The sequence below is a fragment of the Camellia sinensis genome, chromosome 1 (genome assembly GCF_055761805.1).
Source record: "Camellia sinensis isolate YWXY chromosome 1, ASM5576180v1, whole genome shotgun sequence".
Taxonomy (NCBI): Eukaryota; Viridiplantae; Streptophyta; class Magnoliopsida; order Ericales; family Theaceae; genus Camellia; species Camellia sinensis.
This window is the reverse complement of record NC_138961.1, coordinates 234566967-234639055: the sequence shown is the minus strand read 5'-3', so window position 1 is coordinate 234639055 and position 72089 is coordinate 234566967. Positions and strand designations below refer to the sequence as shown.

Genomic DNA, 72089 nt, shown 5'->3' with positions numbered 1-72089 from the left:
CAAAAAGGTAAATGATTAGATTAAACATTTCGTTGGGGAATTTCATCGAACATGTTTAAGGCAATGTAAGACTCCAACTGAAAAGGCCACAATTCGTAAATGAAAATGCCACAATTCCCAAATCAAAAGGAAATTTCACAGATAATACATACAAATTTCACAGATAATAAATGAAATTTCACAAATTTCCCAAATGCCACAATTCATCGAACAGGAAATAGATATATATATATATATATATATACGCAGATATACATACAGTTGAAGTGAAGGGAAGGAGAGACAGAGAGATTCCACAATTCATCGAACAGGAAATAGATATATATATATATATATACGCAGATATACATACAGTTGAAGTGAAGGGAAGGAGAGACAGAGAGATTCCACAATTCATCGAACAGGAAATAGATATATATATATATATATATATATACGCAGATATACATACAGTTGAAGTGAAGGGAATGAGAGACAGAGAGATTCGCGAGTGAAGGGAGGGAACGAGCTGTCGGTGTCGGAGTGAAGGGAAGGAGTGGTCGCCGGCGTCGGAGTGGGAGTCAGGCGTCGGAGTGGGGGGTAGTAGCAACTCAGATTTATGGTTCTGTTACCATTGTTTGAGAGGGGAGGGGGGAAAATTTCAAATGAAATGTGAACCTGTTGTTTGGGCCTTGTAAACACAATCACGTGACTATCATGTGAGTGCCACCTCACTGGGGGTCACTGGGGGTCGGGGTAACTGGGGGTAGGAAGCATTTTTGAATAAATAATATGTCACGCCCCACTTTTTATTACTCGGAGTCATTACCAAATTCATTAACTTAATTCAATTTCAGAGATAACATGTGGAAATAAACTCATACATTCTATCCATAGAAGTGATTAACAATACTCTCATTCGTATGCAAAAGTAAATATTACATGAACATACTTAATAAATTGCCCTTGGGCTTACATCACTTAAGGTACAAGAAGAAGGGTGTAACCCTTTACAACAATGGCATTCCGCCAACATAACTGAGGCCCCGCGGCCAGTAAATAAGTAAATCCAAATCTTGCAGCACACCCTGCTAAACACCTGAAAAAGATTCAACAACATGGGATGAACATATAGTCCAGTAGGGAACTCAACATGATCCCCAACAATAACAACTTACAGATAGCTATGATCATGAACACTCATTCTCATACTAGAATAGTAATGTGGCAATTAATACAAAATATATATATGTATGAACTTTTCTCGAAAACTACCATTTCAATCGACGCCATAAGCGATTCATCTTTCTTTTCCTTTCATTAATCCCCGTTCCCAATCTTTCATAACATTAACAATCACTTAGGAAATAATTTCACTAAGTCCTCTACTCTTTTCCATTTCCCAAACATACACAGATATGTCTTCTAAAAATATATATATTTCTTTGAAAATATCCGTTTTCCTTCACACTTTCCAAAAGACAAATATGACATTTTGGCTTCTTCCCGATACAATCAAATCTATACATGCACTGTTATAAAAGAGATAACAACTCACCAACAGGCATAAGATAAACCAGTGGGGCAACTCGGCCCTTCAAAACCGTAATCAATACAATCCATGATATTCCCAAACATACTGAAATATCAACAACAAAACTTTGCTCTACTAGCCATGTGCGTAGTAAGCCAAAGATACACCTCTCACAACAACATTACCAGTTTACCAGGCGCTAGCTGGAAGGGTATGGTGCCTTATATTCTCAGCGCAGTCACTTCTCACAGCAACATACCAATTTACCAGGCGCTAGCTGGAAGGGGATGGTACCTTAGATTCTCAGCGCATTCAGTTCTCCAGGCGCTAGCTGGAAGGTAACGGTACCTCTGATTATCAGCGCAGGGTATAACACCAACAATCACCATACACAAGGCATAACCAACATATGTAAAACATACATATAAATTATCCGGATACCAACAATGTGTTAAGGTATATAAACACATAGGTGTGTGGAGTCCATCCCCTATCTTCTCACACACACTGGAGTACAACCCCTCTCTCCTCCCTAACAAGTATACATATATAATGCATCTCAACATTTCATCACATAAGATGTTCAATCAACAATGGTGTAATGTATACACGACAATTCAACACAATCACGTCATCCTCCACCGATGACCAAGGACAAAACCTCTAGATACATGTATATTGTACATCTATTAACAAACTCACTTATCCTGAGATCCCAAACCCATCAACAACCCAAGCATGGTATCTACAAATTAATTTCCCAAACAAGTGCACTCGACATGCACAATACAACAATCCAATTCCCATACGTATTTCAAAAATACCTTTCCCGTTTCACAAAACCAATTCCATTTCTTTTTTTTTTTTCACAAAACCAGTTCCGTCTCGTTTGTTGTCACAAAACCAAATACACCCCTTTTTATCTTACAAAATCAATTCCATTGATGATAAAGCCATAACTCACATTAATCTATTATCTTCATTTCAAACCCATTTCAACCATAGTTAATCCCTTAGGCATTAACACCTTCACCCAACTCACAATAATAATTGAGATCCCCAACATAGGTTAACTACTATCCATTTTAATTTACCACATCAAATTATAATTTAGGGCTTTTTCTTCAATTAACTACAACATGCTAATTTATATTTTAATTAGCCAAGACAACAATCAATAAAGCCCAAACCATTCTCCATACAACCAACCCTAGGTTTATTTCATGATTTTCAAACAAATCCAACATGATACAATTTTCATGCACTACAAAAATAACCACATGTCTATCTATAGACGGAGTATTGAAAAAGAACAAGGAGAATCCCTACCTCAAATGTAGAACTCAAAGAGAAGATGAGCAAAACTCAGAAGTGCTCCAAATCCCAAATTTCTTGAATCACCATGAAGCCCTCGACGATCAACACACTTCTTACAAAGGCCCAAGGTGAGGAAAACACTCTAGCTAGATCAAATTTAAGAGAGAAGGGCCGGTTTTAGAGTGAGAAGCTCTGAAAATGGCTTTTTGGAAAAGTAAGAGAGAAAAGATCTTGAAAAAGTGATCCAAAAGTCGGATCTCGGATTTATATAAAAGTCGCCCCCGCTCGAGCGTTAAACTCCCCGCTCGAGCGTCACTCACAGATTCCTGCTCGAGCGTCAACAATCCCGCTCGAGCGGCGGATACACACTCCCAGAACTTTTGCAGACAGGTCTCCCGCTCGAGCTTCCAACTCCCCGCTCGAGCGACACTGACACAATCCTGCTCGAGCGGCCAACCCCACGCTCGAGCGTCGAACACTGCACAGGAAATACTGGATGGGTGAAACTCCCGCTCGAGCGCCAAAACCCACGCTCGAGCGGACAGGTCAAAATCTGGGCAACTAGTTTTGGTTTCTAATCTCAACCAACCTGTAACAAACCTGCCTAACACATCCTATAACTCAAATACAAAGTAAGAAATGATGTACACCAGGTAATAATCAACTACTATCATCCACGGACACATGTTCGGATCACTGTACAACAAGGGTAAACCCGGGATCGCTATATAATAAATTCACTAAATAAAACCTATAAGTAAATCCCCTCACAATTTAATACTCTGCTTGCTACTAAATAAGATTTTGATTTAAAGAACCCTGCCCCATCCTAGAGGGCAGAGTCTGGGCCCAGAGCTTGACTTGGGCAGATGACCTACATCAAGGGTAATGATACATCCTACTAAAAGTGGTGTTTTAAAGCATCACTAATGAGTTGACAAGCACTTTAATCAAAAAAAAAAAAAAAAACACAAGACACAAGCAGTGGGCCCCGTCCACTGTCACATCACTAGTGGTGCTTTTAGAGCACCACTTTTAGTGGTCTCAAGCATTATTGCTACATCAATTAACAGCCTCGATACATACCCTCAGACCCCTACACCCCCTCACAATTTGATACTCTGCTTTTTTGGATAAATATTTAGGTCTCGTTTGACAAATGATTTTTTTAGTTAAAAAGTCATTAAAAAAATTAAAAGATCAATAATTCATACAAAAAAGTCAAAAATTTTATTTTTTCTTTACTTTTTGTATATCTTTTCGTAAAAAGTTAAAAAGTTATCTCAAATATATTAATTTTTTTACATTATATTTTAATTAAAAAATTATTAAAAAAATTTGTTCCCAAACGAGGCGTAATAGCTACTAGTCTTAAATTTTAATTTAAAGAACCCTGCCCCATCCTACAGAAGGGCAAAGTCTGGGCCCAGATTTTGACTTGGACAGACGACCTACGTCAATTAACAGCCTTGATATAGACCCACCCCACACACATTTGTTGTGAGAAAGAAGGGGGAGAGAGAGAGAGAGAAAAAAAAAAGTGGTTATAAATTAATTGGGCGTTGTAAAGGTCATAAATTTCGAAGGTCTGAAGAATTATTTATCAATTAAAGTAAACGGATAATGTTATGGTACAGTGGTGATAGAGACCTCACACCCTCACATATTTTGTGAGAGAGAGGTAGGAGGGAAAGGAAAAAAAAAATAATGAGTGATTATAAATTAATTGGAGGTCAGAAATTTTGGAGATCCCAAATATTATTTATTATGATATACATTTATTTCTTTAATTTATTTTTATAATGTATATTATATATGTATGGGAAAGAAATAAACCTTCTCGTATAATCCTGTTGATCAAGTCCGCGTTCCTCCAAACGTCGTTGCTTTACTTCCTGAAAACACAAACGTTCGTTGCTTTACTCCCTGAAAACACAAACGTGAGCTAGCCGGCGGGTGTGTGCCGGAAACCCCTCCGATGCCCAAGTCAGCAAAATAGACAAGTAGACAAAAGCTCTGTGTATTCAGGAATCAAAGTTGTGTTACCTCTCCATAGGTGATGTTTGCGAGCTTTTATAGGTTCCGTGTGGCACAATCCAATTAGGACTCTTACTCCTCCATGTAGAGTCTTCCTAGGATTCAAACTCCTGAAAGATATTTTGTGAGAGAGAGGTAGGAGGGAGAGGAAAAAAAAAATAATGAGTGATTATAAATTAATTGGGAGTTGTGGAGGTCAGAAATTTTGGAGATCCCAAATATTATTTATTATGATATACATTTATTTCTTTAATTTATTTTTATAATGTATATTATATATATATTTTTATTAATGAGATTACACATTTTTTTTTTGGTAATGCTATATATTTTTTGTTAGAAAATATTTGGATATAAAAAATATATAACATTTTACCACAAAATAAATAACTTTATTTCTCACAAATTATCATAATTTTATCAAAAAAAATATTTACTACAAAAATACATAATGTACCTCACAAAAATACATAATTGGTACATATAGAATTTTCCAAAGAAAACACACGCAGACCAAAAAAATAAAATAAAAATGCACAGCCATGCATGACCATTGATTTCTTATCCAAGGCTTTTTTTCATGCTGCAAATGCCAGTTTTGTCCTAACAAAGATCAAGAAATTGAGATGTAAATTTAAGAGAAGAGAAGAAGCCCAAAGGGAGAGATGAAAACTGAAACGAAGATCAAACCACCACCTCCATTTATGTTTTGACTTGCTTTTGATGATTTTCCTCCATTTCTCTATATGCGAAACAACTTCGGCTAAAAAGAGCAACTCAATGATCTCTGGGGGCGTAATGCCCCATTGTCGATGCTTGCCAGATGAAGGGGAAGGAGAATGAGAAGGAGAATGAGAAGAAGAAGAGTTCTTATATTAAATTAATTGTATAATAGAAGCGATAGAATGAGAAAATAGAATGGAAAAGAAAAAAAAAATAGAAAGGTATTAAGGTTATTTTATAATTTTCGTTAACAGTGTTAGTGTTGCACTTTAGTCCAAAATCAGAAGGGGGTATGTGGCTATTTCCAAATGATAGGGGGGTAAAGTGCAAAAGGGCTAAACTACAAAGGGGTAAAGCAGATTTTGCCCTAAAAAAACATGACATAGCATTTGTGACAAAAATACGAAACATATATATATATATATATATATATATATATATATATATAAATTACATAATAAGAGTGTATATGGTTCATAGTGTGTCAAATGTTTTGTCAATTTTTCGGTGAGTTACGACATTTTATGTTTCAAAAATTAAGTTAAGGTTATATATTTTTTTATTGAAACATTTTTTAATCATAAAATTCGTAACATTACAACAAAATGTATAATTTTATTTCTAAATCACAAATTGACGTAACTCTATCAAAAAATTATATAATATTTGTTACAAAAATACATATATATAAAATGTAAAAAAATTACATTATAAATAAATAAATTAACTGGCAAAAAAATAAAAAGAAAATTTTATAACATACAATTGTGTTTTTCCCAACCCATTCACATAGAACAAACCCAAGCATTATAACTGTTAAACCAAAAACACATAAAGCAACGGCGCTTTTGTCCCCACAACAGGCACAACAAGGAGGAGCTAACAGTGGTGACCCCTCATCCGGGTAGATTGGGGAATATCAGGGCCATGGTGGTTTGTGATTGGTCAGGAATATGATTATGTGGTGCCCCTGAATCAACAAATAATTTTTCAATGACTTGGGCCAGTATGGGGATAAGTTTTTTATTTTATTTTATTAAAATAGTTAAAAAAATCATAAAAAGTCAAAAAAATAAAATGCCACATCTTACATCGATAAATCATTTTCTCTCTCACAATCATTTATTTAACTAAAAAAATTATCCTAAATACGCTAACTTTTTTTCATCTCATTAAAAAATCAAAAAATAACTAAAAAAGCCAAGTTCCAGTAGCATTAGATGTTAGCTATATTTATGCCATAACTTAATTCTGTACTAAATGATGAAGATGTATATTACTTAGTTGAAATTGTGAATAGGTATGACAGTCACAAAATAATTACATACAAACAAGAATATTTTTTGATACAACTTTGACACATAGGAAGGGTTACACAAAGTATAAGAATGACTTTGTACCATGCACACAGGTGAATTGCACCATCATAAAAATGTAATTTTTTTTATCACTACTTTACTTAAATGTAATTTTCCCTATTAATTAGTTGCAAATTACATTTTACTTGTGTTCAATATTCAAGTTGCAAATTACAATTAATAGCCTGAAATAATGACTGGTAACTACTAACATCATTAATAAATATCTAGAAATTTCAATGCCTACCCAAAGAGTAATCAATAACCATGCATTCATGCTGTTTCGTAAGAGAGCAAAATAAAATAAAGAAGTTATAATTATTAATTTAATTTTTTTTATTATAAATAATATGTATAAAGAGTTTTATAAAATGAACGATTCAAATTATTAAAACGGAACTTGTGATAGGTCCTATGAACTCAAACAACAATCTCTACTCTAGAAGAACTTGTTTATGACTTTGCCACATATGACGTGATATAATTTTTCCATCCAAAATTTTTTCCCCTCTCGCTTTCTTTTACCTTGGCGATCTCTAGTGTCCTTGGTTTATTCATGTAACTTGTACAATTCTAGTTCATTCTCCCTGTTTTCTGGCTACAAATGAAGATTCTTCCTAATTATTGTATGAAACCACAATGCATATGCCCAACTTGATAAAACTGAATTTTGTAATCAGCTTTTCTCTTATGTTTAGGTTTTGAAAATGTGTAAACTTATGTTATTGTGTTTTAGCAATGTTTATTGTTTCAAAAAAATAATATTTCAAATAAATTTTCCTGCAATATGCGTTACTTTTCTTACAAAACTATCACGTTAGTTTACATATATTAAAAAAGTAGCCATGTTATTTATTTTTATAACACTACTCAGTGAAACCTTAATTAATGATAGGAGAGACATTAGGATTGTTTTTAGTGTTGACAAAATATATAAAATGTATTGAAATATGTAAGAATATTTTAAAATATATGAATAATATATTATATTATAATTTTTTTGTTATTCAGGATTTTTTTTTGATGATCGGGTGTTTGGATTAGTTTACGCGCATCTCGACTAATCCTGAGACCCACGCAAAACGCCTCCTCCATGTGGATTGGGCAAATCTCGAGCAGAGTTCGCAGACATAGCCTCAAGGAGTTGATAACACCTAGTGGAAGTTGAACTGAAACTTGGAGCACACTTTCAAATCTTAAGTTGCACCCACTAGCCAAATCCTTTAAGGTTTTGTTATTTTAGTATTTATTGTTGAGAAACCTTCAAAATATCATTAGTATGACCCTTATTAATATATAGAAAAATGTTTGAGGGCTCGAAATCTGTTGGCTCGAAACCCAAAACGACGTCGTTTTGGGTTTCATTTTTTTTCTTCTTCTTTTTCTTGCATTCGAATGCACAGAGAGAGAGAGAGAAAAGAGAGAGAAGGAGATCTGTGTAGGAAGATTGATGAAGAAAAGAAGAGGGAGGAGGAGGAAGACATGGAAGATCTGTGTGTATACACAGATCTGTGTATACACACACAGCAGACGGTGGGTCTCTCGCCTCTACTCTCTCTACTTTTTTTTTTTCTTTCTTTCTTTTCTAGTGGATTTGGATTGATGATTTGTTGATGAACAGATTTGTGGATCTGGATTCGACAATTTTAATTTTTTTTTTTTTTTTGTGATTGCTGTTGTTGATGAATGTATGATGTTGTAGTTGAAATTTTTTATTTTCAGATTCGAAAAAAAAAATGTGTTGTTGATGTCTCGACTTTCCCCTCTCTGTGTTCATCTTCAAAGAGAGAAAAAGAAAAAAAGAGGGTGATCATTGATCATCTGGATTTGGGTTTGATTTTAGATTTTGGATTTTGGTTTGATCTCTCTCTCTCTCTGTGCTGTTGCCAGGTTTGTTTTTGTTTTGGGTTTCAAATTTTGATTTTGCTGCTGGGTATCTTCCTCTTCTCTTTTCTTCTTCTTCTTCTTCTTCTTCTTCTTCTTCTTCTTCTGGTTCTACTCTTCTTCTTCTTCTCTTGTTCTTCTTCTTCTTCTTGCAGCGAGAAAGAAAAAAAAAAAAAAAATTAAAACCCAAAACGACGTTGTTTTGGGTTTTGAGACAATTCGAGCATGAATAATTCGAGCTCTGTAACGGGACTGATATGTATAAGACATTATGTTGGAAAAATTCCTTTTGTAGTAATTTATGAAATTTTCTATGGCAGACCATGTGCACATTGGGTGCGACTTAGGGAACAATATGTATTTACATGTTGCTCAGAACTAATAATAAAAAGTTTTACTAATGAAATAATATATTACCTGTCTTATTAGCTAGGTAAGAGACACAAAATTATTCACTTTTATAATTTTTCATTAATTAAGAAGAACATGCAAATAATGCAACATACTTGGCCTGAAAATCGTGGGTGGCTCGAAGTCCCCCTCGGCTCAAGGTGGACTCGACCAGTTTAGGCTCAGCTCCTGAGTTTGGGCCGTTATTTTTAAACTCGGTCCATCGGCCCGGCTCGACTCGCCCAAAAAAATTTCTGCTGACTCGGCCCTCCAACTCTCCCTCCCTTAATGGCTCATTGACTAACGTTCAAAGTTCAAAAAATAAAAATAAAAATAAATATTCAATGCTGTGGTGCAACAACAGTAAAAAATAAATAAATAAAAATTGAATTCAATGCCTGCTAGGCATGCAACAACAGTAAAGTATATATATATATATTTGAGCAAAAAAGGACTATATATTAATTAGTAGAAGAAGAGACATCAAGGTGAGCCAAACATGACCGTTTAACACCAAACGATCCAAAATAAATTTAATTTACAAATTGACCCCATCCTCTCGAATTCCTATAAATATCCCCCTTCTTCCATTTTATTTCCTACAAACAATTCTCTCTCTCAAACTCTCAATCTCCCTCAACCCTCAACTCTCAACTCCCTCGATTAATTTTTGAAGTCTCATCCCTAAGTGGCAATTACAATTGCGCAAGAAAAAACTTTTATCAGAAAGAATTAATTTTTGTATTGCATTCGCCAGTCGATAACATTAATTATTTGAATTAAATTTATTAGTTATTCATTTTTTACATTATTATTTCTTAACATATATTAGTTGTTATTGTTTACTCATTATTTAAATTAATTGTTAGTTTTTATATATTATTTTACTTACATTACTACGGATCCTAATATTTCTAATGTTTTTGTTGATATTGATGCATATAGTACACAATATAAATCTGTTGATTCTCCTTCTAATGTACCTAATATCCCTCTTCCAATAGATGGATCATCATCTAACGGCACGACTAGTGGTGTTTGGGAACATTTCAAAAAAATATCTATAAATAATCATGATGGTACAATTACATTTAAAGTAAAATATAAATATTGTGCACATTATTTAGTGTTTCATTTGTAGGGGGTACTAGTTATCTAAAAAGGCATGTTAACAAATATTTATAAAGTCAACAACCTGATATTGGAAATCAAACGCAGTTAGGGGTTCCATCAACTGGTCATTTGCAAACATTTTCATATGATCCTACACGTGCACAAAATTCTGTAGTTGATTATATTGTTAAAAAAGAACAACCTTTTACTGCTAGTGAATGTCTCGATTTTGCTCAAATGATTCACGAAAGTTTTGCACCGTAATATCAAAGTTTTTCAAGAAATACTACTAGAAATTGGATTTTAAAGAAATTTAATGATATTAAAAGTGAATTATTTGACATCTTAAAAAATTTGAATGTAAGAGTTTGTTTAATATTTGATATGTGGTCAAATAATGGTTTAGAATATATATTACTGCACATTTTATTGATAATGATTGGAAATTAAATAAAAAGAATTATTTCATTTAGATTAGTTGAATTTTCATACACTGGTCATTTGTTTGGGGTAGAAGTAAGAAATGCATTATATAAGTGGGTTTTGCAAAATAAAATATTTACTATTACTTTAGATAATGCAACATATTACAATCATAGTGTAACCCATTTGAAATCAACTTTACATTTGCTTGTTGGTGATGACATATTTCATATTTGTTGTTGTGTCCATATTTTAAACTTTATTGTTAAAGAAATTATGCATGTATACGAGACTTTTGTACTGATAATAAAAAATGCGATTGTTACTATTATGTCTTCTGCTAATTGACTTTTGGAATACAGGAAAATTTGTCAATGAGAAGGTGTGTCATTTAAAAAATTAATTTTAGATATAGACTGCATGTGGATTTAACGTATAATATGTTAAAAAGAGCTTGTAAACAAAGAAAAACAATAAATTTATTTTTTGTAACAACATCAATAGGGGAAGTATTAACTCCAATGAAACTTAATTAGTGCCAAGTAACCTTGTATAAAAATTTTCTAAAAATTTTTGATATTGCAACAAAATTATATATATATATATATATATATATATTTACTTCACCATTTGTTGTACATATGTTAGGAGAAATAATGAAAGTTTTTGTAAAATATATGGATAATGAATATTATATAACCATTATTACTGCAATGAAAGAAAAATTTGATAAATATTTTGATCCATTACCTTATCTTTTAGGTTTGGCCATAATAATTGATCATAGGTATAAAAAATTGGTTTCCAAAAATTTTCAGAACATATTTTCGCTGATCAAAAATAATTTGCCCCTACTATAAAAACATGCAAAACATTATTTGAAAAATACATGACAGTTGCATCTATAAATACACTGACACACACTACACTAGCAGCCTCATCTCGAGGTGAAAGATTAAGTGTTTTTTCAAGAATAAAAAGTAGAATAATATCTCAACATACAAGCATAAGCAGTTTTGAACTACAACGTTATTTGAAAATTCCATCAGTGGATGATTTCGATAATTTTGACATTTTGGATTGGTGGAAATAAAATGAAACTATGTGGCTTGTGGTTTCACAGATAGCCCGTGATATATTAACCATTCTTATTTTTACAATTATTTGAGAAACAACTTTTAGTGCAAGTGAACGGGTGCTGAGTAATTACAGCAACAGACTTTCGCCTCAACTGGTTGAGGCACTGATGATATTCAGAGATCATATGTACGCACTTATGAGAAGACAAAATTGTAGTGGAAATGAGAGAATTCAAACCAATTTGGATGACATATCCTCGGGCAATGCGAGTGAATTGTCTGCCTTCTCCAATGATTGATCAACAATTTATTTTTCACTATTTCATTTCATTATTTTTTTTTGTATTAGATTATTGAGATGGAATAGAATGCAAATGATTGGTGGCCTAGTAGGTGCCAACTTAGTTGGGGTGTACTTGACCTACAGTGATGCAATTGCTGTACTATCATCAATAATTTACATCTATTTTATTTAATGATATAAATTTTTGTAATATTTTATTTCATTTTGAAATAAAAATTATTCATTCAATAAATGTTATCTATTTATTTTAATGATCGTAATATTGCAAGTTTCATTTTGATAAATATAAAATTATTTACTTCAAAAGAAGAAAATTACATAATTTCATACTTTTTTAGTCATAAGTTCATAGTAAAAAAAACATAAGTCATACATAATTAAATTTAAATACCACTACACATGAAATATAACCACATATCTCATTAATCTTAACTAAAATACTCTAGTATAATTTTTCTTTTGTTTTTTGTATCTCTTATAAATAATCTATATACATAATATATTTATCATTTATTTTTCAAAAAAAAAATTAGGTAGGCCGGCCGGCCGGCCTGACCCCATGCCCTAATCTGAGTGGACCTGGGCCTCACTTTTTGACCCGTGGCCTGGCCTAGCCCGGCAAAAAGGCGGGAGTCCACACAACTGGCCATGGGCTAGCCCGAGATCGGGCCCAAGCCTAGGCCCATGTGGGCCGGGCCATTGTTACACCCCTATCTATTTGGAAAGAACTTTTTAAAGTTTTTTAATTTTTTGATTATTTTAGTCTGGTTAAAAAATGTTCTGTTTAGGATGAACTTTTAGTTTTTTATAGTTTTATGAGAGAAAAAAATGAAACACTCATGATTTAGATGTGATATTTATCTTATTAATTTTTTAGTCTATTTTATTTTTTAATGGACTAAATTAGTCCCAACCATGTTGTCAAATGGATCAGCTTGCCACTAAATAAAATTTTAATAGGCGAATTACACTAATAGTTTTTGTAATTTGAGACTTGTGTCATTCTGGTCCCTGACTTTTCAATTGTGATATATTTGACGCTGAATTTTGAATTTTGTTCCAAACAAAGACAATCAAAAATTCTTTTGCATATGGTCCATTTTAGGGGTCAAGTCATCATACAATTAATTTTGTGTTGGTTAACTTATATATTGTTTGAAATGTAATAGTCTATTTTTTAATGAATAATGTTAGAACTTTATTAGGTATAAAGTTCTGTTTGTTTTGGTTTTCAGAATTTATTTTTAGAAACTTTTTTCTAAGAAACTAAAAATTAAATTGGTGAAAAAAAAATTAAAAACACATTATTTTTATATTATTTTATTTTTTGGGAGGGTAAAAATAATTCTTAATTTTTTTATATTTATTTTCGTTAAATTAGTTTCTATTTTTTCAAAAGTCAAATATAGCGACAACTTTGATATCATTATTAAACCAATCCATTAAATCAAAAAATTCAAAACTAAAAATATTTCATATATTAAATATATCGATTACACATTAAAAGTCTAATAACCATACATTGCATAATAACCATTCAAAAATATATGTTAACAACAAATACAACCATCTATTACATGATAACTATCCAAAAACATTAACAAAAACAACCGCCCATTACATAATCATCATCCAAACACATATTAAAAATTAATTTGGTAAAAATATAAAAAAAAAAATGTAAAAGATTCATCATTTTTACATAATTTTATCTTTAGTGGGTAAAAATAATTTTTTGACATTTATTTTTGTCAAACTAGTTTATATTTTATCAAATTGACGACTTTGCCCTTAAAATGAAGCAACGGTATCTTCAATTGTTCTTATTTGAAACGAGATTCAAATTTTAGTGTCAAATGTTTCACAATTCAAAGGTCAGGAAATAAAGTGACACAAGTCCCAAATTATAAGGATCGATAGTGTAATTTACCCAATTTTTTTTTATATAGGGAATTGACCAGTAAATCCCATTTTGTAGACTTGTAATCTGAAGGTCCTAAATGTTTTTTTGGTGATGAGTGGTCCCTTAAATTATTTGTTGACTATTTTGCCATTGTTAGTATAGTTGGGGAACAGGTGGCGTGGTTATGTATGGGGAAGATGGTAGGGTGTTTGTGTTACGTTGTTCGAAAAGCGCACTAGTAGATTTTTGAAGTTTTTGGTTATTTTTAACACACGCAGTGTAGGACATGAATTCTTTACTAATTGTTTTTTAGCGCGTGACGTGAAGACAAGCAGTAATTCAATCAAATTGGGTCTGTCACGTTAGAGTATCATGTCATGTTTAGGAAAAGTGCACTAAGGTTTAATTTTTTTTAGAGTGTCATAACATACTTGTCACGTTGTCACATCTGAAAAAAGTATACTAAGGAGTTTTTTTTTTTTTGAATGTTACATCATATCTACCACGTTGTCACATTTAGAAAAAGTACATTAAGGATGAGTAAAAATTTTGGAGTGTCACATCATACTTGCCATGCTGTCACATTTGGGAAAAGTACACTAAAGAGTTTTTAATTTTTTTTGGAGTGTCTCATTGTTGGAGTGTCACATTTGTAACGCCCCGAAAATTGGGCAGGGTATATCTATTTATGCATCAAAACCCGCCTAATAGACAAACATATATATATAGCTAACTATTCCATACATCCATTTCCATTAAATCGCAAATGTCAAATACATGCTGTTCACATCTCAATACTCCAGTTCCAATCCCAAGCATGCATTTTACAACAAGTATGAAATGGAAACCAAATAGTTAATAAATGCCCTGCAGGCTTACAAATTTATCCAAGAACATTCTTTGGTTAAACAAAATGGAGTTTCAACTCAACGCAAATACAGCCCTAGGCTTACATTCAACAAATAACCATAAAACAAAAATGAAGCCTCAGCTCCGAGTCCTCCCAAGTCAACACCTTGGCGGAGGCATATCACCTGTACCTGAAATGGTTTCACTTATAAGGTGAGCCACAACCCAGTAAAGATATACTACACAACATATGGACCATGACAAGACTAAAGAGGAGTATGCTCATGCCATGCTTATGATAAAACAGTTTATCTCTCTTTTTATAAAGTATGCAATGCTGAGATGCAACGACAGATATAAAACCATTTCCATTTTAAACCATATCTGTTACATGAATACAGGCTCTATGAATCTCTAGGTGAGTGTTTGCAAGTAGGCCCTAATGCATTACCACTGTCATTTTTACCAGTAAACTGGAAGGCTCGACACCTAACCGCGTGGTTCTACACCCCCTACCCAGATTCACCAAGTATTCATCTTTTCGCAAACAGATATGTTTCCAAACATTTCTCAAAAGCAGATACATTTCCAATGAAATGAATGTAATGCAATGTCTAATGCAACAAATGATGAATGTGGTTCAATTTACCTAAGTCTTATGCATTTTCACAACCAAAACAGATATTTCAATTTAACTCTACTGATAGCCCAAAACAGATATTTCTAAACAGATATTTAAACAATTAAATTCTAAAAATTCTGATAAATACAATCTATTCCACATCTCATCAAATATGAACAACTACACTAGTTTTCATATCACAATTACGCCCGGTAACCTCTCAAGGTCCATTGTTTTCTTTGAAAATGCTCTTTTAGACACAAACTGGTAAAAATTTCAAAACCAATCGAATTGAAGTCTGTTTTTGTTCAAATTTAAAGCATAACTCTTTCATAACCTTACAAACATATTCTAAGTTTACACTTTCGCAATTTGGCATCAATTTTTTATTTTTCTCAAAATTTATTTTTTAAGCAAATAAATCACAAATTTTTCAAAAATTCTAATTAAATTATATACAACTCTAAACTCCATATAATCAAGTAAAAGTGCATAGAGAAGTGTTGGAAAAATCCCTACCTCAAGCTAGAAGAGGAAACAAGTAAAAATCTAAATTTTCGATTTTGCCGAATTTCGATCTCCACCGGTCAAAATGTTGCTCTCGCCAAGCTCTTTATTTTGGCCTCAAGAACTAGGGTCTAAAACTTAATCGATTTTGGTGGATCAAAGGTTTTACATGATAGCTGTAAAGTAGAAAAAGGAAGGCAAATCATGTGGACTAGGGTCTACAACATTATTTTTTTTATAATTATTTTATAATCATGTGGAGAGGACAAATGAGGCAACACAGAAGGCAAATCTTAACCTTGATGTTTCCAGCTTCTTTAATGGCAGCGATGATCTTGGTCTGATCTACCAACTCCATAGATCCAACCCTTTGAAATCACTACATCCACTTGCTTAATCGCCTTCACCAAACTCTCGTGATTGTGCAGATCACCATGGACCAAAGTGACGTCGGAGTTCTTGAAACCCTCGATGAGTTTTCCCTTAATAGGATCGGAAACAGTGCTCTCTCTCACCAAAGCGAAAGTTGGGTGGCCAGACTTGGCGCTCACTTCGACTACGAATTTTCCAATGTATCCTGTTCCGCCGATGATCAGAATTTTGCTTTTCTCAGCCAAAAAAAAAGATGTTGATTCTACCATACAGGCGAGTGAAGCTGCAATTAACTCCTCAAACTCCTTGTAGCCTATTGACAACCGTGTTGCGTAATCATCAGCCATATGCTGCTTTTCGATGCCACTAACTGCATCATGATGTTGAGCAATTGCGAAAGCATCAACTAAAGTGTATGTAGTGGGTCCTATTTTATTCCTCCCTCTAAAAAATTCCAATTGCCTTGCAAGCAAATAATATCCACTCATCACTCTCATGTAGCGTTTCAGAGAAGGCCTGCTATAAAAATTTGGGTCATTACAACATTAGTACCTGCCACATTAAAGTATCACACCATACATGTTACACTTCCCCCCTCTCCCAAAAAAAACAAAAACAAAAACAAAAACTTCCCCAATTAACTAGTGAGGGTATATCTGTCCAACCAATATGCATCCACATTTAAAAAAAGACTTACTGGTCACACACTTCACTTAATAAGGACTCCTCAATCAACTATTTAAAACGTGTGACCAAATGGTATAGAAGTTCCCAAAATAGGACTTTTCAATAAATTTCCTCTTTTTTTGTTCCTATGGGGTAGAGGTAGTAATATTACATATTTGTTTATTAGAAAACGTTTAAATAGAAAAATTTATAACATTAGCACAAAAATACACAAATTACCAAAAAATGAATAATTTTATTTCTATATCACAAATTGTCATAATTTTAAAAATTATTTACCACAAAAATATATAATATATATCATAAAAATACATCACAAGTTGTATAGAGAATTTCTCAAAGCAAACACATGCAGATCAAAACAAAATAGAAAAAAATAAAAAAAATAAAATAAAGTAATAATAATAATAATAATAATAATAATAATAATAATAATAATAATAGTAATAATAATAATAATAATGCAAGCTCATCCATTGATTTCTTATCCAAAAAGGTGCTAAGGCTTTTTTCCGTGCTACAAATACTAGTTTTTTCCTAACACATATAATGAAATTGATATCTAAAATCAAGAGAAGAGAAGAAGCCCAAAGGGAGAAATGAAAAATAAAATGAAGATCAAACCATACCACATCAATTTCTCTTTTGTCTTGCTTTTGATGATTTTGCTCCATTTCTCCATATGTAGAGCAGGTTCGGCTAAAAAGAGCAACTCAACGATCTCTGGGAGATGCAATACCACCATTGGCGAATGCTTAACAGATGAAGGAGAAGGAGGAGAAGAGTTCTTGATGGAATCAAAGACGATTAGAAGGTTTCTTGCTTCAACAATTATGTATACACTACAACATACAAGAGTTTTAAAGACCAAATTTTTTGGTCTCTAAAAGTGAAAATTTTGTTGCAAAAGGCATTTAGGGACCAAGTTCTATCGTCGTGAGGATAATCACTAAAAAGTTGTCCCGAAAGGTAAAAAATAAGGCTTTTATCGACAAAATTTTGAAAATGTCACTAATAAATACACTTTTAGGGACAAAATAATTTGGTCTCAAAATGGGGTTTTTTTTTTTAGACAAAAATTTTGCTCCCAAAAAGATAATAATTCATCACTAATGTCCAATTTTCGTTGCTAAAAATATAACAATGATGCCTTTCGCAATAAAAATATTTGGTTCCTAAAAAATAATTTTGTCCCTAAATTTTGGTTTCTAAAACCTTAATTTTTTGTAATGATAACTTTGTAAAGAAGGGTGCGGTATGTAACGCAATGCGGTACGGCAATTGCATGTTGCTCGCCAATAAAAATAGTTGGCATTGTACCACCTACGATCGTTGCCAACGCATTCTCCGTCCCCGTTGAATTGATGATCAAGACACAATCGTCTTTTCATGTGATGTAGTGAGTAATCTGGAACATATGGGAGAATTTCAAGCCACTACAACAAATTTGGGATTTAAAGACGAAACAAATTTGTCCCAAAATGTATATATTTCGTCACCCAAACTAATTACGACGAACATTTTTCGTCACCCATTTTGTCTCCAAAGGGTCGTCGCTAAAGGGTCTTAGAGACGAAAAAAAAAATTCGTCATTGAAAATGATAAATTTGTGACGAATTTTTTTGTCTCCAATACACTTTGTTGGGAACATACTTGTAAGTAATTAGCGACAAAATATTTTGTCATTAAAGAAGAAATTAGAGACAAAAGTATTTCGTCATAAATATAAGAAATAGAGACGAAATAATTTTGTCACGTTTAATAAAATCGAAGACGAAAATTTTTTGTCAAAGAAGCTACCAATAGAGACAAAAACAAATTCATCATTAAAAATGATAAATTTGTGACGAATTTTTTTGTCTCCAATACACTCTGTTGGGAACATACTTGCAAGTAATTAGCGACAAAATATTTTGTCATTAAAGAAGAAATTAGAGACAAAAGTATTTTGTCATAAATATAAGAAATAGAGACGAAATAATTTTGTCACGTTTAATATAAACGAAGACAAAAAAAATTTGTCAAAGAAGCTACCAATAGAGACAAAAACAAATTCATCATTAAAAATGATAAATTTGTGACGAATTTTTTTTGTCTCCAATACACTCTGTTGGGAACATACTTATAAGTAATTAGCGACAAAATATTTTGTCATTAAAGGAGAAATTAGAGACAAAAGTATTTTGTCATAAATATAAGAAATGGAGACAAAATAATTTTGTCACGTTTAATATAAACGAAGACGAAAATTTTTTGTCAAAGAAGCTACCAATAGAGATAAAAACAAATTCATCATTAAAAATGATGAAATAATGTCAAAAAAAATTCGTCACACATTGAGGGTAATAGTGACAAAATGTGACAATATTTTTTGTCATGACAAATTCATTTAGCGACGAAATAAAGAATTTATGACAAAATTAATCATCCACCTAAGCCAAACAAGAGACAAAAAAACCTTCTTTAGAGATGAAAAATTTTGTCAATAATTTCATAATATTTTTTTCCACATTATATACCTATTTTATCAAAATCTAAATTTTAGTTCAACAAATATGACCCTGTTCATGTTGAAACCTGTTGAATATAACAATTCCATCACAACTTAACCTAACCTGTTATCAACACATTTACGAATTAACAAAATAAAAATATTCATTCATCATTACAAATAATTTCATCCTGATATAATAAAATAGTGAAATATCCACAAAATATCCAAAAGTTATAACTTGTTCAATTCCACAAAAAATCCAACAATAACTAGTGTAACTGTATGTGTATCCTTATCAAACAAAAATGAACATTCAAACAAATTACATCATTGTTGCACGTCAAAAATGCCACCCCAATCCAATCTGCAAAAAATAAATTAAAAGTTTTAGTAATAAATCAATTATACAAAAGATGAAAAACATTAGTAACTCATCAATTTACAATTAGATCAATTATACAATTTATCCCTGTAACAGACTTTTTTTTAGATTATGAGAACAAAAAATTAATTTTAAGGCTAATTCACAAATGGTGCATCCCAATAATGTGCCGTAAGTTCATACAACTTATATTGGTCCCTCCTAAGGTCTTTCTATTGGTTCCTCCTAAGGTGTTTCTATTGGTTCTTGTACAAATCTGTAATTGTGTGATAATTTAGCATTTCGACAGCCTTTTTTCAAGCTTTAAGTATAGAGAAAAAAATATATTTTTTAGACTAATTCACAATTTATACATCATGTGCACCTATATAAATTGGATGTCATATGCATGTTTCCATTACTTCCTAATTCTTCAAACATGTATTCTTTTATAAAATTTGTTATATTAAAGTTAATATACTTTACCAAGAAATATGTCCACTTGTGGATGAGTTCCCTCCACTTCCAAAGTGTCCAGTAAATCCTTTGGTCCTCAAAAAGTTGACAACATCAGCCATTATCTCCCCTTGCTTCTTCTTACTGTTAGCTTTTTGGCTTTTCGAAGGGTATTTTTGTAAATGTGAGCGTGCCAGCAAGGATCAATCAGTCCTTACAGAAATTGTGATTGCCAACCAATTATCAGACGATTGTGTTTTAGTTCTTTTCAGCCTCAATGAAGAGGACTTTTACTGGTGGCTTGACTTAGGAGAAATTAAGAGAAATAACAGTAATATGAAGAACAATTGAAGTATTTCATAAAAATGAACACTTACAATGGTCCAAACTCAGCCTCGGAGAGGTTTACAACAGCAATCTACTTGAATCTACTTGAAGCTACTCCTATGAATCGAAGTGCAGTGCGGGTATTTAAGGTGCAGGTATTTAAAGAACAGGTATTTAAAGACTGGAAATGTAAAAAACTGGAAAAGAAAATATATGAAGTAAATGACTGATTTGTATGATCTGAGTTCGGTCCCTTTTTTCCTGGGGTTTCTCTGCTATTTATATTTGTCAAAGATGACCTTCGAACTGCTCTTCGAACCGTCGAACTGCTCCTCCATGATCACTGATCATGTTGCCTTAGAAGGAGCTCCATTATGCCACCATTTGCAGTTAGGCTTCCCTCCTGTATTTGAATTTGAATATGAGTAACCGTTGAAGCCACGTCACCTTGCGTTTCTTTACTGATCCAATGTTGCTCAGACCACGTGATAACCAATTATCATCACCACGTGTACGATCAGGATTGGAGACTTAATTTATTTTCCAGTAATACCCTTATTCTGCCACGTGTCGGATTGTAACTGGCTTTTACAAAATATATAGCTAACATTACCCCCCGCACTAATATACCCAATACTTGGTGATATTAGTGGACCAAGAAGCTTTTCCCGCGCTTTTGGATCGTGTATGGAATTCAACTCCAGGAAACATAACCGTCACCTATTTGATGATTATTTGCATTAATTCCCTTTTGATTCTGTTGAATATCCCAACACCTTAGTATTCGATCAGACCATGGCAACTCCCCTTTCTACTGATCAAGCATACGAAGAGTCTTTGGGTAATGCTGATCCCCCTCGAAAGAACCTCCACGCATTCATTAGCCACCTCTATCCACCTTCCTATATTCAGGTTATGGATGCCTTTGCAAATCATCATCCTTTGGACCACGAATATATTGTCCTTAAGACTTCGATTCGACAAACTACAGCCATAGATACAAGAAGTTCTTCCCCTGATTCTTCCTTGTATTTCGAACAAACTGCTTTCGATCCCTCGATTCAGCAATTTGCAGCCATGGATTTAGGAAAAAATTCTGCATGGAATGATGCTACAACTTCTTCATCTCCTGGGGCCTCTGGCTGGACCGACTGGTCAACACCTGAGACTTATGATTTGAGGGAGCGAATCAATCACCATTTCGTTGAGTTCACTGACCCTTTGGAATTTCCTTCCTACGCTCGAAGTTCAGTGGTCTATCCTTATGTGCCCATTGACCAACGACGTAGCTTAGAGGAGAACTTGCTTGTGGCTTGGTATACATCTTCTATGCTTACGAAGATAATGCCTGCTATCCGGCGCTCAGAAGAAGCACAAGGGTACAACCCATCATTCTTAGCCAAGAAGGCGAAGATCTGTTCTTCTGACTGGCTTGCTTATATTAATGCCTTTGTTCCTTCTGCTCCCGCGCCATCTCCCATAATGGAAGCACCCACACCTTCTTCTCCATCCTTTGAAGCTGAAGCATCTACATCTTCTTCTTCACTGTTTGAAGCAGAACCATCCACTCCGTCTCCTCCTCCTACTTTGTCCTGGACGGAGAAACTAAGGCTTGCCCTTCCAATGGACAAAGTTTTTCCGCCTTACCAACCTCCGTCACCCCCTTCTCCAGCCGAGCGAAAGCAAGCTCAACTTTTGCTCGCGGCTTTCTCCCACATGCCCTTCAATGTTCTTGAGGATGACACTCCTCTTGAGAACTTTCGATGGGCTTGTGATGTCCTGACTAGGGGTTATGTCCTCAACCCTCTTGCCCAAGCAGAGCTTCATTTGTTTTTGGACCAACTTCCAGTGCTCCTTTATTGGCATCGGAATTCCATGGTCACTATGCAATCTTTAGACCAACTTTCGTCTCTGCGAATTCAGGCCCAGTATGAAGCAGAAAACTTCATCGAAGAATTCGACGACTTTAAGAATAAAGATTCTGCATATTGGGATGATTTGGTCGTAGATGAATGGGAACAAAGATTAAGGGAGGAGGCTTTTGAAATAAAGGCTGAAGAGCTCTATTATGAAGTGAGAGCACATCAGCTCATGCAGCCAACTCTTGAAGAAATAGAAGATATAATAAAGAAAGAACAGAAATTCATTGACCATTGTTGGACTAAATTTCATGATCTTGTTATCTATTCTATTCCTTATTTTTATGAACTTGAGTTTGTACCCAAATGGGGTTATTCAATGTAATCTCCTTATCTTTAATACAAACAAAGTTCTTTTACACTCGCCGTTGCTCGACTCTGCTTCCTTTTATATTTTGAAACTAATTTAGAGCTTCGAATTGGACAACCTCATCCTTCGAATTATATACCAATCATGTCTTTTTCCAATTCATGGAGTAAAATTGACAATTCTTGCAGATATTATCTTAGTACTTCGATTTCAACAACTTTACTCTTCAACACTAACTGTAACCAATATATGGTCATGGTTGATATAATCAATCAATTTCAAATTGACCATTTTTTCTTTCGAAGAGTAATATGTATAAAAAAAAACCAACAATTGGTTTTGATGCTTCGAACAGTGTTTCACATACTCAGAGAATACTAGGGTTTGCTCTGAAGGTCGTTACTTTGATTCATAATCCCTAAACAGGTCTTTAAACCCTTCGAAATAAACCAATAATGAAGTAATTTGGCACCTTTAAGCATATGATAGGCTTCGAAGCCGGCTTATATATTTCGAAGCCGTTGTTATTTGATTTTTTGACGCCAACATCTTGTCTTCGAAGCCAAATATTTCATTTCGAAGCTGGTCCCAATCCCGGAATAAGCTCTTCCCTCCAAAATTATCAATATTGGAAGAGATTCCTCGCATTCGTACTTTTAGTACTTAACGACTTATGGGGTATAATTTCGGACACAAAGATTTTAAAACCCTCTCGTTTCGTGTTCCGAAATCTCTTGCCTTTTACAAACCCTTCTCTCTACTGGTTCCTCTTTGCTTCGGTCTTCATCTTCTGAAGAGTGTATCATCAATGGTGTAGACACCCCATTTTTGACCGCCCTTAAGACTTGGGCACCACTGATGTTTTGCTTGGCGGAGAAAGGTGTGCAGGGCAAATGTTCATTTTCTTCGGCAAGGAGAGAGGCAAATCCTTCAAAACACTTTGTTTAGGGGTTTGGAGTTGAAAAAGAGAGGAAAGGAGAGGAGAAAACTAGTTTGGGAAAAGTTCGGCATGAATCCGGGTAGAAGCGAGTTGAGCAGCATTCGTTGAATCGAGCTTATCTATCTGTACACTTGGATTTTATCTATGAGGCCACCACCGTTGGAAATCTTACTTCCGGGGCTTCATTTTGCACTCAAGAATCTCTTAAAGCCAAGTCCGGGTGGGGGAGATATGATCAGCTGAAGTTGGGGATCATCCCGGTTGGATCGAGTCTGCACGGCTTCACGAAAAAGGGCATAACTTTTTCCACAGGAGGAATTTTGATGCAAGGTTTGCGCCATTGGAAAGCTAACTTCCGGGGCTTCAATTTGGACACCAATAGGCAGTTTTTTGACCTTACCGGCCATCCACCGGCACTATATTTATCCGGCCGGCAATTTATTGTGCCGACCGGCACTTTATTTTGCTGACCGGCAATTTTTGCTAGCCGACGACCTTCCGGAGCATTCTGCAGATTGAGTGGATTCCAGCTGTGCCAGCTGGAATGCACAGAATTGATCCCCCACGTGCATGTGTGTTTGTTTTGCACCTTGTGAGCCTTTGAACCCCTTAACCTTCTAGAAGCTTGAACATTTTGGCCAAGCTTCTTGGAGAAGTTTGGCCAGCTGTTTTAGCTTCCTCTAGAAGCCTTGCACTCCCCTTGAACCCCTTGGCCCCTTTGAAGCTTGTCTTAGAAGCTTAGCATTGCTTATATAAGCACCTCTCCTCCTCCTTTGTTTAGGTTAGAGATTTGAAGCAAAAAAACCAGAGATATACCACATATATCTGATATACATACATACAACCCTCCATCTCTCTCCATATCTCTCTCATTCAACCATCAAATACCCTTGTTCTTGGGCCATTTCTTCATCAACTCATAGCACAAGGCATCCAACGCCTATTCCAGCAGCTTGAGGCTGTCCTCCAGAGGTTAAAAGTTCCCAAACTTGGTCCAAGAGGTGTTGGTTTGCTGGTCTTCAAGGGTGAGTCCTCATCTTCCCTTTTCTAGCCTTTTCTTGCTTCATATTTAAGCCATAGTTGCTTGCATCTTTGGGCTCCGACCTAAACTTCAAATCATCATATTTTGAGGTCCTCTTCATGTTTGATTGAGGACCTCTTGCTGTTTGAGGATAGTAGCTAGCACTTCCTTCTTTATCTCTCCTTTAGGCCCTAATCTTGCATGTTATTTTTGGCCTATGTGTAATCTGTTTTTGGGAATGTAGTAAACTGTAGATAGGCTTATTTTGAGCCCTTCTTCAACATTGAAGAAGGGCTCAACACTGTTTCGGACCTCCATGTTATACTTGCCTTTATATTCTCTTTTTGGTCCCATTTTTGCATGCCTTGGCAGCCCCTGATTTTGCTGTTTTTGGACTTTGGTCCGAACTAAAAAAAGCCATATTTTGACCCCCTTGTCATGTTTTATTAAGGGTCTTTGGCTGTTTGATGAATGTTTTGCATACTTGCTTCTTTGGCCACCTTTTGGCCCATTTCTTGCATAAGAGCTTACCCCTACCCATGTTTGTTTTTGGGGCTTTTACAGTTCTGTAAATGTGAATATTTTGGGTCCCTATTCAATGTTGTTGAAGGGCCCTAACCTATTTGGAGTTAGCAGCTGTGAGTTGCTTCATAATCGCATGTTTAGGGCCGTTTTTGTATGCCACTTTAGCCCTATCTTTGCTTGCTGTTTGGCCATGCCATAAACTGTAAAAATGCTTATCTCAAGGCTTCCTTGCTTCTGTCTTCATGCTCCATGTCCATATTATGCATGCTTTGTATAGCTGTAAGCCATTTCATGTGCCTAATTTTGCATTTCGGGATTCATTCCATGCGGTGAGTGTTGTTTCGTTATGTTTCGGGGCTGTTTTGCATCACCTATCGCCTCTGAAATTTGCATACGAATTGTCCATGTTTGTGCCTTTCAAATGCGTCGAAAAGTCGCTTCATTATGCTTAAGTCTTGGACCATGTATCTATGCATGTTTGCATGTCATTTGCCTCCATGCACTTAGCATTTTGGCCACTGTTTTGGGCCTAACTAGAGCTGCCTAATTCATGTTTAAGACCATCCTTTGCTTATTTGCATGCTCACCCTGCATGTTTGCTTGTATCGGCATGTTGCCTCCTTAGCTCGTATGCCTAAGTTGCATTGCATCTTGCATGCATCGCCTTGCCTCTTGAGATGAGTATGATAGAGGTTAGGCCCCCTTGTGTGTTTATTTGGCTTGCATGCATTTTGAAATTGAACTTGCACACTTGATTCTTTGGGCCATCATGCATGGAAATGCGTGATTGGTGGTCCGAGAATCGGGGCACATCCTCCTTTGAGTCATTAACATGATAAGGAATGTGATTGGTGCATAAATTGTTTGAATTGCATTGCCATGCAAGATTTTGCCCTCTGCTGCTGTGAGTTGCAGGTTCTGCAGGAATTTATTGCCGGCCGGCAGTATTTAGTGCCGACCGGCAGTCAATCGATGGCCGGTGGATCTATTTTGTGCCGGTGACTAAATTCTATTGCCGGTGGAAATTCTGCTCGGCCGATGATATCCCCCAGTGTCCTGAGAGACATCCCTGAGACTTTGGAAGTTTTCAGAGGAGCGGAGCAGGGAAAACAGAGGCAAACTATGCATGGCAGTGCGATTCCGAGCCAATCCCGAGCATGCGTTGCATCTGGCCCTCGCCCCGAGGCGGTTTACTGTTTTTATTTAGTTTAGTTAATTTGTTAATTAATTAAGCAATTTGTAATATTTAATTAGCTTGCGTAGTTAATTAATTTGTATTATTATTTTGGTCCCTCCGAGTGAGGGCATATTTGTAATAAGTGTGCGTGCGTGTGGTGTATGTCTTCCAACCCCCACTTCTTTCTCCCTTTTATTTACCTGCTTATGATGGTAGATTAGGGCACATTTATTTTAGCATACCTTATGCTATGCATGTGTGCATCCGTGCATTTGTATTGCATGCATTGGGCTCGGTACATCACACTAACTGCATTTGTACTTCAATTCAAAAATTGACTATGTGATAGTTGATTGCATTTCACATGCCATGTTTAAGATTAGCCGAGCCCATCTAATTGCATCCTGTATGTGTTGCATTAGACAATTTAGCATGAACTAGGACACGCATGTTTTGCTAACTAGTTTACTGTTTTGGCACGGAGTACGATGTAAGTATTTATGCTTTAGCATCTCGCATGCGTGTGAGTGTTGCCATGATAGCATGATTACCATGAGGCTAGCTATTTATGTGATATAACTGCTTGAATGCCTGTGGATGGAGGTCGAATTGCTTAAATTGGGATAACACATTAAAACTGTGAATTTTAAAGCCCACTAGATAATGGCAAAACCGTCTTTTCTAAAAGCCCACTTGAGGGTGGCAAAATCTGCATTTTAGCCTACTTGCGAGTAGCAAACCATTTTCAAAACAAACATGAAATGTTTTGTTCCAATTTGGGTGATTTGGTCTATACTTGTTTGCTGCGCGCATAACATAGCAATTCTAGGCTAATAACCGGAATAAGGACGCATAAAGTTTTCAAAAACGAATATCACGGTTAGTAGAGGCCTGTCTTCGGACCGGGCGAAAGGGGGTGCTCATAGCTGACCTTCCCCGATCGTACCCAAGCTCCCGAGCCGAGACAACTCCGGTGATGACGGACATGTGGCCTTCGGCACCGAGTCAGGGTTTCCTAAATTTCCCCATTTTAAAAATATTTAGGTGGCGACTCTGTATCTGGCAAAGCAATCCATGTTTGGCACTACTTTTTTCAAAAATTTGTTTCTCAAAACGATTTGCCAGATTTGGACTCTTTGGTTTAGATTTAGAACCGCGACAACGAAATCGAGTCCGAACTGTAGTAGCGTGAGGCCCTCGCGGGGCGCGTCTACAAATGGCTTCTTCTTCACCAAAAGTGCCAGCCCCAGAGCGCGTATGTTCATCTTTAGCTTTGAAGAGGCTTATTGACGCAGAATGTGAGAAGTACAAGGCTGGAGAGAAAAGCGCTATCGATGGGCGTATCTTCGTCCCTCGTCATCATGAGCAGCAGGACTACGTGCTCGGACCAATTTTCAAGGAAGTCCTTACTGAGCTCCCAACCTTTTATCCGCGTCTGGTGGGCCAACGTCTCCTTTATGAAAGTGGCCTTGACTGGAAGAACTGGAGAAGCAATCGTCCTCATCGATGCTGGCCCACGATAAGACCGGAATGGCAAGAATGGTATGATCGGATCATTCCTCCTAAGACACTGGACCTCCAAGAGCTCTGCCTCCTCGATGCTCTTCGACTATCTAGGGTAACTATCTCGGAGGACCCTTTCCTAGTTCCTACTGCTTTGTGTTTTTGGAACCCCGTCTTCAATTTCTTTCAATTTAGATGTGGGATGATGGCCCCCACTGTTCTTGATATTTGCCATCTATTAGGAGTATCCCCCATTGGTACCCCCATCACACCAGATTTTCCTGACTTAGCAGTCCCTTTCTCCCTCCCTTCTCTTAATTCATCTTACAGTGATTTTGTTAGAGCCGAGAACAAAAGAATGGGTCCAGTAACTGATAGGGAATTCTTTTCCTTTTTATTATATTGGCTTTGCAAATTTCTTTTCTGCACCTCCTCCCAAAGAATCATGCCTGAATTTGCTCCTCTTGCCAAAGCCTTGGTTTTGCGGAAAAGAGTAGCCTTAGCCCCATACATTCTGGGTCATGTATATAGAGTTTGTTCCCTCTTTTGTGAGAAACCCCTAGATGCTAATCAAGGGGGACCATTTTGGATCCTTCAGCTTTGGCTCTTTGCCTATTTTACTGAACTACAATCCAAATGCCTTAAATTTTCTGGGCTACACTCTCTCACTCATGGCATAAAACTAGCCAATGCTTCACTTTATCCAGCTACTTTTGCCTTTTATTTCTCCTTCTTTCATCAACTACCAGCTGCTCTTCCTGATCACCGTTTCCGTCCCTTCGAAGCTAGCATAGGTCCAACCTGGTTGAATCACTTCCTCAGTGACAGGCTCTGTGCCTTGCCTATTCATAAAGATATGTGGGCTTCCCTACTGATCCCTAGAGAACTGTTTATTGGGACCACCAACCCCAGAGCCTATAAATGCATAGCTGAGCCTTATTGTCCTGCTCAATTTGCTAGACAATTTGGCCTCACACAAGGAGTTCCAATACCTCTCTGCAGCAACACCAACCTAACTCTGACCAAGAGAGATTTGAAGGTTCGAAAGTCAAGGCTAGAAGAGGCAACCTTCAAGTTTATGGATGATCTGGCCACTTTTGAGTACATCCCTTTCATACCTCAAGGCACCTTTTTGAAGAGATATCAGAGTTGGTGGGTGAGTAATATGGAAGTTTATTTAGTTGAAGGTGATCAGAAACAAAAGAAGCAGAGACTGCTTGAGCCTGAGAAGAAAACAATTAAGGTGCAAGAAGAAGAAAAAGAAGATGCAAAAGATCAAGAGCATGAGTCACCCTTGATGAGGAGAAAAAGGGCGATTGATTTGCCCCAAGAAGAGACAACCACTAGGGAAGTAGAGGAGGAGGTTATTTTTAAGGAATCCGAACCTCAGGCTGAAGGAGCTGAGAAAACAATTGAGGAGCAGAAAATGCCAATTCAAAGAAAAAAGAGAAGAAAGATTACTGTCTCTTCTTTTGAGTTTAATATCTCCCCTTCCAACTTTGATGAGGATTCTGATTCTGAGACAATTGCCCAAGCTATAGGAAAGAGAAGGAAAATGATTGCTTCAACTACTGCTTTGATTGAAGATCCCCTTTATGAAGCAGCTGCCAAGGCCGTGGAACAAGAACATTCCAAAGCCATAGTCGTCTTTGAAAGGGTTGAGAAAAAACGGCAACAACAAATTTTAAATGAGAGAGCTGCTGCTGCTGATGCATTGCAAAGGGAACTAGCCAGAAAACAGCAGACTGCTGGACACTATTCTCTCCGCAGTTCTCCCATCAGTACCAGTGCCTCTGGAACAAGTAATTTCTTTCATACCTCTGCTGTTTTTTACTTTGTCAGCTTATGGTATTGAAGTTTAACATTGTTCTGCATTTCTTCCTTTTGCAGCGACAACCACTGCACTCACCTTTCCAATAAGGCCTTCCTCAATTTCGGTTGAGGTTGATCAAATGCAGAATGTCAGGGTTGTTCGAATCGTACTTCCACTTCCAAAGCCTATATTTGACGTACCTTCCTTAAGTCCCAGTATTCCTGCATCTCCTTTTCTTGGATTAAAGCCATACCTCCCTTTTTTGGCTCGTGACCTACCTCAGTCTACTTTTCCTTCGAGCCTTGCTCTTTTTCCGTCCTTTACAGAAACTCCAACTGCTGCTCTATTCCCAGTGGCAGTTGATTCTTCCACAGAGGACACTAGTAGCTCTTCAATTCATGGCTCATCACCAATGCCCACTTCCAGCCCCTCTTCACTTGATTTGCTGGTGGCCAAGACCATAGAGGCCGCCAAAGATGCTCCATCCGTTTCTCCCATCCCTATGCAGCCCTTTGTGTCTTCCACCACAACACTCTCTATGCCCTTCATGTCAAGGGACGAGGTAGACATCTTTGAAGGAAGACTAGCTAGTCTTTTTGACATACCTTCTACCTCTCCCACCTCTACTGCTGAAGCTGAGCCATTAGCCTTGGCTGACTCCCTACTGGAAATCTTCAAGAGTTCTCCTTCCTCCAGCAGCAAGCCTTTTGCACCTTCAGTAGATTTGGACACATGCTTGCAACTGTTGACTTCTTTTTCAAGGATCCCCTTTGAGGCTCTACAAAGGCCTATCATCAGGAATGGGTTCCTTCAATGCTGTAACATTGCTGAGCAGTCTGCCATGAGTGTCTCAAGTCATCTATCTCAGGCTGCAGCTACTATTGATTTTTATCTCAACATTTGCCATGCTGCTAAGACTGCGGATGAGAGGCTGGCTAAGGACCAGAGTTTTGTTTCTCAAGTGCATACTGAAGTATCAACTCTGAAAGAACAACACTCTTTTGCCTCCCACTTTCGAATCCAACTTATGGAGAAGAAAGCTCAGCTTGAAGAGGAGTTAGCTGTTGTAAACCAAGCCTTGGTTCGAGCTGATAAGAAACTGCACATCACCAATCAAGGGCTGGCTGATCGAAAAGAAGACATGGCTGTAGCTATTCAATTATTTCCTTCCCTTAGCAATAGGAAAGCTATTGTACAAAAACAATTAAAGCATTGTAATGATTTTTGGGCCAATTTGTGGCACAATGTACTTGATTCTTTATGAAAGTACAATATTTTGTATATCATTTGAGCAAGCTTGTGTTTTTGCATATGATGTTCACTCTATCCCTTGTGTTTCCCAAATGGTTGGAAAATAAGGTTTTAAGTATCTGCCATTAATCTTTTTGGGATGTACATAACCATTCAAATTTCTTAAATGGTATGCTCTAAAAGGCAGAACCCTATGAATTTGATAAGGTCCTTCCCAGTTAGGTGACCATTTGCCAAACTTATGGCTTTTAATCCCAATTGGGAGTATTGTCTTCCATACCAAATCACCTTCATCAAAGCCAATGTGTTTGACTTTCTTATTATAATTCTTGGCTGCTTTCTTCTTTTGGAAAAGAATGCTATTTAATGCCAAAATTCTGGCTTCATCTATGCCTTCTAACTCTAAGCACATACTTTGATGGTATTGTTCAGGATTCAATTGATCTTGACATCTTACTCTCAAAGATTTAACATTAATCTCTACTGGTAAGACTGCATCATGTCCATACACCAAGGCATAGGGAGTGACTCCTGTGCTTGACCTTGGTGAGGTTCTATATGCCCACAGAACATCCAATAATAGGTTATGCCAATCCCTGGGATTGTCATCCACAACCTTTTGTATTCCTTTTTTCAAGGACTTATTGGATGACTCAGCTTGACCATTAGCTTGTGCATAATAGGGTGTGGAATTAACAAGACTAATTCCAAATTCTGCCACAAAAGACTTCACCATCTTCCCATCAAACACAGTTCTATTATCAACTGTTATGGTTTGCGGGATGCCAAATCTATGGATCAAATCTTTAATAAAACCAATAACCTTTGTTTGGTCTACAACCTTGTATGGCTTAGCTTCGACCCATTTAGTGAAGTAGTCAGTGGCCACTAGAATGAAACAATGATGTTTCGAAGAAGGTGGGTGTATTTTTCCCATCATATCCATGGCCCACCCTCTGAATGGCCAAGGCTTCACTACTGCATGTAGGTCAGTTATGGGCACGTGTCTTATTGTGCCATGCTTTTGACATGCCTGACACCCCTTTGCATATTCTATGCAGTCTTTAAGGATGGTTGGCCAATAATAGGAATGCCTTCGAAGCAACCACCTCATTTTTACACCAGGTTGATGAGCACCACAAATGCCTTCATGAACCTCAGCCATGGCTGTTAATGCTTCTTTCGGGCCTAGACATTCTAACAATAAGCCATCTCCCCCCCTTTTGTAGAGAGCATTACCATATATCATATATTGCATACTGCAATTTGGCTTTTCTACTGGCCTTCGAAGATGGACTAGCCAAGTACTGCATTATTGGATGCCTCCAATCTTGTTCTTGTAAGTCATTATGATTGACTTCCAAGATCACATTCCTTTTATTCAAAGGTTGTATTAATCTCTGATATGTTGTTTGGCTTATGTCCCTTTGGGTATTATCCCTTCTCTTGAAGTTCGAAGCTTTCTGAGCCACATCATTGGCTCTAGTGTTCAAGAATCTTGGAACATGGGTTACATTTGCTATTTGAAACTGAGAAAGCAAATGTAATGCAACAACATAATATGGCAAGATACTTATGCTTTGACACTTGAAAATTCCTTTCACTTGGTTAACCACCAATTGAGAATCTCCGAATATGTCAACTGCATGTACTTGTAATCCAATAAGAATCTCTAGTCCCGCAATTAAGGCTTCATATTCAGCCTGATTATTGGAACAGGTAGCTTCATCTACTCTGAAACCATGTGTGGTTTCTACCCCTTGTGGAGATCTTATTACAACACCAATTCCAATTAAACCATTGGCTTTCGACCCATCAAACCACATCTGCCATGGCTCAACATTAGCCATACCAAGCTCCATTATCTCCTGGTTCTCTGTGTGAGATGGATGATCTGCCAAAAAATTGGCTAAAACCTGCCCTTTTACTGCCCTTTGAGGGACATATTCTAGATGAAATTCTGACAAGGCAAGTATCCACTTGCCAATTCTTCCCCTCAACATTGGTCTAGATAACATATATTTAACCAAATCTGTGGTTGCAATTACCAAGACAGTTGTAGGCAAAAGATAATATCTTAATTTTATTGCAGCAAAATACAAAGCAAGACACAGCTTTTCAACAGCTGAATATTTACATTCACAAGAATTTAAAAACCTACTAAGGTAATAAATAGCTTGCTCCTTGCCTTCTTCGTTGTCTTGGGCTAAGAAAGCTCCCAATGAATCCTCTGCTGCAGCTATGTACAACTTCAAGGGCTTGTTCCCCTTTGGTGGCATCAGCACTGGAGGGTTAGCCAAGTAGGCTTTGATACCTTCGAAAGCAGTTTGATGCTCTGCTGACCACACGAATTCTTCTTCAGCTTTTAGCCTTAACAAGGAAGAAAATACTTTAGTTTTTCCTGCAGTGTTAGAAATAAACCTTCGAAGAAAGTTAACCTGTCCAAGAAACTTCTGCAATTCTTTCTTACTTGATGGAGGCCTGGCTGCAATGATGGCTTTGGCTTTGTTCTGATCGATCTGTATTCCTTTCTTGTGTACCACATAACCCAAGAAGTTTCCAGATGATACGCCAAAGGCACATTTAAGAGGGTTGAGCTTTAATTTGAACCTTCTCATTCTTTCAAAGGCTGCTTCTAAGTGAAACAGGTGCTCTTCCATGGATTGGGATTTAACCACAATGTCATCAATATAACATTCTAAATACCCTCCAATGAGGTCATGAAAGATAGTGTTCATGGCTCTTTGATATGTAGCTCTAGCATTCTTTAGACCAAATGGCATTTTAACCCATTCAAAGGTGCCAATATTCCCAGGACATCTGAATGCTGTCTTGTGGATATCTTCCTCTGCAATGCAGATTTGATTATAGCCGGAATGCCCATCCATCATTGACAAGACTTGGTGGCCTGCTGAACTGTCTACCAGCAAGTCCACTATAGGCATAGGGTACTCATCTTTGGGAGTTGCCAGATTTAAGTTTCTGAAATCAATACATACCCTCATTTTGCCATTCTTCTTGACTACAGGCACAATATTAGACAGCCACTCGACATACCTGGCCGTTCTAATAAAACCTGCCTTGAGGAGTTTAAGGATTTCTTCCTTGACCTTCTGAATTACTTCTGGACTCATCCTCCTTGGTTTCTGCTTGTAAGGCTTGAAATTAGGCTTTATGGGGAGCCTATGTTCCACTAATGACCTATGCAATCCTGGTAGTTCATTATAAGACCATGCAAAGCAATCTTTGTATTTCTTCAGAACAACCAATAGTTGGTTTCTGTCCAGAGCATTCAAACAAGCACTTATATAAGTGGGCTGTTGTACAGAACCTTCCCCTAGATTTACTTCTTCTAAAGGGTCTTGTGCTTGAGGACTTACCAAAGCTTCTTCCTTGATTTCTTCAACCTTCGAAGTAGCCTTCTTGCTTTGTTCTGCTCCTAGGTTCTTTAGTTCAACATCCTTGCCCTCCTCCTCATAGACAAAATCTGTCCATAAGGCATCCTCCTCCTGTATCTCCTGGACTTTTGTCTCAATGTCCAATGCACAATATTTCCCAAGGGTCAAAATTCTGACCTGTTGCATGGCCTCCCTTTCTTGCTCCTGTACTCTCTGGACTATAGCTTCTACATCCAATGTTGAGAATTTAATCAGAGCCAAGGATGTGGCCTCCTGCTTTTCACTTCTTTGCCTATAACCAGGCATCATTGTCATCCTTTAGAACGACCTCTTCATCAGCACTTTCTTGGACTAAGTGCTTCAAGTGTGTCACTTCCTCATCAGCCGTCACTTCGGCTGAACTGTCATCTTTCATCAGTATACTGAGCGGTGTCACTCCCTCAATATACAATTTAGCCTCCGCAAAGTCTGCACAGGCTATGAAGGGTTGAGGATCTGCATCGATTTCCTCTGTCTCTCCATTGCCTAAAGCCATCATGATTTTCTGATGCAAGGAAGAAGGCACACATTTGTTAGTGTGGATCCAATCCCTTCCAAGTAAAGCATTATATTTAGCATTACTGTCGATTACGAAGAATGCTGTCATGCAATCCCTGGTTCCCACACTTAAATTAATGGGTAGAATCCCCTGAGCCATTTGCTTATCTCCAGCAAAACCAGCGATGGTTGTGCTGGTTGGGATCAACCTGGGATTCCTTTTCCCCAGTTTCTTCAAAGAAGATTTTGGCAACAAGTTTACTGCTGCCCCATTGTCTATTAGGACTCGATTCAGTTGTATCCCATCGAAGAAAGCCTTGATGTACAAAGGCTTAACATGTTGTGTCATGGAATTCGAGGGATACTCGAATGGATACGATAGGTTGATGCTTACCACTTCCTCGCTCTCATATTCATCTTCCATCGGGGTAACCATTTCGAAATTATCTTGCACCATACTTGCTTGTGAGTCTTCACTAGAGATCTGGACTGGATCAGCTTCCTGCCCCTCTTGATTCCCATCTCCAGCTTGGAATTCCTGTGGTAGTATGTGTACCATGTTCACTGATACTGGGGGAAACGAGCCAAACTGGATGGCTGGCTGTACCTGTTTCCCCTCTTGGTCACTTTGATCGACTTCCTCAGAAACATCCTGCATGATGCATTCTGGTATTTCATTGCTAACTGATCCCTTCGAAGGATCTCTCTCAACTGGCTCTTTAGTCAGAAACGTTTGTTCAGCCATGAAGGCTTCGAACATCTCTTCTTCCATCATTTCTTTCTTTTGGCTTGTGCCAATCTCTTCTTCTGTCTCACTATCACTCTCCATCAGAGTCTTCTCCAATCCAGATAAACTAGCCTTCTCTCTGGCTGTTAGTTCGGCATGAACCTTAGCCAATTGTTCTCGGCTGCAAACCACTTTGCTCTGTGGAACCGGCTTTGGAGCATGGTCTGACTTTGGGTTCTTCCTTCCTTCCGTTTTGACTGGTGAAGAATTTTCTCCACTTTCCTTCAAATCTTTCTGGTACTGGGTGTACCTGCGCTGAATTTTTCTCCTCTGTGATCTTGAGATGACTGGGACCATGTCTGGTTCCCTCGTCTTTGGGTGTTTAAGCAGCACCCAGTTATTCGGAGCCACCATAGGAGGCTTGATCATCCTGCCTTGGTTTACAACATCTCCATAAGCAAACACTTCCCTAGGTTTGTTCTGCATTACAAACCAGTCTGGGACTCTAAGCACCCACGAACCTACTGATCCAGATGTGGAACTGTTTCTTTCTACCTTCGAAACCGCCTTCGAAACTGGCTGTGAAGGTAGATGCGTGTTCCTGACTTCATGTCTCGAGTCTGTTTCTGGCCTTTGATGAAAGTGGCCACTTTCAGTTCTGCGTGAGGTTAGTCTAAGAGGCCAATCCCTGGCTTTAATCCCGTAACCTGAACTCTTCCCCAATCTTCTTTCAGAATGGTTGCTTTCTACTCTGTAGTAGTTAGGTGGTCTAGACTCATACAAGGACCTCTTGCCTTTAGCATGCATTCTGTCCACTGCAGGTTCAACCATTGATGGTCGCTGCCTATCACTACCCGGATACGGCCTTTTGTTGTAAGCATTGGTTGGCTTAGAATGTCTTTGAACATCTCTGTAGTATTGCTTTCCATCAATTGGAAGTCCCCTCAACCATTTATGACTCAGTCTGCACCTGGGACACATCCTCTGCATTACAGCTGCTTCCAAGGAATTGTCATCTAGTGCTTCTTCGTCAGATTGCTCCTTCTGATGTGAGAAACCTTGTCCAATAGCTGGTGGGTTTCTAGTCGCCTTCTTAGCAGTTGCCTGGTTGGCAGTATGCATTTGCACATTGACCTCTTCCAACTCCTGCAGAGATAGATTCTGGAAGTTTGGTACAACCACATTAACTGTGCCTTCTCCAACTTCTGGAAACGGGTTACTATCAATCCCCATGATCTTTTCTGTTTTGGTTGGGAATTTCAGACTTCCTTTCCGAATCTGTTCCTGGATCCTGTCTCGAAAAACAATGCAGTTTTTAGTCGAGTGAGACCAAGAGTTATGCCATTTACAATATATTTTTCCTTTAAGTTCATCTGGAGATGGCAGTTTTACTCCCTTTGGTAACTTAAGGAAATTGGCTGCAAGCAGATGGTCAAAAATGTCATCTGCTTTTGCCAGATCGAAAGAATACTTTCTGTGGAAATCTTTCTTTTTAAACTGCTGGTCGATGGTGGTGTCTTTATGAATCAATGCTTCACAAATTACAGGTTCTTTGCCCACAATCTCTGCTGCATCGATTTCATAATTGGGATCTCTATAATATGTCTTATACGAGGCATTATTTCGATCTTGTTCTTCTTCTAATAATGCTTCATATCTAGACACTTTATAGGTTAATTCGACCAAATCCCTGAACTCAGTTGAATCAAACTTCTTTCGAAGCCTGAACTCTAAACCGTTTTGAGCCAATCTAACAAACTCTGGCTCTGGGAGAATGACTCTACATTTATTCCGAGCCCTTTTAAATCTGGCAATAAACTGAGTAGCCTTTTCCTCAGGCCTTTGACTCAATCTAGCCAAGTCTGCCATGGAAACTTCTGGCTCTGATTGGAAGAATTGGGCATGGAATGCCTCTTCCATCTGTTGCCAATTTTGAATGGACCCAGGTGTAAGGTTGGTGTACCATACGAATGCTCCTCCAGTCAGAGAATTTGGAAATAATCTCAGTTTCATATAATCATGATTAGTGAATTCACCGCATTGAGCAGCAAATCTAGCAATATGCTCTATAGTTGACTGATTTCCAGTTCCATAGAATAGAGTAAAATCTGGTATTCTGAATCCTCTTGGGTATTCATGTACCCTATCTACCCATTCTGGGTATGGTTTTCTGTATATAGGAGTATGGACCCCCCGAGCCATTGGTCCACATATCTCCCTAACAATATCAGCAATCTGGTCTCTAGGAACCAAATTTTGTGCTTGCTGAACCACTACTGGAGGGACAAACACAGGGTTTGGTGGGCAAACTTGTGTCTGTGGTCCTCTTGGTCCATAAGGTTGCACATTTGGGACTGGGTGCCCCTGTGGTGCAGGTTGCTGTTGGGGGTGTGGGTAACCCCTTTGAGCCTGTCCCGTGAAAGGACCTGCAAAAGGTGTTGGAACAGATGTTGTATCCCTTCCATTTGTGGGAAAACCTTCCAACCCCCCGGGTATGAATTCGAATAAAGGATTATTATACCCCCTAGTACCAGGTATGGCTTCGAACATGGGATTTGTAACCATTCTTATGCCAGTATCTTGTATCTGGCCAGGTCCCCCAATTTGTGTGGCTTCATTGTTGAGTACTAAGGCATTTTGGCCTGCTGTAGGCCTCGAAACAGGTTCATACCAAGACTGAGGTGGTGGTCTTTCAAAGTTTTGGGTACTAGTTTGACCATTAGAATGTCCATTAACTTGCATAGGCTGTTTATCTCTAGCCAATCTTTGCTGAGGGACATTTAAAACCTCCTCCGTGTGTCTTGTGTTTGTTGGTTGGTGATTATTCATTCGATCCAAGAAGGATGTTGCCCATTTTTCCATTGTGTTCATTAGTTGTTGTCCCATAGCATCTACTAAGCCATCCCATGGATTTGTTGGCTGAGTAGATGGAATGGTGGATGGTCCAATTCCTTGGTTTCGTCCAATACTATGAGCATATGGTTCTTGTCCAGAAGTACTGGTCTGTTCGACCAAAGGTTCTGATAACATGGGAGTTTCCACAGGATGTGTTACCACATTATCCTCTGGATTAGGTATTTCTACCTCTCCTTCTACGCCTTCCTCCAAGCGTTCATTTTCTCCTTGTCGTCTTCGTCTAGCCATATTTTAATAGTCCCACCGGGCGTGCCAAAAATATATGTTGGCTTTTTGGCTTTTCGAAGGGTATTTTTGTAAATGTGAGCGTGCCAGCAAGGATCAATCAGTCCTTACAGAAATTGTGATTGCCAACCAATTATCAGACGATTGTGTTTTAGTTCTTTTCAGCCTCAATGAAGAGGACTTTTACTGGTGGCTTGACTTAGGAGAAATTAAGAGAAATAACAGTAATATGAAGAACAATTGAAGTATTTCATAAAAATGAACACTTACAATGGTCCAAACTCAGCCTCGGAGAGGTTTACAACAGCAATCTACTTGAATCTACTTGAAGCTACTCCTATGAATCGAAGTGCAGTGCGGGTATTTAAGGTGCAGGTATTTAAAGAACAGGTATTTAAAGACTGGAAATGTAAAAAACTGGAAAAGAAAATATATGAAGTAAATGACTGATTTGTATGATCTGAGTTCGGTCCCTTTTTTCCTGGGGTTTCTCTGCTATTTATATTTGTCAAAGATGACCTTCGAACTGCTCTTCGAACCGTCGAACTGCTCCTCCATGATCACTGATCATGTTGCCTTAGAAGTAGCTCCATTATGCCACCATTTGCAGTTAGGCTTCCCTCCTGTATTTGAATTTGAATATGAGTAACCGTTGAAGCCACGTCACCTTGCGTTTCTTTACTGATCCAATGTTGCTCAGACCACGTGATAACCAATTATCATCACCACGTGTACGATCAGGATTGGAGACTTAATTTATTTTCCAGTAATACCCTTATTCTGCCACGTGTCGGATTGTAACTGGCTTTTACAAAATATATAGCTAACACTTACCCTCTTCAAGATCTTCTATTTTATTGTTCTGCATTTGTATTTGTTCCTTTTGTGTCTCTATTTGCATCTCAAGGCGCTTCACGTAATCATTTGTTTCAACATATATGGTAGTGGCTCTCCTAATAGAGGATGAAGGTCTCATGCCAAGTCCCTTCACATAGCCAGACCTTGGCTTTAGGACTTTGATTGATAGCTCTTCTGCAGTCAAAGGGGTTGATCCCGACTGTGAGAGGTGATCAGCCTGTGTCTATATCATATTTTCCTATTAAATATAAAAAAAATTAAATAATTATTAGAAAATTAAATAAGATTACAACAAATAGTATTCTAAAATTTTGTTAATAAAAATTGCAATATATACTCACATAATTACACTGAGCTTGAGATGAGATCCACTCATGTGTTTTCTCATTATAGTGAGTTTCCTTGTACAAGTCTGCTAGATCAGGTAGCATCTTCTTTTCTCGTGCCTAATTTGATAGACCAAATATTCAATAAATAAAGATAAGAATCTAATATAATTCTGAAAGTGCAAGGATATGTACCAGTTTTTCTACTCTAACAGGGATTGACCTAGAACCACACCTATGTTTTGTATACATCCTTTCTCTGTTCGCGATGTTGGCCTTTGATTGTTCCTATAAGGAAGAATGACCAATATAACAATGAAATGTATCATTAGTAAGACAAATAGGTTGGCTTTTGATTGTTCCTATAAGGAATAATGAACCAATATAACAATGAAATGTATCACTAGTAAAACAAATTTAATGGTTGATAATAAAGAAATTGCATTGTTCCTCTCTATCATTTTCCTATATATCATTTCAACTTAAAAGATATTTCAAATTATTCACTAGTTTCATTCAATTCTATGAAAAATAGATTAGAGGACTTATTGAGATTTCATCATAAGATGGTTTTTCTGGGTGAAAAAAGAAAAACGAGTAATTTACACCGTTCACAAATAAGGGGTATATAAGCATGGGCAAGATAGATTGTGAAAAAATCCATTTACATTTCTGTGGCAACCCTCACCTTACTCTTGTCATACTGGCATACATTCATGCATGATCCTGTCTTGTTATGTTGTTTTGAAAGATTCGCCTTGACTTGTTTTGTTTAAGTATTGCTTGCATGATTTTGTTCCTTGCTTGATGTGTAGCCGAGGTCATCTTGAGCTTAGTTCACCTCTGAACCTTTATACTTAGAATTGTTTTGGAACCACTTGGTCAGCCCCCATCTTCACCTCGGGCTTTGTTTGCCGAGATGTTTTGTACTTAGTAATCCTTGTCCTTGGGCAGGTATGGCCTAGACCGAGGTGTGGCACACCCCGGCCAAGGTGTGGCACAGCTTAGTCAAGTGTCGTCCTCCCTAGCCGATGTCTTTGTTACCATGTTGCCGAAGCTTTGACTTTAGCCGATGTGTCTTGCCCGAGCTTGCTGCATACGCTTTGTCATAGACTTGTCTTATCCATCAATCACCTTTTTGAGTTAAACCAACCCGGAAGCACCACGTGTCCGAGCTGATTGTTAAGACAGCCGGCAGACATAGAAACAAATCATTTTGTCTCAAATCTTTGCCTTTAGAGAGAGAAGCTCTAGAGAAGGGAGGAGAAGTTCTTGAGTGAGAATAGATCTTCCAAGCTTGATTTTTGAGGATTGAACCGTTGGATTCAAGTGTTGAGGTTAGAATCTTAATCTACATTGATTGTTGTTATTGATCATCTAGCTGCATTGCATGATCGGATCTGTTTTGCATGTCATGCATCGATTTGAAGCTGGTTTTGGAAGAGAAAAATGGTATTCATATGTTCTTGAAGAAAATCCCGTTTTGATCCGAAGGATTGGAACCAGAACCATGTTTTTGTGTTTGTTCTTGCATGACCATCTTGTATGGGTACCCAGGTCCATGTTTTGAACTCATGGCATGAAACCTTTGATTTTTGTAACAAGTTATGATTCTTGCATTTATCTTCTTCATGTCCTTCATGTTCTTCGTCGGGAAACCCAGGTTTTCCCGACTTGCTTTTGAATGAGGCCAACGGGACCACACCTCGGCAAGGAGGTGTAGAATCTCGGCAAAGACCTGGTTGGTACCCAGTGTGTTTTCACGGGACGGAGCAGTGTTTAAACTCCCAGCATGTTTCGCTTTGTTATTGACTTTGATTTGGTGAGAATGCCGAGATCATTTGCATGTATATAAAAGCTTGTTTTGAGAATGTGATTGCCATGTGATTGTAGGACCTTGATCTTTGCTTTGAGCCTACACCTGAAGAACCAGGTGAGTGGTGTTTTTAATAAAGCTATGTTATACTGTTTTGATAAATCTTGCCTTGCTTTGTTTTGACGAAAGAATTTGTTAAGCATGAATGAATATCCCTGTTTTGATGTATCAAGTATAAGCCTTGTTTTGATGTTATTCTTGAAAAGTCCCTTGTACTGGAGGACTCTAAACTTTTGTAGTACCAAGTACAAAAGTCCCTTGTGCTAGAGGACTCTAAACTTTCGCAGTACTAAGTATAAAAGGATACGGTCCTTTCTTGTAAAGGCTATCATGTTAAAATGGGCTACGGGCCTAAGTAACACCAGACCATCGTGTTAAAAGGAGCTACGGGCTTAAGTAACACAAGTCCCTTGTGCTGGAGGACTATAAACTTTCGCAGTACTTTTGACTAATCGATTACGGATCATGCAGTCTTTGCTTTGCCACCAACGGTTTACCGCGTGGACTTCTTGTTTCGATAAGCTTTTGATGTGTTTTGCCGATGTCAGTAAGCATCCCTTGAGACTTGTAAGACTTTGATAGATGAATACGGTTCATCGCTCGTTTTGATAAAGTTTTGATGTGTTTTGTTCTGAAAGGATCTCGGCTAATATTCGTATTGTTTTTGGCATGCTTTGTTTTGAAAGACTTCGGCTATATTCATGCAAAACCTTTATTATCTGCACCATTCACTGAGTATTCAAGGTCACCCTCTCTATATATATGTAGGTGATGAGCAGGACGTCGGCGACGCCTAGAATGTGTTTTGGATCCGTGATTTTTGTCGGCCTTGTTTTGTTTACACGTGGGCGATGTCGTTTATCTTTATGTCGGCGAATCTTGAAAATCATGCTTCTTGGCTTGTATTCACTGTATTTTGTATATGTCGGCTCGAGAAGCCTTTTGATCAAGATGTAATATGTACTTTGCATTGTTATGTTCAAGTTGTAAAATTGTATACCATATCATTGGACTTATGCACTGCTCTTACGGACCACTTGTATTTGATTTATTGCTTCCGCATTTGTGAGCCCCGTTTATTATACTCTATTTGTGTTTAGCTTTTGAAAGTTGGCCTTCGGTAATTACGGATTACTGGCCATCATGGCACCAAACTACTAGGGGCGGTTTGGGGTCGTGACAATTTCACAAGATATGGAACAATTACTGATACCAAACTCATAACCCTTTCTTTCTTCCGCAACTCTATCAAATCTAAAGTTCTGTCTCAATACCCTATATTAGTTACTTAGCTAGTTGCTTACCATTATCATGAAACTTCAGACCAAACCCAAGAACAACCAGAAAATTAATACAATCATAGAAACTGAAATCTTAGTTCTTTATTCTATGATGTGAAAGATGCACTTTAAGGAACCATAAATTAATCTCCTATTATGCGAGCCTTCCAATCCATGTTTAATAGTTTCCCTTTCTCATTTTTCCACTTATTTGGTTTTTATTATATTCCACTTACATGCCTAGAAGATAAAGGGAAAAGAATACATATGGAATTTCACAGCAAATTGATTGTGTTCTTTCTAGTTGTTTTAGAATCTCTCCCTATTCTAATCAAATTCTTTCTTCGCTAATATAATAAAAAAGATGAAAATGTTACCAGAAATTCTTTAGTGTTCCACTTTTTATCAATAAGATCTATCCACTTGGTAGGATCGACATTCTTCGGTGGGTGGTTTCTTGCGTACTCCTCCCCTTTAGCCTCCTTCAGCTCCATGAATTGTTTGTGTAGCCTATAGGTATGGTTACCAAAACTCCGACCAAATTTTGTGTTCATTGCCTTCTCTATATCAACAGGGTCTCCTTGTTAATCAAATTGATCCTGCAAAAAATAGATAAGTCATAGATAATTCTTATAAAAAATAAAATAATTACAATAAATAATTAAGATTTCTAACCTATTATAAAAATGAGTAAAATCTCCTATAAGTAGACAACGAACTTACATTCAAGCGTTGAAACATTGCCTCCTTAACGGAGGCATCAACATACTACCACCTACGAACACTTGGATCTGGTAAACGAGTTCGCACTTCTACACCAATCTTTGAGGCTAGTTTTGAGGCATAGTCCCCTACCGGTGCACGAAATTCTGGAGGGATAGGCACGCTAAGCTTTCCATCTCTATCAACAAGGCCTTGAACCTCTTTGCCTCGAGTCGGGCCACGAGCACGCTTAGCAGCTGATATTGTGAAGCCATAATATTGAAATAGTATGTGAACAAATTTAATTAAAATCTCAAATCAATGTAAATAAAGAGTGTGTCTTACCAATAGTATTACCAGCAGTCACCTCAAGTTGAGGCTCCACATTGACAGGTGGTGGCGGATTGCTAGTCACCTCAGGACGTGAAGAGGTATCCCCCTCTTCTAATGCGTGGGTCAATGCCTCATGATGAGATTGTGAACGGGCTCTCGATGGTATCTCTAACAGCTGAATAACATAATAAAATATGAATATATGTACAAAGATATACATGTCTATGTGTGTATGAATTGAAAGTAACAAGAAAGAATATATTTCACAATGCATAAATGTATAGTACCTCATGCTCAAACGAATCATAGGATTCAGTGTCACTGCCATCTTCAGCCTTTGACGGTCGATAATCATCGTCATTTTCCTCAATTGGTATTTGTTTTTCCTTCCTCAATTTCTTATGTTGAACCGTAGCCTTCAAACAAGTTGTTATATTCTTCACTCCTAGAGCATTCATTCTCTCATGGTTTTTATTAATATTCTTCATTCTTTGTTTCTCATAGTTCGTTACCTTCTTAGTTGCGGTACTTGGTTTGGTCAATTGCTTTTTTGTAGCGTCCATTTTGCCCAACTATAAAGCATAATTGAACATTTTTTTGATGGATACGCATAATTGAACATTAGATGTAAAGAAAAGATAATTATATATTTCTATACATAAAGCATAAAGCAACAACAATCTCAACAAGTGGATATGTCATATAGGCTCTAAATCATTGAAATATGGCTAGTGATATGGATGATTTTTGTTTTTACCATTTACTTATCATAGAAAAATTAATTACAAAGCCATCAGACACACAATATGACCAATCAATGATAAACCTACATAACAGTGGATGAACCCCACAACTGAAATTCAAATACATTAATTAAGAACAATGTTCATATAGAAAGTGCAAAATAACTACAACTCCTAGTCTACATCAAGATCCATATCGTAATCCACATCAGGTTCGTCACACTCCTCATTTTGTTTGTCAGCTCTATTCTCTATCATTGTTTCATCAGATGACCTAACCCTTGTAACAACTTCTGCTTCAACACCATCTCTATAACATTGAACATTAGGGCCGATGTCAATTGGAACAACATTGATAATATTTTCTTGTTGGAACACATCGTTTTTTTCTGGTTCATGTAATAATTCTCGGTCACCTACCTCTGGTACATCAAAGACACCCTATGTTGCACTCGTTGAACAACTTGCCAAGGTTGTCCCCATTTGGTATCATTTAGGTAAAAGACTTGCTTAGCCTGGCTAGGCAAGATGAAAGGGTCGTGTTGATACCACCGACTTGTGACATCAATACTTGTGCAATAATCATCGGTTCGCAATGTTCTACTTCAACCTGTGTTTCCTGTGTTGTACCATTCACACTGGAACAATACAACTTTGTTATGACACATGTACTCCAATTCCCAAACATTGCACAAGTGACCATAAAATTCATGCGTCACTTCCTCATGATCCCCTTCCGTAAGCAAAAAATTTAAGAGGGTTGAATAGTTTTAATTAACAAAGAGTACTCCATAACCATTGCCTATTTGATTAACACGGTGATGGGGAACAAGAAGAGATTGGACGAAGATTAAAGATTTATTTTGATGATATCTTCTTATTTATAATTTAATAGGTTTTATTGTTTTATTACTCTAATTATGATAGTTTTCTTTTTGGTTACTATCAGATAGAATTTTTTGGATGCCTATAAATAGGTCTTTTATGTAATAGTTTCATAGACTATGATATTGAATTAAATTTTGAGATATTGAGAATAGAGAATTAGAGTTTCTTTTATGAGAAATGCTAAAGACCCACAATTTAAGTCCCACAATGATATGGCAATGAGATTGGGCCTTGCATGATTGAGTTTGTGACAAACAAAAAATTGGCACATAACTTGCCATATCATTGTGGGTAAATTGTAGATCTCAATCTTTTTCCTTCTTTTATTTTGTATGGCCTTTCTTTTATTTTCTTTTAGTTGTTCTATTCTCGCCGGTTGTCCAACATCATAAAGCCTTATTGCTTCTCACCTAAACATTGACTTCTATAAATAAAATCTATAAATATAATAGAGAGGTTTAGGGCATTAAACTTTCACCAAAAAACTAATTAAAAATAATAATTCTAAGGTTTACTTCTTCATAAGAATTTTATTTCAATGATTAATTCAACATATATTCAAATATAAAAACCAAAAGGCTAATAACTCGCAAAAGGAAAGCAATCCCAATCACTCAAATTAGCTTCTAGATAAACAAACAAACACAATGAATCATTGACACCGGATATACAAGTCAACAAAGGCAAAACCATCAGTTATGCTGGTTTCTCAACAAGTTACAGAACAGATAAAACCATCATATTTGAGAAGTTATTAGCAGAAACAAAAAATGAGAATAACTTGGAGATTTTGAGCTAATACAAAAGTAACATAAGCTGCATTACACTGCAATAGAATTGCCCGTTAGTTTTAATAAAATTTTATATTTATAAATGAGAATTGAGATTTTCTTCTTCTTTTTTTTTGGGGGGGGGGGGTAAATATGTTTTTCTTCTTTGCTTCCAAAGAATAACATCATTCTCAAAAAATTGGTCTATTTATTACAAAAGTAATCAGAGCAATATGCCCTACCATTCTGCGTGAAACGCTTTCCACATGCCTATCCAGAAGCATTGTTAATAACCTGCCTCATTCAGAAAAAATAAAAATAAAGATCAATTAACATGACAGCAGAAGATAGTGAGATGACAAAGACTCCAGTGATAAAGATATATACCAAAACAAAAGAGATAGAATCCAGACTCTAATTGCTCATTTATTGGATCTCAACACTTGCTCAGATCAGAGTTACCAAAAAACAGATAGCTGCCCAATTGGACACCAATGAGATACATACCCCAATATCCTAACAAGAAAAGCAATCAATTTCTTGGCAAAAACTTAGTATACCAATACAAGTTCACCTAAATATTATACATGATCCATTAAACAAAATGCAACCAAGAGAATTAAACTCACTATTACAATAAAGTCCTCAATTAAAAATTAAGGTCGCAAGTCAGGCCTGGTTGGATATAGACCTATGATCTGACAGGAACATTTTTTCTTTATTTTACAAGCCATTTCATTATTGAAGGCACCAAAAGGAGATGTTGTCCCAAGTATACACAACATATAGAAAATAAAAATAATGAAAATCCATACCAATGTATCCTTGTTATCACAAAATCAAAAAAGCTCTCCATGACCCAACCATGTAAAAGAATAATAAATAAGAATTTTAAAAAAAATAAAAATAACTCTTCTTAATCTACATATCAGTTCTTTATCTTCACCTAATTTATTTTATTTGCATACCAACGTGTACAAGGCAAATGTGATCCAATATTTCACAGAGTATTTGCGGAAGTCTAAAACAGTATTTCAGCAAACCCAAGGAAAGACAATCAATCTCATAATAAAAACCATACCATCCTAGCCACCCCACAGCGGATGAGAAGATAGTCCACAGACTCCATGCCTCTTTGATCATACAACAGAAGTTGGGGAAATATATTTCCTATTCTTATCAAATAATCCATTCTTAAGCTCTTGCCATATGCCACGGATCATGCCAAAAAAGCCTCCTTTGTTGGAGATCAGTGCCTCAAAAAACCCTTCAAGGGAAAGATATCTCCTAACTAAGCATCAAAACTTATAACATGACATCAAATTTGTTCAATTTCTAAAACATTGTACCTCACCTCATCAGGCTCAACCTCTGTAGCCTACCATTTCCAAAATAGCACTATCTCAGCAGCCTTGAGATCATGCATTGCCCTCATGAAAATAGTGTCCCAAATCATTCCCGCTTTACATACTGTGACATAATCTAGCACCCTCAACTACTGAAGTGTTTGATTGAAAAAAAAAAAAAAGCAACAGAGTACTCAAATAGTGAAACTTATACATACCCATTTTCCTGTTTCACTTGCATAGAATACCTCTGCTGCTCCACTCTTTGAAAATGCGACGCCAAATGAATCAAATCAACTGTGTGCCCGTGTTCATGAGAAAGACAAATTTTAGACTTCACAAAATCAGATCTTTGAAAAATCCCACCTGCTTCGACTTCAAAACCAATATCAATACCTCAGTCACTCTTTTTTTTTTTTGGGTGAATACCTCAGTCGCTCACCGCCGCTGCTGCTCGCCTTTCACTGCTGCTCGTAGTAGTTGCCGCCGATCAAAGGATGTAGGGTTAGGGTTTGAAAAGAGAAGAGTGAAAGATGGGTTTGGAATATCAATATCAATATGAATTGAATTGTGTTAGTGTTGTGTGTGTGGGGGGGGGGTTGCTTAGTACTGCGCAATAAATAAATAATAAAAAAAAGTTATAGCTGGTTTGAATTTTTACAGATCAGAGCATAGAAAATTAATTTATATAAAATTAAAATTAAAAAAATACATACAATCACACTTATTTAAAAAATATGATTAAAAAAATATATATAATCACACTTATTTAAAAAGTGAGATTAAAAATAAATATTATCACACTCACTTAAATTAAGTGTGATTAAAATATTAATCTAATTTTTTTATCACACTTTCAATAAAAATGAGATAATTTCATTTGGCAACACACTGGCATATATAACAAAAGATAAAAGAGATTATGAGGGAGTAGGAGAGCGATAAAAGATATACAATCCCAACTATGCTCAGTCTAGTGTTCACTTCATGCTCGAAAAAATGACCTAGAAGAGAGAACTATACCTGGATGTTGGAGGGAGATTTAGAGACGCCGATGTTGTCATCGACAGGGAGTTACCGCCATTGCTAGAGAGTGAGAAAATGGGGAGATCTATAGACGTCAGTCTACGAGAGAGAGAGATTGTGAGCGTCTGCGAGAGTGAGAGAAGAGAATGAGAGGAGGAGGGTTACCTATACACGCTAGTGTTGTCGCCACAGAGAGAGAGAGAGAGAGAGAGAGAGAGAGAGAGATCTCGCCTTGTGATGAACCCTACCTTCTACTTTCCTTTTAATTAGAAGTAGCCAAAGAGTTAAATGTATTTTGAATTTTTTTTTTTAATTTGCATTTTGGTGTTGGGGCTTTTTTTTTTTTAAAAAAAAATTGGAAATTGTATATTTTATATAAAAATCAATTTGGAATATTTTATAAAATCACACCTATTTAGGGAGTGTGATTATATATATATATATATATATATATATATTTAATCACACTTATTTAAAAAGTGTGATTAAAAAATAGTAATGTATATATAATCACACTTTAATTAGAAGGTGTGATTAAAAAATATATAAATAATCACATTTTAATTAGAATGTGCGATTAAAAAATATATATATAATCACACTCATTTAAAAAGTGTGATTAAAAAGTAGTAGTGTATATATAATCACACTTTAATTAGAAGGTGTCATTAAAAAATATATAAATAATCACATTTTAATTAGAATGTGTGATTAAAAAATATATATATAATCACACTTATTTAAAAAGTGTGATTAAAAAGTAGTAGTGTATATATAATCACACTTTAATTAGAACGTGTGATTAAAAATATATATATATATATATATATATATATATAATCACACTTAATTGAAAAGTGACATAAAAAATAAATATTATCACACTCAATCAAATTAAGTGTGATTAAAATATCAATCTAATTTTTTTTATCACACTTCCAATAAAAGTGAGATATTTTTTTTTTTATTAAAGTGTGATCTTTAACTATTTTTGTAGTAGTAGTTACACATGCAACATATAATTACGAACCTTTCAATTTAACAATTACCTTTCAATCCGGTACATCCATCGATATTGCACCGGTCCTCCAACAATAAATTATCACCTATAACCCTTTTTTTTTTTAAATAAAAAAGTTTAACAAACTAAAAAAATCAACGTTTCTTTCTAATTTATTTCAGCAAAACTAACTTTTTAACAATTTGAGCCAAAGATATTCTTATTCTTTATTTTAATTTCTTTAATTGACAATTTAAATTAAAAAAAAAACAAAATCCACCATGTTTGGTAAGTACTAAAAAAGTTATGTTTTGTTCTTTTGTGAAAAAAAAAAATTATATTAAAAAATATTATTGTTCAAGTCCTTATAGTTTAGAAGGACATAATTTTTTTTGTAAAATTTAAAACCAAAAAAAAAAATAAAAAAATTTAATAGCGATTAATAATTTGAACACGTGTATTTAAAATAACTTATATTTAGACCAATAATATTATGATACATTATTATGACACATGTGAATATTGATCTCATTCTAATTGTAGTAATATATTTTGAAGAAGAATTTAAATTTAAAATTTTATTTTATAATTTAATAAAGGATGCAAAATTTTATCACAGTTAAATTTTTTATGCAAATTATGAAAACAAAAAATATTGAAATTTAAAATTTAAGTCTCACAATTTAATCACAATTTATTTATTATTTTTTAATTTATCACAAATTTATTCATGTAACTTTAAACCTCCCTTGCTAGAATTGCAAACTTAGGTGAGCTCAACCCAAGCAACTTGAGTCGAACTTAAAATTTTTTAAAGATTGAATAACATAGTTTTTAATTAAGTGAGAACCTATGCAGAAATTCAAAAATTCAAATTAAATTTGAGTGGATTTGGGCAGAACCACCAAAAAACTTGAGCAACCAAAACGAAATTATATATATAAATATATGAATTATTTGCTAATTTATTTTTTAAAATAATAAATTAGATTAATTAAAAATTTAATATTAACGAATAAAAGAAAAAGCAATATACTTGAGATTTCCAATAGAATTTTTATTGAAAATATACCTTTTAGAAAGGGATCATCGAATAAAAGGTTGTTTGGGAAGTGTCATGTTAGCACACTTTTTTTTTTATAATCTTTTTATCTTTTTTTGGTCACATCACATCTCTACTTTTCTACGCAGCATTTCGTAAAAAGTAAAACAAAAAATATACTTAATTATCTTTTTGGGTCACATTATATCTCTACTTTTCCATACATATTTTCATAAAAAGTAAAAAAGTATGCTTATTTGACACTTCCCAAACTACCACTAAGTTGATGTTAAAAAAATCTACTTTTTATAATGGCATACATAATTTAAATATGATTTTTTAGAAATTCTTTTAATTTAAAATTACAACAAAATATTAAATAGAATAAAAACAAATTTCTTACAAAATAAAAGTATTTGAATAAAAAAAAGGTAAGGAGGAAATTTAATAATTTGAACACATGTATTTAACACAAATTATGTTTAGACCAATAATATTATGACACATGTAAATATTGAACTCATTCTAATCGTAGTAATATAATTTGAAGAAGAATTCACATTTGAAATTTTATTTTATAATTTAATAAAGGATTCAAAATTTAAGGAATGAATATTGATCTCATTCCAATTATAGTAACATAATTTAAGTAAAAATCCAAATTTGAAATTTTATTTTCAGAATATAAAATTAATTTATAAACCAATCATATTGTAACACGTATTAACAAAAAATTAAACAAAATGAAAAAAAATGAAAAAAAAGAATTACAACTTTCAACCTTAATGAAAATGACAATATTTTGAAATTATAATAGTATATAGATAAATCATGGAATCTATACTATATATTAAGCAAAAGGGGATTTTTAACCCCAAGGCCTGTGGGAGCTCCAATCTCCTAATCCTAATTTTCTAATTTTTTGATTAAAAAAAAAAACTCAGCATTTATTGACTTTCCCAACCCACAATCCCTTTTGACTTCTCTCATAATTATTGCAACACCCTTTTCAATTTCTTCCATACACTATGGTTATACACAAAAATAAAAAAAGATATATAGATCTCAAAAAGATATAATATCTAAATTTGAATTATGATTTAATAATATAATTATGTATTTTTTTATGTATATCTATCAAAATTTTAAATCACTTATGAGATAAGTCAAAAAGTCTTGTGGGTTGAGAGAAATTAATAAATACTGAGGTTAATTTTTTTAAAAAAAACAAAAAATTAGAAAATTAGGATTGGCATATTGGAGCTCCCACAGACCTTGGGGGTTAGAAACCCCCTTTTGTTTAATATATAGTATAGATATATATAGATTTAATAAGAATTTATATTTGTTTTAGGTATTTTTTTTAATATACAAATTATTTTTTAATTTTTTTTTATAAAAATAATTTAACAATCCCATCACTAGCCATAGTGTATAGGAGAAGTTGAAAAAGGGTGTAGGAGTAGGTATGAGAGAAGTCAAAAAGTGACTTGGGAGAAGTCAATAAATGCTGAGCTCTTTTTTTTTTTTAAATCAAAATTTTAAAAAATTAAGATTGGGATATTGGAGCTCCCACAAGGCTTGTAAGTTAAAAACTCCATTTTTCTTATATAATACTAGCCCATCACCCGTGCTATGCACGAGATAATTATAGATATTTATATTTGTTTTAGATTTTTTTTTTAATATATAAATTATTCTTTTTAATATTTTTTATAAAAATAATTTAACAATTTGATCACTAACCATAATATACGTGAGAAGTTGAAAAGGGTACTGCAGTAACTATACACGAATTGTATCTATAATTATTTGTATGAAGGGATTTTAAATGCTGAGTTTTTTTTTTAAATAAAAAATAAAAAATTTAGAAAATTCAGATTGGAATATTGAAGCTCCCACAGGCCTTGGGGGTTGAAAACCCCTTTTTGCTTAACACGGAATAATTATAAATATTTATATTTGTATTAGATTTTTTTTTAATATATAAATTATGTTTTTTAAGATTTTTTATAAAAATAATTTAACAATCTTATCACTAAGCATAGTGTATGAGAGAAGTTAAAAAGGGTACTGCAGTAACTATACACGGATTGTATCTATAATTATTTGTATGAGTGGATTTCAAATGCTGATCAGGGGATTGTATCAATAAATGCAGGCATGTGAAAAAACATGTGGATTGAAAAAAGTTAATAAATGTTGATCAGGGGATTTCGACCAAATCAATAAATGTTGAGTTTTCTTTTTTTAATAAAAAAGTATAAAAAATTCAGACTCGGATATTGAAACTCCCACGGGCCTTAGGGGTTAAAAACCCTTTTTTGCTTAATATATAGTATAGATATAGATAGATAGATAGATATAGATATAGATAATATAATATAGATAGATAGATGTGTTGAAATTTTCAAGGAATTTTGTTTATGCTAGTTTTTAATGCATTAAAGTTTAATTATGAGGGGGTTTTGACCAAATCTCCCAAAAGGCATGGGGATTGGGAGAAATTAATAAATGCTGAGTTTTTTTTTTTTTTTTTTTAAATCAAAAAATTAGAAAATTAGGATTGGGATATTAGAGCTCTCACAAGCCTTGGGGGTTAAAACCCCCTTTTGCTTAATATATAGTATAGACTAGCATATCACCCGTGCTATGCACGGATTGTGTTTACAATTATCTATATATGTGAATTGCGATTTTTAAATGTCTTCTTTTTTATTTCTTTTTTTTTTAAATGTCTTCTTTTTTTCCTTTTTTATATTATATTAAAGTTTAATATTTTGATAATAATCATATGTGTTAGACTTTTCAAGGAATTAAATGTCTTTTTTTATTATTATATTATATTAAAGTTTAATATTTTGATAATAATCATATGTGTTGGACTTTTCAAGAAATTTTTTTTATGCTTGTTCTTAATGCATTAAAGTGCTATTATGAGGGATAATAACCATATGTGTTGAGACTTTTCAAGGAATTCATGTGTTGGATTTCAAAGAATTTTTTATGTTTGTTCTTAATGCATTAAAGAGTTATTATGAAGGTAAGACTTGGGGGTTGAGAGAAGTTAATAAATGCTAAGGTTTTTTTTTTTTTAAATAAAAAAAATCAAGAAATTTAGATTGGGAGATTGGAGCTCCCACATGGCTTGGGGTTAAAAACCTCCTTTCGCTTAATATATAGGATAGATAGATAGATAGATATAGATATGGCACATACCATTTATATGACACAGGGACCAAAGTACCGGGACAATTGCTGCAATTTGCCCTCATCTAAATTAAAGGGATTTAAAAAGTAAAAAAAAATAAAAATTATAATATTAAAAAATGTTCACTAAAAAAATATAGATTAAAAATTAAAAATTAATTATTGAAAACTCCATACTAAACAAGGTAATGTTTTCTATTAATTTTGAAAATTAAAAAATTATTATTAATTTTTCCTCTGTTTTTTTTCTCACAAAAAAAAAGCTTTTTTTTTTTTTTTTTTTTTTTTTTTTTTGTGGAGAGGGGTTTTGACCTACGATTTTTCTAAAATGAGTGTTCTAGACGGAAAGGATAGAATTGGTACAGACAATGAGAAAAAGTGCTTATGCAAGGGGCGCCTTCACTATGACAAAGAATAGTCGGTTTTGCATAGGGTGCCTTCTTGGATAATAGCTTCAATACTAGCATGCATGAAGGGCTTAAGTGTGAGACATATGAGAGGGGCTTTAGTACGAAAATAAAAGAAATGGTTTACAGAGTGTCTTCTTGCTCGACGACTTCAATACTTGTGAGAGAGGAGTAGGCTCAAGTGTGAGAGAGAAATGAGGGTTTCTAGGAAGTGTCTTCTTGGGTCGCGACTTGAGTGTCCGTGCACATGAAAATGAATGATAAGGGTCAGAGTGTGTCTCTTGGGGTGACGGTTTCAGTGCTCTGAAACACAAAATCATAGCATTTTAATAAAGAGAAATAATTAGTGATAAAATATTTTTGTCTCCTTAAATACAAGAACAAAGAATTTATTATTGGTGACGAAATATTTTTGTCTTCCACAACATAACCTTATGAGACGAAAAATATATTCATTGCGCAATTAATCAGAATTTATTAGTGACGAAATATTTTCATCTCCCATAGCTTATTCTTCCAAGACAAAAATATATTTGTCGCCCATTTAATAGAAAGATGAAACGGCATCGTTTGCATGATGGAGTGTTTATTGATGATGAAATATTTTCGTCTTCCATAACTTATCATTCCTAGACAAAAATATATTTGTCGCCTAATAAATGGAAATATGCAACGACATTGTTTAATAGATAGGGAATTTATTGGTGACGAATTACGTTCGTCGCAAAAAATATATATATTTTGTGACAAAATGTTCGTCTCCAATGAGCTAAAATAATTCACGCCAATGCAAATGAAATTGGCGCCTGAATTTTGCAGACAAAATTTTTTTTCGTCTCCTATACGTTTGAGAAAAATTAAAACAAACGACAAAATTAATATTTTGTCATCTTTGGGTTAAATTTTAAGTCACCAAATTTTGTCACAATAGCGTAGATTTCTTGTATTTTGTTTCCTTGTTTAATTATTATTATTATTATTTTCTTTTTGTGGAGAGGGATTTACTGTGAGAAAGAATAGTAGCTTTGCACAAAATGTCTTCTTGGATAACAATGTTTGCATGCACAAACGGCTTAAATGTGAGAGAGAACAGAGAAACTTCAGTGCGAAATAGAAGAGATGGTTTGTAGAGATTGTTTTCTCGAGTCACAGCTTCAATACTTGTAAAAGAGAAGACTCAAGTGCGAGAGAGAAATGAGGATTCGTAGAGGGTGTCTTTTCGGGTCACGACTTTAGTATTTGTGTGTGTGTGAAAGTAAGTGATTAAGGTAAGAGCGTCTCTTAGTTTCTGACGACATTTTAATAAAGAGAAATAATTAGTGAGAAAATATTTTCGTTTCAAACTCATATGTTGTAAGAACCCACATTTTTCATCTTGATCATGTTCATGAGCATTTGTATGATTGTGACTTGTTTAGCTTGCATGTGTGTGTTGCGATTGTTTCGTTGAGTTAATGTGATCCATGTCTTGATTTGGTACCTTTGTGATTTGTCTAAGTGTTATGTGCTTGTCTGAGTTATGTTTAGCCGACGTTGTTCCTATGCCGAGGTCATCCTTAGTCTGGCATTAGTATCTTGGAACCCCTTGTTGACCTCCGTCATTGCCTTGAACACATTAGCCGAGATGTTACCCTGCACCCCAGTGATCTCGTCCTGGAAGTGGTATGACCTAGGCCGAGGTGTGGCGCATCTAGGCCAAGATGTGGCACAGCTTAGTCAAGCGTTGTCCTTCCTAGCCGAGGTCATTGTCACCCTAGTCGCCGAAGTCTTTTGTTAGCCGATGTCACCCCCTTGCCGGAGTGCCATTCCGTATAGCGTGTTAGGTACGCCTTGTTGTTAGCCGATGTCATAGCCTGTCAGAGAGCCCATGCCGCTTTGCTTGTTGAACACCCTTCCACCATGCTTTGTCTGGCCTGTCAGCCACCTTTTCAGGATGAACCCAACCAGTCGCCGCCGCGTGTCTCAGCAGAGGGTTAACCCCAGAACCGGGTATAGAAAACTATCATTTGGTGTCATAACCTTGTCTTGTAGAGAGAGAAGCTCTAGGAGGAAGAAAGAGTTTTAGAGTGAGGAAGTAGATCTTCAAGCTTGATTTCTAGAAATCCAACCGTTAGATCCGCGTTCTAAGGTTAGATTCTTGATCTACTCGTGATGTTCTTTATGTTTATGTTATTGCATTGCATGATTGAAAATGATTTGTAAGCCATGCATCGTTTTGAAGCTCGATTTTAGAAAGAGAAAATGACATTCATGTGTTCTTCAAGAAAGTCTTGTTTTGATCCGAAAGCTTTATGCCTAGATTCACGTTTTGTGTTTGTTCTTGCATGATTTCCAAGTATGGGTACCCAGGTCCATGTTTTCAAACTCATAGCACGAAAACCCCAGATTTGTGATGACAGATTATGATCAAACATTCGTATTTTTCATGTTTTCACACCCATGTTCTTCATGTTCATCAGCAGAGGGAAACCCAGAGTTTCCCGACCTCTTTCCTTGCATGTGGCCCTCGGGAACACACCTCGGCAAGGAGGTGTGGAACCTCGGCCTAGACCTGGTTGGTGCCCAGCATGTTTTCCGGAAACATTTGTGTTTATGAGAGACTTGTTTGAAAGCGCATTCAATAGGCTTTGCCGTGTGTTGTAGGACTTGGGCTTGTCTCGACCCCGACGTGTGAAGAAACGATGTGAGTGGTATTTTTAATAAAGCTATGTTACACTTGCTTTCATAAATCTCGTCTTGCCTTGTTTTGAAAAGTACTTGATCTAGCATGAATGACTATCCCTATTTTGTATATCAAATGCTATCTTGTTTTGATGACTTGTCTTGACAGTCCTTAGTGCTAGAGGACTCTAAACTTTTGCAGCACAGCTTGTCTTGACAGTCCTTAGTGCTAGAGGACTCTAAACTTTTGCAGCACAGCTTGTCTTGACAGTCCTTAGTGCTAGAGGACTCTAAACTTTTGCAGCACAGCTTGTCTTGACAGTCCTTAGTGCTAGAGGACTCTAAACGTTTGCAGCACAGCTTGTCTTGACAGTCCTTAGTGCTAGAGGACTCTAATCTTTCGCAGCACAGCTTGTCTTGAAACTCTTGTCTTGATATGTCATCACCCCTTGAAATAAGTAGATGTTATTAACATCCAAGGAACTTGAAAGCCGGCAAATGAACTTGATTTCCCTCTTGATCGAAAAGTATGCTATGTATTGTTTTGAAAGAAATCTTGGATATCAATCATGCAAAACCTTTATTTCTGATATCATTCACTGAGTATCCAAGCTCACCCTCTCTATATATATGTAGGTGATGAACAAGAAGGCATTGAGGCCTAGACGTGATTGCCGATGTGTTTTGGATGCTTTGCCGACATGTTTTGGATTTGCGTTTTGCATCGTCTTGAAGATTATGCTTCTCGGCTTATGTTTTAATTGTTTGTTTTAGCATATGTCGGCTTGAGAAGCCTTTTGGTCAGGATGCATTTTGTGTTCCATTTTGTTGTATCTAAAATTGTAAGACTTGTAAAGATGTTTGATGTATGACATTCCATTGGACTTATGCACGGCTCTCATGGACTACTCAGTTTATATATGTATATTTTGCTTCCGCAACTTGTAAGCCCCATATTCTATACTCTGATTGTGTGTGATTTTTGTAAGACGGCCTTCGGTAACCTCGGGTTACTGGCCATCACGGCACCCAAACTACTAGGGGCGGTTTGGGGGCGTGACATATGTTCGTTGCCTAATCAACAAATATACAAAAACAATGTTGTGTGGGGATGGAGAATTTATTGGTGATGAAATATTTTCGTCTCCTTCAACTTAACCTTATGAGACGAAAATATATTCGTCGCACAATCAATCAAAATGCAACACGAAACGTGGAGAATTTATTAACGACGAAATATTTTCGTCTCCCAAAACATATCCTTCCGAGACAAAAATATATTTGTCGCCTAATTAATAGAAAGATAAAACGAGCATGAAGGGTTTATTGGTGATGAAATATTTTTGTCTTCCATAACTTATCCTTCCCAGAAAAAAAATATATTTGTCACCAAATAAATAAAAAAATGAAACGACATCGTCTAATAAGTTTGGAATTTATTGGTGACGGTTATAGCGATCCCAGATTTACCCTTGTTGTATATAGTGATCCGGACATGTGCCCGTGGCTGTTGGTAGTTGATTATTATCTTGTTTACATCCTTTTTACTTCGTATTTGAGTTATGGGATGTGTTGGGCTGGTTTGTTACAGGTTGGTTGAGTTTAGAAACCAAAACTAGTTGCCCAGATTTTTGCCTGTCCGCTCGAGCGGGGGTTTTGGCGCTCGAGCGGGGAATACACCCATCTAGTATTTCCTGTGCAGTGTTGGACGCTCGAGCGGGGGATTGGCCGCTCGAGCGGGAGGTTGTGAGTGACGCTCGAGCGGGGCTTCGAGCGCTCGAGCGGGGACCTGTTGTGTCGAGATGCTGGGAGAGTGCATTCGGCGCTCGAGCGGGAGTTTGGCCGCTCGAGCAGGAGTCTGTGAGTGCCGCTCGAGCGGGGAGTTTGACGCTCGAGCGGGGCAACTGGGTTTAAGTTCCGAGTTTTGACTTTTCAAATCACTTTTTCACTTTCTCTTCTCTCTCCTACTTTTCTAAAAACACCATTGTTGAGCCTCTCACTCTAGAACTCTTCCTTCTCTCTAGGTTTTGATCTAGTAGGAGTGATTTGCTCATCTTTGGCCTTTACAAAAAAGTTGTTGATCGTCGAGGGCTACATTTTAATCTAAAAATTTCGGGATTTGGAGCACGTTGGGTTTTGTCATCTTCTCGTTTGGGGCTCCGGTTTTGAGGTAGGGATAACCTACTCCTTACTATGAGCTTTGTCTTTAAATTTTAGTATTTTGAGATGTTGGGGTTGGTTTGGTAATTTTGTGAAAGTTTGGGGCCTTTGTGTAATTTTACAAAAGTTGGGGTTTTATTTATAATAAACCTAGATGCATGTTTGGCATAGAAAAATGGAATAAATGTTGAATCATTGATGAAAATGGAACCTTAAGGGTTGTAATGTTAATTATGGAAAATGCCCTAATTACATTGTTTGATTAATTGGGTTAATTAATCGTGAGAAATGAGGTTATGAAATGGAATTGTTAAGATTGGGAATGTATGGGGTTAAAGGGTGTAGTTGAATTATTCATCACTCACCGAAATGAAATGTTGATTGAATATCCATTTGTGCATTTATTTTCTGTTTAGAAATAACTGCTTTGGACTATCGGTGGAGGATAGTCGTGATTGTTGTAGACAATGCATGATGATTAGGCAAACGAAAACTAATCGATGGAATGTGTCATGGAATTTGACGGTTGATAGAATACATTAACTGTATGTATTGAATGATGGTATATAGAACCAATGTGTTTGTATACATTATGTGTAGAGGAGGAGATGGGGGATGTACTCCGCGGTTTAGGGGAAGATGGGGGATGTACCTCTAAACTGGATAGTGTTGGGAGAAGATAGGGGATGAACTCCGTAGATACAGCTCATATGCTTGTCTAGAGAAGTGAAGATAGAGCTCATATGCTTATCTTTGTGAAGTGTAGATACAGCTTATATGCTTATCTATGAATGTGGGATATAGTTGTTATACATATCTATTGGGAATGTGGATATAGCTTCTATGCTTATCTGTGAATGTGGGATATAGTTTTTACACATATCTGTTGAGACGGTGATAGAGCTAATATGCTTATCTGTTGAAAAAGGGAAAATGAAAAGTAACTTGGACTCATAAGTCGTATGACATAAAATGTGATTTATGTGGATGTATCAGTGTTGGCCATCTATCAATTGCTAATCTTTTAGTCATCGTTCATGGTTGGTTTAGTGTATTTCTACTGGGCTGTGGCTCACCCTATATGGGAATATCATTTTCAGGTACAGGTAGCATGCCACCTCCAAGGACATAGCTTGGGAGGCTAGATGCGAGTTGACTTTTGGTGTTTAGTTTATTTTTGATGTATTACATGTATATTCAAGCCGAGGGCTTAATGTGTAGATGAGTTAGCACTCTTTTGTTGTAACCAAGTGTTAACTTGGAAAGCTGTAAGCCCGTAGGGCATTTGGCTTTTGTTGTTAACATGTAATATTCTTGTAATGAAACTCTGATGAATAGAAGAATGTGGAACTTTTATATATCAATGCATGTCCATATTGATGGGTTTAATGTTATTATTTTGAGGGCGTTACAACTTGGTATCAGAGCGTACCGGGTTCGAATACTTTGGGTACGTGGGAAGTTATTAGTATCACAATGGGTTTGTCTCGCTTGATAGAGACTTAGATGTAGTGTCATATGCTATGTGTTTAATTGATAACATGCTTATGTGTTTATTTGGGTATGGGATTTAATTTCTAGGATGTTGATTGGATCCTTGGGTTTCAGGGAGTCTTGTTGGAAAGGCACTTGATCAATGCCGTTTCTAACCGGAACTCTAGTAACACCTCGGGACTATCATTATCTGGAAACGAAATTCGTAAGTGCTTATGTGTTTATGTGCTTACGTGGAGTGAATTACAGTTGTCCATGCATTAGGACGTGAGTGTTTAGTTTTGGCACATTGTGAATGTGCTAATGTTCTGTATTACCTTTATTAGGATGTCAGGACGAGGAAGAGGTGCTAGGCGTGGTAGGCCTGCGAGGCAGAAAGTACCTTTACCGAATGAGATTCCAGCAGTGCAGGAGGGAGTTGGCCAGGCCAATGTGGCCGACCCAGTGGGTTAGTAGGCCATGGGTGCCTTGGCCAGAGAGATAGCAGGAGCTTTGGGCATTCTTAGAGCTGGGAATCAGGCAGCTGAGGCAGGGCCTTCTTTCTTGAAGAGGGAGTTTTTTCGGTCTAACCCGGACGAGTTTATCGGGGATCCGAAGGAGCCACTGAAGGCTGATGAGTGGCTAGAGCAAATGAGTAAGACGTTCGAGATGCTTGGCATCGAGGACGGAGCACTGAAAGTGACCTTGGCATCCTTCCAGCTGAAGGGAGAAGCGGGTCAATGGTGGAAGTACGAGAAGGCTCATGTTGGGGGTACATGGGAGGCGTTTGTAAATGCTTTTCAGGAGAGGTTTTTGTCTGCAGCAGCTAGGGAGAAGTTGAGGGATCAGTTTACCCGGCTTAAACAGCAGGGCTTGTCAGTGGCCGAGTTTGAGGCTACTTTTACCAGTCTGTCCAGGTTTGCACCTGAACTGGTGGCGTCTGAGGAACGCCGTTGCTATGAGTTTGAGCGGAAGTTGAGGCGTGGCCTCAAGCTGAGGGTTGGTGGATCTTTCATTTAGGAGTACAGGCGTTTAGTTGATGCTGCTGCTCATATGGAGATTATGATGCAAGAAGAGGAGGAAGAGCAGAGGGGCTCCAAGAGGGGCCAGGATGGTCAGGGTGATGGTAGGAAACGGAGGGGTTATAACCCTCAGCAGCCTCAGGGTGCAGTTTCTAGATCGACCTTTCCAGTGTCGAGTGCAGGCTCGGGGAGAGGCAATCAGGGGGAGTTTTCTTGTTATAAGTGTGGCCAGCTGGGTCACAAGGTTTTAGTTTGCCCGCAGAAGGGTGGGGGTCAGAGAGCTGCTTCTTCTTTAGCTAGACCGCAGCGTCAGAGTTTGGGCAGGGGGCAGCCCTTGTCTTGTTATCAGTGTGGACAGCCTGGGCACCTGAAGAGGTTTTTCCCGCAGTTGAGTGCCACTTCGGGAGCGTCTGGTTCCAGACAGACGCAGAGTTTTCAGCCAGCTCAGTCTGTGCAGGCCTCGAGGGCCAACCCGGGGGCTTCGTCGTCCCAGTCAGTACAGCAGTCGTATGCTCCTAGAGGTGAGCAGGGGGACCAGGGGCCTACAGGGCGCGTGTATGCTGTTACCGCGCAGGATCTAGTACCGGCTCCATCGGTAGTGAGAGGTACTTTTCTGTTTTGCAACTCGGTTGCTAGTGTGTTGATTGACACGGGTGCATCTCATTCTTTTGTATCTGCTGCATTTGCATCTGTTTTGGAATTGGAGTTAGCACAGTTACCATCTCCTATTTGTGTAGTGTCACCTCTTGGGGGTGAACTGATCTTGAAACAGGGTGTTAGAGGTTGTGATATAGAGGTCGCCGACCATAGGCTTCCTTTTCCGTTTGTTGTCATGCCCATGAAGGGCTTTGATGTTATTTTGGGTATGGACTGGCTATCGTCATACCGGGCTGTTATCGATTGATACCGCCAGAGGGTCACGTTATGTACCTTGAGCGGGGAGTGGTTCCATTTCTTGGGAGACCGGGTTGGTAGCGTTTTGCCACCGGGGTATGATTCGCGAGGGCGAAATGAGCTTAGTGGTATACTTGCTAGCTTTGAGAGTGGTGAGAGTGGTGAGACCCAGCTTGTATTGCCGAGGGTAGTTTGTGAGTATTCGGATGTCTTTCCCGAAGACCTTGTTAGTTTGCCACCTCACCGAGAGATAGAGTTCTCTATTGATCTAGTGCCCGGCACGGCGCCGATTTCTATGACACCTTACCGTTTTGCTCTAACAGAGTTGGTTGAGTTGAAAGTTCAGCTCCAGGAATTGCTAGATAAGGGCTTTGTTCGCCCTAGTGTTTCGCCGTGGGGAGCACCGGCCCTCTTTACTAAAAAGAAAGATGGTGCCTTGAGATTGTGTATTGACTACCGGAAGTTGAATCGGGCTACGGTTAAGAATAAGTACCCTATGCCCCGTATAGATGATTTGTTTGACCAGTTGAAGGGTTCCCGTTGTTTCTCTAAGATAGACTTGAGATCGGGTTACCACCAGTTGAGGGTCAGGGAGGAGGATATTCCTAAGACGGCATTCTGAACGCGGTATGGCCATTATGAGTTTCTGGTGATGCCATTTGGGCTTACCAATGCATCGGCAGTCTTTATGGACTTGATGAATCGGATTTTCCGGGAATTCTTGGATCGATTTGTAGTCGTTTTCGTGGACGACATTCTTATCTATTCGCCTTCTGAGGAGGAGCACGAGGAACACTTGAGAGTGGTGCTTGAGTTGCTTAGAGCCCATAAGCTGTATGCCAAGTTTGGGAAGTGTGAATTCTGGATAGGAGAAGTCAAGTTCTTAGGCCACGTAGTATCCGGGGAAGGGTTGTCTGTTGATACATCCAAGGTAGAGGCAGTGCAAGATTGGGCACAGCCTAAGAGTGTGTTTGAAATCCGCAGTTTTCTGGGATTAGCTGGGTATTACCGTCGGTTTGTGAAGGATTTCTCCAGGCTAGCTTCGCCATTGACTAGATTGACGCGGAAAGGGGTCAAGTTTGTGTGGAGTGAGACTTGTGAAAAGTCGTTCCAAGAGCTAAAGGGTAGATTGACCACCGCTCCGGTTTTGATTATTCCGGAGAGAGGGTTGGGTTATGCAGTTTACTGTGATGCCTCACGAGAGGGTTTGGGTTATGTGTTTATGCAAGAAGGGAAAGTGGTAGCTTATGGCTCACGTCAGTTAAAAATTCACGAGAAGAATTACCCCACACACGATCTAGAGTTAGCAGCAGTGATCTTTGCCTTGAAGATTTGGAGGCACTACCTTTATGGTGAGAAGTTCGAGGTGTTCTCGGACCACAAGAGTTTGAAGTATCTGTTTACACAGAGAGATTTGAATTTGAGGCAGAGGAGATGGATGGAGTTCATTGAGGACTACGACTTTGAGTTGCATTATCACCCGGGAAAGGCCAATGTTGTGGCCGATGCCCTTAGTAGGAAATCCATTAGTGATGTAGCTAGTATTGCCATCCGAGAATGGGAGATGTTGGGTGCACTTGGGGAGTTTGATTTACTTCTGGGAGAATCTGTTGAGGCTGCGGCCTTGTTTTCCGTTGTCGCGCAGCCTACACTTGTGACTAGAGTGTTAGAGGCACAGAGAGGTGACCTTGAGGTAGAATCCCTCCGAGAGAAAATCTCAAGTGGGAAGGTTGAGAAGGGTTTGACGGTGTATCCCGACCAGAGCGTGAGATACCGAGACCGTTTGTTTGTGCCGGAGTCTTGCCGAGAGGAAGTACTTCGAGAGTTTCACCATTCGCGCCTTGCGGTACATCCAGGAGGCACTAAGATGTATCGGGATTTGGGTCGCCAGTTTTGGTGGCGGGGTATGAAGAGAGATGTGGCAATCTTCGTGTCTAAGTGCCTTACTTGTCAGCAAGTGAAGGCCGAGCATCAGAGGCCAGCGGGTTTGTTGCAACCCTTGCCTATTGCCGAGTGGAAGTGGGAGCATGTCACTATGGACTTCGTTGTAGGTCTTCCGAGGACTCAGCGGGGTAGTGATGCTATTTGGGTGGTTGTAGACCGGTTGACTAAGTCGGCGCATTTCATTCCTATGCGCGTGAGAGATTCGATAGATCATCTTGCCGACTTGTATATTCGAGACATAGTGAGGTTGCACGGGGTCCCAGTGACGATCGTCTCAGATAGAGACCCTCGTTTTACTGCCAGGCTGTGGCAAAGTTTGCAGAGTGCCTTGGGCACTAAGTTGACCTTTAGTACGGCTTATCATCCTCAGACTGACGGGCAGTCCAAGCGTACTATTCAGATCCTCGAGGATATGCTTCGGGGTTGTGTCCTGTACTTCAGTGGGACGTGGGAAAGGCACTTACCCTTGGTAGAGTTTGCCTACAACAACAGTTTTCAGTCTAGCATCGGTATGGCACCGTTTGAGGCCTTGTATGGCCGACCGTGTAGGTCTCCAGTTTGTTGGGCCGAGGTGGGTGATGCACCTTTGTTGGGGCCGGAGTTGGTTAGGGAGACGACGGAGAAGGTTGAGCTTATCCGTAGGAGGCTTGTTACAGCCCAGAGTCGCCAAAAGAGCTATGCCGACCGTAGGAGGAGGCCTTTGGCGTTTGAGGTAGGTGATCATGTCTTTCTGAAGATATCACCTAGGCGAGGTTTGATGAGGTTTGGAAAGAGTGGGAAGTTATCCCCTCGGTTTATTGGTCCTTTCGAGATCCTTGAGAGGATTGGCGAGGTTGCTTATCGGTTAGCTTTACCGCCGCAGTTGTCTGGAGTTCATGACGTGTTTCATGTGAGTATGCTTCGGAAGTATGAGCCAGATCCATCACATGTATTGGATTGGACCGATTTAGAGGTAGATGAGGATGCCTCGTATGAGGAGAGACCGGTTCGGGTCTTGGATAGGCGGCATCAGGTCCTGCGTGGCAAGACCATTCCTTTGGTGAAAGTCTTGTGGAAACATCACGGAGTGGAGGAAGCCACTTGGGAACGTAAGTTTGAGGTCCGTGAAAAATATCCGGACTTGTTTGTTGGTATGTAATCTTGTATTTAGATTTTGAACTATTGTTGAACTTAAGAGCTTTTATATATGTCTTAAGTTGTGAAACATTGAAAATGTTTTGGTTTATTGGAAGTATGTTTTGGAACTTGCCTCATATGGAAGTTGAATGTAACATTATATATGTTGAAATATATTGTTGAAATTGGAAAGAATATGCGTAATGTTGATGCATGTTGAAAGTACATATGTTGTTTACATATTGTGAAATGCCTCTTGATAAGAGATGGGATGACCGGTAATGGGTCGAATTGCTGAATGTTAAAATGTAACATTGTTTAAAATGGAGGAAAACCTGTTTTTGAAAACTTGTGCTTAATTTCGGGGACGAAATTCTTTAAGGGGGGAGGTTATAGTGATCCCGGATTTACCATTGTTGTATATAGTGATCCGGACATGTGTCCGTGGCTGTTGGTAGTTGATTATTATCTTGTTTACATCCTTTTTACTTCGTATTTGAGTTATGGGATGTGTTGGGCAGGTTTGTTACAGGTTGGTTGAGTTTAGAAACCAAAACTAGTTGCCCAGATTTTTGCCTGTCCGCTCGAGTGGGGAATACACCCATCCAGTATTTCCTGTGCTTTGTTGGACGCTCGAGCGGGGGATTGGCCGCTCGAGCGGGAGGTTGTGAGTGACGCTCGAGCGGGGACCTGTTGTGTCGAGATGCTGGGAGAGTGCATTCGGCGCTCGAGCGGGAGTTTGGCCGCTCGAGCGGGAGTCTGTGAGTGCCGCTCGAGCGGGGAGTTTGACGCTCGAGCGGGGCAACTGGGTTTAAGTTCCGAGTTTTGACTTTTCAAATCACTTTTTCACTTTCTCTTCTCTCTCCTACTTTTCCAAAAACACCATTGTTGAGCCTCTCACTCTAGAACTCTACCTTCTCTCTAGGTTTTGATCTAGTAGGAGTGATTTGCTCATCTTTGGCCTTTACAAAGAGTTGTTGATCGTCGAGGGCTACATTTTAATCTGAAAATTTCGGGATTTGGAGCACGTTGGGTTTTGTCATCTTCTCCTTTGGGGCTCCGGTTTTGAGGTAGGGATAACCTACTCCTTACTATGAGCTTTGTCTTTAAATTTTAGTATTTTGAGATGTTGGGGTTGGTTTGGTAATTTTGTGAAAGTTTGGGGCCTTTGTGTAATTTTACAAAAGTTGGGGTTTTATTTATAATAAACCTAGATGCATGTTTGGCATAGAAAAATGGAATAAATGTTGAATCATTGATGAAAATGGAACCTTAAGGGTTGTAATGTTAATTATGGAAAATGCCCTAATTACATTGTTTGATTAATTGGGTTAATTAATCGTGAGAAATGAGGTTATGAAATGGAATTGTTAAGATTGGGAATGTATGGGGTTAAAGGGTGTAGTTGAATTATTCATCACTCACCGAAATGAAATGTTGATTGAATATCCATTTGTGCATTTATTTTCTGTTTAGAAATAACTGCTTTGGACTATCGGTGGAGGATAGTCGTGATTGTTGTAGACAATGCATGATGATTAGGCAAACGAAAACTAATCGATGGAATGTGTCATGGAATTTGACGGTTGATAGAATACATTAACTGTATGTATTGAATGATGGTATATAGAACCAATGTGTTTGTATACATTATGTGTAGAGGAGGAGATGGGGGATGTACTCCGCGGTTTAGGGGAAGATGGGGGATGTACCTCTAAACTGGATAGTGTTGGGAGAAGATAGGGGATGAACTCCGTAGATACAGCTCATATGCTTGTCTAGAGAAGTGAAGATAGAGCTCATATGCTTATCTTTGTGAAGTGTAGATACAGCTTATATGCTTATCTATGAATGTGGGATATAGTTGTTATACATATCTATTGGGAATGTGGATATAGCTTCTATGCTTATCTGTGAATGTGGGATATAGTTTTTACACATATCTATTGAGACGGTGATAGAGCTAATATGCTTATCTGTTGAAAAAGGGAAAATGAAAAGTAACTTGGACTCATAAGTCGTATGACATAAAATGTGATTTATGTGGATGTATCAGTGTTGGCCATCTATCAATTGCTAATCTTTTAGTCATCGTTCATGGTTGGTTTAGTGTATTTCTACTGGGCTGTGGCTCACCCTATATGGGAATATCATTTTCAGGTACAGGTAGCATGCCACCTCCAAGGACATAGCTTGGGAGGCTAGATGCGAGTTGACTTTTGGTGTTTAGTTTCTTTTTGATGTATTACATGTATATTCAAGCCGAGGGCTTAATGTGTAGATGAGTTAGCACTCTTTTGTTGTAACCAAGTGTTAACTTGGAAAGCTGTAAGCCCGTAGGGCATTTGGCTTTCGTCTCCAATGAGCTAAAATAATTGGCGCCAACAAGAAAAAAAATTGGTGCCTCTTTTTTTTTCTGACAAATTTATTTTTTCGTCTCCTATAGTTTTGAAAACAATTAAAAGAAACACCAAAAGTAATATTTGGTCATGTTTGGGTTACATTCTAAAACGAAAATAAATTTTATCACCAAATTTTAAAAATTAATTATTGAAAACTCCATACTAAACAAGGTAATGTTTTCTATTAATTTTGAAAATTACAAATTTTTTATTATTTGTTTCCCTGTATTTTTTCTCACAAAAAAAATAGCTACATTAATTATCTTTTTTTTTTTTTTTTTTTGGTTGGAGAGAGGTTTTGACCTTCGATTTTTCTAAAATGGGTGTTCTAGACGGAAAGGGTAGAGTTGGTTCAGACAATGAGAAAAAGTGCTTGCGTGCAAGAGGGGCCTTCACTGTGAGAAAGAATAGTGGGTTTGCATAGGGTGCCTTTTTGGATAATAGCTTCAATGTTGGCATGCACGAAGGGCTTAAGTGTGAGACAGAAGAGATAGGCTTTAGTGCGAAATAGAAGAAATGGTTTATAGAGTGTCTTCTTGAGTCACGACTTCAATACTTGTGAGAGAGGAGTAGACTCAAGTGCGAGAGAGATATGAGGGTTTGTAGAAAGTGTTTTCTTGGGTCACGACTTCAAGGTCCGTGTACATGAAAATGAGTGATAAGCATCAGAGTGTATCTCTTGGGGTCACAGTTCCAATGTTTTGAAACACAAAACCACGGCATTTTAATAAAGAGAAATAATTAGTGATAAAATATTTTTGTATCCTTCAATACCAGAACAAAGAATTTATTATTAGTGATGAAATATTTTTGTCTTCCACAACTTAACCTTATGAGACGAAAAATATATTCGTCACGCAATCAATTAGAATTTATTAGTGACGAAATATTTTCGTCTCCCACAACTTATTCTTCTGAAACAAAAATATATTTGTCGCCTATTTAATAGAAAGATGAAATGACATTGTCTGCATGATGGAGTGTTCATTGGTGACGAAATATTTTCGTCTTCCATAACTTATCCTTCGCAGACAAAAATATATTTGTCGCCTAATAAATGGAAATATGCAACGACATCGTTTAATAGGTATGGAATTTATTGGCGACGAATTACGTTTGTCACAAAAAAAATTATATTTTGTGACAAAAATGTTTGTCTCCAATGAGCTAAAATAATTCGCGCCAATGCAAATGAAATTGGCGCCTCATTTTTGCACACGAAATTTTGTTTTCGTCTCCAATACTTTTGAGAAAAATTAAAACAAACGACAAAATTAATATTTCATCATCTTTGGGTTAAATTTTAAGACAAAAAAAATTTTGTCACCAAATTTTGTCACAATAGCCCAGATTTCTTGTATTTTTTATTGATTTTATAGCGATTCCGGTTTCCCCTTTTCTTTAACTGTTGTACCCGGACTTAGGTTCCGTGGAGTTGGTTGTTGTATATGTCTTGTTTACATCCTTTACTCTTTGCATTCGAGTCTTGGGTTGTGTTGGGCGAGTTTGAAACAGGTTGGTTGAACTTAGAAACCAAGAGTAGTTGCCCAGATTTTGGCCTTCCCGCTCGAGCGGGGATTCTGACGCTCGAGCGGGCCCTTCGTTGTTGTCTGTCCGCTCGAGCTGGATTTTCGACGCTCGAGCGTAGTTTTCCATCTTCCAGTTTCTCCTCTGCAGAGTTGTACGCTCGAGCGGGAGTTTTGACGCTCTGCTCGAGCGGGTTATTGTGTGTGACGCTCGAGCGGGAGGGTTGACGCTCGAGCGGAGACCTGGTTTTGTAAAAGTTCTGGAAATGTGTATTCGCCGCTCGAGCGGGATTGTTGACGCTCGAGCGGGAATCTGTGAGTGACGCTCGAGCGGGGCGACTGGGTTAAAGCTCCGTATTTTGACTTTTCAAATCACTTTTTCCATTTCTCTTCTCTCTCTTACTTTTCCAAAAACCCCATTGTTGAGCTTCTCACTCTAGGACTCTACCTTCTCTCTAGGTATTGATCTAGTAGGAGTGATTTGCTCACCTTTGTCCTTTACAAAAGAGTTGTTGATCGTCGAGGGCTACCTTTTGATCCGAAAAGTTTGCGGTTTGGAGCACTTCCGTTTTCTTCGTCTTCTCGGTTGGGAGTTATCTTTGGAGGTAGGGATATCCTACTCCTCTTTATGAGCTTTGTCTTTAAATTTTAGTATGTTGAGATGTCGGGGTTGGTTTAGTAATTTGTGAAAGTTTGGGGGCTTTTGTGTAAATTTGCAAGAGTTGGGGTTTTAACTATATCAAACCTAGATGCATGTTTGGCATGGAAAATGTGAAATTAATGTTAAGACATTAATGAAAATGGAACCTAAGGGTTGTAATGTAAATTATGGAAAATGCCCTAATTACATTGGTTAATTAATTTGCATAATTAATTATGAGAAGTGAGGAATTGATTTGGGATGTCATGGGATAAAAGGGTGTAGTTGGATTATTTATCACTCACCGAGTTGGAATGTTGATTATATATCCATTGTTGCATTTATTTTCTGTATAGAAATAACTGCTTTGGACTATCGGTGGAGGATAGTCTTGATTGTTGTAGACAATGCATGATGATTAGGCAAACTGAAACTAATCACTGGAATGTGTCATTGAGATTGACGATTGAAAGAATACATTAAATTTATGTATTGTGTGATGATGTGTATAATTGTTGTTTATATGCATTGTGTTGTGTTGGAGGAGATAGGGGATGTACTCCACGGTTTAGGGGAAGATAGGGGATGGACCTCTAAACCGGATGTTGTTGGGAGGAGATAGGGGATGGACTCCATAGATAGAGCTCATATGCTTATCTATTAATGTGTTGACAGAGCTCATATGCTGGTCATTGGAAGTGTGATAGTGCTCATATGCATATCTGTGGAAGTGATGATATAGCTTGTATGCTTATTTGTTGGTGTGTGATATAGCTAGTATGCTTATCTATTATGAAATGGGAAGTGTTTGATATGAGTTACTGTCTCATATGAATTGTTTGGCCAGGTTCTGAGCCATGGTTATAAATTGAGAATTGAAAGGAATTGGAAAAATGGATTGTAACTTGGACTTGTATGTCATGAAACGGTAAAATGTAACAAGAGAAAGTATCGGTGTTGACCATCTATCAATTGCTAATCTTTTAGTCATTGTTCATATTTGGTTTAGTATATTTCTACTGGGCTGTGGCTCACCCTATATGGGAATATCATTTTCAGGTTCAGGTAGCATGCCACCTCCAAGGACGTAGCTTGGGAGGCAAGAGGCAGGCGGACTTTTGTCGTTTTATTTCTTTGATGTATTACATGTATATTCAAGCCAAGGGCTTAATGTGTAAATGAGTTAGCACTCTTTTGTTGTAACCAAGTGTGAGCTTGGAAAGCTGTAAGCCCGTAGGGCATTTGCTTTTGTTGTTAACATGTAATACTTTTGTAAGAAACTACTCTGATGAATAGAAGAATGTTTATCTTTATTACCAATTCATGTCTATATTAATGGGTTTAATGTTATTATTTTGAGGGCGTTACAGATTTTAAGCATTTGGTGACGAAATTTGGTTTTCCTCTCTAAAAATAATACATTTGGAGATGAAATTATTTCCTCTCTAAAATTTTTTACAATG

The 72089-nt window shown here is 37.1% G+C and overlaps 2 protein-coding genes and 1 long non-coding RNA gene across 4 annotated transcripts; all 3 read right to left on the bottom strand.

The window, feature by feature from the left end:
- Nucleotides 1–19766: 19766 nt before the first annotated feature.
- On the bottom strand, nucleotides 19767–45048 carry LOC114280764 (uncharacterized). Its single transcript, XM_082898215.1, has 5 exons — nucleotides 44644–45048; nucleotides 44439–44531; nucleotides 44369–44390; nucleotides 44132–44280; nucleotides 19767–19939 (listed from the first exon to the last, which is right to left on the bottom strand). Exons 1-5 carry the CDS (start codon nucleotides 44917–44919, stop codon nucleotides 19916–19918), a joined length of 564 nt encoding a protein of 187 aa, XP_082754341.1. The 5' UTR covers nucleotides 44920–45048; the 3' UTR covers nucleotides 19767–19915.
- On the bottom strand, nucleotides 39816–43920 carry LOC114280246 (uncharacterized). The gene is made up of 4 exons (XM_082898230.1): nucleotides 43699–43920; nucleotides 40361–40453; nucleotides 40181–40285; nucleotides 39816–40077 (listed from the first exon to the last, which is right to left on the bottom strand). Exons 1-4 carry the CDS (start codon nucleotides 43873–43875, stop codon nucleotides 40063–40065), a joined length of 390 nt encoding a protein of 129 aa, XP_082754356.1. The 5' UTR covers nucleotides 43876–43920; the 3' UTR covers nucleotides 39816–40062.
- Nucleotides 45049–45862: 814 nt separating the features above from the next.
- On the bottom strand, nucleotides 45863–48647 carry LOC145790694 (uncharacterized). 2 transcript variants are annotated; one of them, XR_014329633.1, is made up of 4 exons: nucleotides 48322–48647; nucleotides 47839–48227; nucleotides 47145–47273; nucleotides 45863–47051 (listed from the first exon to the last, which is right to left on the bottom strand). It is a non-coding gene; the product is annotated as an uncharacterized LOC145790694 (long non-coding RNA). The 2 variants fall into 2 exon arrangements; XR_014329641.1 differs by lacking the exon at nucleotides 47145–47273 and having other exon boundaries at nucleotides 46904–47051.
- Between the last annotated feature and the right edge of the window lie 23442 nt (nucleotides 48648–72089).

Excerpts from the sequence above, each read along its gene's own strand:
- LOC114280246 (XM_082898230.1), bottom strand. The coding sequence starts at position 43,875 with ATGAACACAAAATTTGGTCGGAGTTTTGGTAACCATACCTATAGGCTA. Across the intron at positions 40,454-43,698 it reads GGAACACTAAAGAATTTCTG|GAACAATCAAAGGCCAACAT; the intron begins GTAACATTTTCA and ends TCTTCCTTATAG. Across the intron at positions 40,286-40,360 it reads CTGTTAGAGTAGAAAAACTG|GCACGAGAAAAGAAGATGCT; the intron begins GTACATATCCTT and ends CTATCAAATTAG.
- LOC114280764 (XM_082898215.1), bottom strand. The coding sequence starts at position 44,919 with ATGGACGCTACAAAAAAGCAATTGACCAAACCAAGTACCGCAACTAAG. Across the intron at positions 44,281-44,368 it reads GACTGCTGGTAATACTATTG|CTGCTAAGCGTGCTCGTGGC; the intron begins GTAAGACACACT and ends TCACAATATCAG. Across the intron at positions 19,940-44,131 it reads CCTCAAAGATTGGTGTAGAA|ATTGGATTGGGGTGGCATTT; the intron begins GTGCGAACTCGT and ends TATTTTTTGCAG.